Source organism: Saccopteryx bilineata, chromosome 9 (assembly GCF_036850765.1).
Source record: "Saccopteryx bilineata isolate mSacBil1 chromosome 9, mSacBil1_pri_phased_curated, whole genome shotgun sequence".
In the NCBI taxonomy this organism is placed as follows: domain Eukaryota; kingdom Metazoa; phylum Chordata; class Mammalia; order Chiroptera; family Emballonuridae; genus Saccopteryx; species Saccopteryx bilineata.
Window position 1 is genome coordinate 17,009,778 of NC_089498.1, and position 71,520 is coordinate 17,081,297.

General features: G+C 44.6%; 2 protein-coding genes and 1 pseudogene across 7 annotated transcripts; 1 reads left to right on the forward strand and 2 right to left on the reverse strand.

Moving 5' to 3' along the window:
* Positions 1 to 1,176: 1,176 nt before the first annotated feature.
* Positions 1,177 to 31,530, reverse strand: TK2 (thymidine kinase 2). 6 transcript variants are annotated; one of them, XM_066243471.1, is made up of 11 exons: positions 31,268 to 31,526; positions 30,295 to 30,320; positions 24,544 to 24,618; positions 20,868 to 20,921; positions 18,113 to 18,202; positions 15,253 to 15,326; positions 8,340 to 8,428; positions 7,642 to 7,721; positions 4,767 to 4,847; positions 2,818 to 2,958; positions 1,177 to 2,381 (listed from the first exon to the last, which is right to left on the reverse strand). In XM_066243471.1, the coding sequence occupies exons 1-10, from the start codon at positions 31,380 to 31,382 to the stop codon at positions 2,860 to 2,862; spliced, it is 783 nt and encodes a 260-aa protein (XP_066099568.1). In that variant the 5' UTR covers positions 31,383 to 31,526; the 3' UTR covers positions 1,177 to 2,381; positions 2,818 to 2,859. The 6 variants fall into 6 exon arrangements, with proteins under 6 accessions (XP_066099568.1, XP_066099567.1, XP_066099571.1 ...); XM_066243470.1 differs by having other exon boundaries at positions 1,177 to 2,958; positions 31,268 to 31,527; XM_066243474.1 differs by having other exon boundaries at positions 1,177 to 2,958; positions 30,885 to 31,523.
* A 2,921-nt stretch (positions 31,531 to 34,451) lies between these two features.
* On the forward strand, positions 34,452 to 47,988 carry LOC136312939 (chemokine-like factor). The gene is made up of 4 exons (XM_066242942.1): positions 34,452 to 34,523; positions 35,478 to 35,636; positions 40,855 to 40,950; positions 47,872 to 47,988. The coding sequence occupies exons 1-4, from the start codon at positions 34,452 to 34,454 to the stop codon at positions 47,986 to 47,988; spliced, it is 444 nt and encodes a 147-aa protein (XP_066099039.1).
* On the reverse strand, positions 39,811 to 40,383 carry LOC136313299 (HAUS augmin-like complex subunit 2 pseudogene; annotated as a pseudogene).
* Positions 47,989 to 71,520: the final 23,532 nt, after the last annotated feature.

Sequence of the window (71,520 nt, forward strand, 5' to 3'; positions counted from 1 at the left end):
GAGGAAGAAAGGCACAAAGCAGGAAGTCACACTGGGAACAGAAAGGTAGAAAGAGCCTAGGACTCTGACAGCATCTGAGACACCACACCAGCCCTGGACCACCACCTCTTTTTATGAGAGAAAAATATACTTCTATCTCATTTTTTTTTTTTTCTGAAGTTGGAAAGGGGGAGGCAGTCAGACAGACTCCCGCATGCGCCCGACGGGGATCCACCTGGCCCGCCCACCTGGGGCATCGCTCTGTTGCATCCAGAGCCATTCTAGCGCCTGAGGCAGAGGCCATGGAGCCATCCTCAGCGCCCGGGCCAACTTTGCTCCAATGAAGCCTCGGCTGCGGGAGGGGAAGAGAGAGACAGAGAGGAAGGAGAGGGGGAGGGGTGGAGAAGCAGATGGGCGCCTCTCCTGTGTGCCCTGGCCGGGGATCGAACCCGGGACTCCCGCACGCCAGGCCGATGCTCTACCACTGAGCCAACCGGCCAGGGCCCTATCCCATTTCTTTTAATCACCAGGTACATGAAATATTTCTAAGTGGTTCTAACCAGGTATTTTACATGTAAAATTAAAAAGCTTAAATGTAAATTGGAATTATTTCACTAAAGAGGATGACTAAAAGAAAGTGTACATGCTATGCAAGGTATTTGTTAAATTAGCAAGAGACAAAGCAGCTGAGGAAGCTCTGGGGTACACTGAGCAACACCCACAGATGTGGGACGTTCCTGGCCTGGCTTGCCTTGTCCAGCAATTCAGGGAGGCCAGCGCCTGCTGTGCTCCTCTGAGCCACCCCTCTGAGTCCCTGGGGCATGCCTCCCTCTGCTCCAAGAACTAGGCCCGTGTCTGCTTTCTTCCTGCCCTGGCTTGCAGCAGTGTTAATGACTGCTCTGTGACCCCTGCCACCACCGCCCCACTGGCCACAGGGGAAAGCAACCCTCGTACAAGCCGGGCTCCAACAGTCTCATGTGATATATCTGGGCTGGGAGATTTCTGTGACCAGTCCTGGCCACTGTGGATACACATGGTGTCCTCTCAACAGTGGCACGGCCAGCTCGTCTGGACCTACACATCCCAGGTTAGCGAACATGGTGCTTAAAAAATAAAAACCCTTATCTTACTGGCAATATGATGCTACAGGGAGCTAAAATCACTGGCAGAGGAAGTGCTCCAAAATTAACATTGGCTTTTTGGTAAAAGATTTATTGGATACAACAGAGCAAGACTTTTTTTTTTTTTAAATCACATTTCCCCCAAAACAGTGCTCAAATGAGCTGTGGAGAAAACACTGGACCAATCACTTCCACAAACTCCCAAAGTTGGCCCCAGCAGGTCAGGTCCTGGTAGCCGGGTGTTTGCCTCCTCCAGGTTTCTGGTCAGTCATTTGGTCTGAGAGACACATGTGCACGGGGCACAGCCCAACAACCAGGCCAGACAAGACAGGCCAGTGCTTGCCCTCCTAGCACTCCCTCTGGGACTGGACCACCAGGAGCACCCGCCACCTACGTGGTGCCAGAGAACTGTGGATACAAGTGCCACACAGAGGTTGGGGCAAGGCCTTCCAACCTCCATTTATGCCAACTAGTTCTCAGGAGGGGCCAGGGCCTGTTTCCCCGAAGCTCTCCGCTGCCCCCCTTCCCCACGTTGTACCCGCTGTTCCGGAGCTGTCCGTGCTCACCCCCACCAGCCCTCCACGAGCCCTTGCTGGCAAGCCCGCCTTTCCCGTCACACTGTTCCCAAAGAGAATGTTCTTCCTTTCTCTTGCTTCCTACTTGACTCAAGAGACAGCTGTGCCTTTAATGCATTGTCACAGCTGAGTGAAGCTAAGATAATTTCCGAACCAGTAAAGATGGTTCATGCTTTATGGCCAAAAATGTCCCCGTGAATTGAAAAACACTTCATAAAGACTTAAGGCCACTTGCATTACTCCCTGGGCACAAACTCTCAGTAATTCCAAGGGCGAAACTCCACACATAAGGCCACCAAAGAGGAAGGGAGCCTCAGAAGCCAGGGCTGCTGGCTCCTTGCCCCCGCTCAGCACTGGGCCAACCAGCTAGGTGCCAAAAGCCATTTCCCTTATACAGAACTGGCAGCTGCTCAAGCAGAACCTTCATCACCAGACCAAGCACCACTCAGGAGCAAATGCATGATTCTCCTGAGGACGGACGCCAGATGCCAAAGTGGTAAATGCAATAGTGGCCCGTGCCAAGAAACCACCAAACGCTGGCCTCAGGCCAAAAACAGCATAACTCTGTGTCTGGAAATGCCAATTGTCCTGAAAACTGCTAAAATCACTAGAAAATGATGACATTTTCTCCGTGCGCCGCTGGCTCTCCGCACGCAGAGGTGAGGGTCACCAGCCGGGGAAGACGGGGCTCTCGGGACGAGACAACCTGGGGCAAGAGAACGTTTCTGGACTTGCTGAAAGTCTGGATGATGCCAACTCCCTGGCTCTGTGACCTTGGGGAGTCCCTTTGCCTCTCTGAACTTCAACTTCCAACCCTGGAATTTAAGACCACTACTTCACCCTCCCATGTAGTCTGAAGGGTTAGAGACCATGAGTCCAGCATGATGTCAGCTGGCCCTTCCTAAGGGCTTAATTAGAGAGACCCAGCAATGGACAACCACCACAAGAGGCACACGGGGAATGCAAAACTGCAAACATTAAAGGGCAGGACAAACCCACTGGTCCTATTTGTCATTTACCCTCTAGGGCCAGAAACCCAGAATAAAGACACTGGTGAAGGAGAAAAGACCATTAGGAAAACAATTCTGGCCACACATAAAGCCTCCTACGAGGAGGTTTTCCACATCACTTCCAATAGCTACCTCAGCAGCAATGGGCATTTCTCTGGCATGATCTTCTGCATCCTATGAACCTTGTTTTCTATTCCCTGGAGTCAATATTCGGTCTCGGTTTTGTTCAAAGAGTTCTAGCATTTTCTGCATGTCGTGGTCAGCCTCAATCACCTGGAATTTAAGCACATGGTCACAGGGTTGCACTTGACTTCAACATCATCCTCTCTTCAAAGATGAAGAGAGAGGCCATGCCCAGTTGGCTCAGTTGTAGAGCATCGGCCCAGCATGTGGATGTTCTGGGTTCAATGCCCGGTCAGGGCACACAGGAGAAGCGCCCATCGGTTTCTCTACCCCTCCCCCCTCACCTCTCCCTCTCTCTTTTCCTCTCCTACAGCCATAGCTCAGTTAGAGCGAGTTGGCCCTGGGCACAGAGGATGGCTCCATGGACTCCGCCTCAGACTCTAAGAAGAACTAGATTGCTGAGCAACAGAGTAATGCCCCAGATGGGCAGAGCATCACCCCCTAGTGGGCTTGCCAGGTGGGTCCCAGTCAGGGCACATGCAGGAGTCTTATCTCTGCCTCCCCTCCTCTCATTGAATAAAAAAAATAAATAAATAAATTTAAAAAAAATGAAGAGAGAGAGTTGGAGGCAGAAAGAGGAGGTAGGCAGGAAGAGGCAGGGAGGAGAAGGGTAAAGCCAAAGAGCACCAGGTTCTAGGTCAATCTACATTCTCAGCTATATTTTCACTTAAGAGTCCACTACAGTTGTCCCTGCAGCAAGCTCATAAATGATTTTTTCTCATCATTGTATACCACCAACTTTCTAAAGTAGACTATATAATAAAAGGGGGGAAAGCAGACTATACTACTTTAAAAATCAACTGTAGTAATATCTCACTTTCCAGCAACCTCACTGTCTGGAAAGCCATGAGTACACGAGTTTGAGCAGCCCAAAGAGATGTCCCCAAGGCCACGCCCAAGTCTGTGCACAGCTGCCCTCAGATCCCACTCTGTACACACATTCCTAACAGTCTCAGGTGTCCATCTGCCTGCCTGAGGGGAGGCAGCAGTAGCAAATCAAACACCAAGGAGATGGAGTAACAGGGAATCACGGAAGGGCAGATACGTCAACAGAGTTAGAAATGGCAAGTGTCGGCAAGAGAAAAAAGGGTTAACATAAAAAGAAACACAGGGACTCCCAAGACATGAGTAGTCTGGGGCAAACACTCCTACACACCTCAGAACCTCCTAAAGGCATCATTATGTGACAGCCCAGAAAAGCAAATGATGCCCCTTCAGATGCCCTCAGTCACCCAGAAAAGACGCAATGAGGCTCTGAGCCTGTCATCCACTGAGGAGGGACTGTCACATCACAAAGAAACCCAGGTCTAGAGGCTTCATCCATCTAGAACAGTGGTCCCCAACCCCTGGGCCACGGACCAGTACCGGTCTGTTTGGTACCAGTCCACAGAGAAAGAATAAATAACTTACATTATTTCCGTTTTATTTATATTTAAGTCTGAACGATGTTTTATTTTTTAAAAATGACCAGATTCCCTCTGTTACATCTGTCTAAGACTCACTCTTGACGCTTGTCTCGGTTACGTGATACATTTATCCGTCCCACCCTAAAGGCCAGTCCATGAAAATATTTTCTGACATTAAACCGGTCCGTGGCCCAAAAAAGGTTGGGGACCACTGATCTAAAACATTCCTTCGTTGGTAATGCTAGATAAGTGAGAAGCGCTCATTGGTGTAATGACACTGAAACAAATCACCTTCTCTTGGGTCTGTCCACGTCACTCCAAGACTCAGTCCAGAATGGGACTGTGAGAGTGAGAGACCTTCCATCCTCCCTGCTTCCTTCTTCCACATTCTCGAGCTCTGAAGGACTCGGCCCTTAATCAGACTGCAGTGACCAACATTCCCCAGGTCACTCCTCCTTCTAGAAAAGTCCCCGCCCTGTCAGGAGGACTTACCAGAACAGGGGCCACTATAGGGAACAGGCCACCTTTGATGAGCCATTCCTCGTAGAGGTGGTGGATAGCATCTAGGTATTCCTGCCGGGAAACATACACACAGGCTGCTGAAAACCGGACAGCGGTGAGCACACCTCTCCCACCCAGGGTCTCAGGCAGGGAAGGTGAATGTCAATGACCATGGGCAGTGGTTTGGACAAAGAAGCCCACAACAGGCAACCTGGCTCAGGTGGACAGTGGTAAATGCGGCTGCTCACTCCAGCAGCCAGACGGGCATCACAACAGTCAGAAGTGTCCCCACGGCAGCATGCAGCCCACCCATGCCCCCGGTGCACGCTGCTGGTGCTTCCTACGCACCCTCCTGCCTGCTGTCTCTCATTTACTGCCCCTTTTTGAGCAGCAGGGCCACCAATTCCTTTGGGAGAGGGGGAACCATGGCTGCCCAAAGCCATGTTTCCTCTCTGGCCTAGGAGTCTGACTCCCACTGCTTCTACTCCACTAGACAACTTATAAACTGTGGATCCTAAAGACCAACTTCAGAAAACTCAACCGGGTGAGGCCACAGGTGGAGAGGCCCAGACATGCCCCTAAGCCATCTGTGGCTCTGCACCAGGAAAGACTGGGCAGGACACACACTCCCACATGCAGGCCAAGTGTTCTTGGCCACCCACCAAGGCCAATCTACTCCCAGCCCAAAGGCTCCCAGTGAACAGCACTGCCGCTTTTTCATCTACCACTGGGTTCTCCCTTAGCAGAAAGACTGATTGGGCCTGCAAGCCTCGTAAAGACTGCTAAGACAATGGCCTGGGAAATGGCTTAGGAAGACTCCAGACTTGGCATTTCCTCTATAATATCTGGGTCGTCACACAGAGCAGCTCTGCCCCATCACAACATGGCCCCTCCCTGCTCCACTGTGCCCTTTCTCCAACTCCTCCTGTCTCTGGATTGCAAAGGAGCTGCTCAGACCCAGCCTGGGCCTTCATGGTTGGAATCCACCTTGCTGGTGTCCAGGCAATGATCAAGGGTGGGCAGGTCTCAGAGCCCCAAGTCCACCCCATCCTAAATTCAGACCCCCATGACATCCCAGGAAACGCTTGCCCAGCCTCTGGGTACTTTCAGTGGAACTTCTGACATGGGGCATTCAGCCCAACATTAACTGAGAAACTCCTAGGTGCCAGGCCCTGGGACACAACGCTAGTGATACAGAGGGAATGAGATCTAATCTTTAAAAGTTCAAATTTTAGTGGGCTCTGTTGTGCAATATAGTGAACTGAACTTCTAAAAGTTCATGATTTCCTGAGGCATAAGGAACAAATGTGTAAACTTTTTACACAGGGGGCCAGTTCACTGTCCCTCACACCGTTGGAGGGCTGCCACATACAGTGCTCCTCTCACTAACCACCAATAAAAGAGGTGCCCCTTCCGGAAGTGCAGATGCCTGGTAAATAAACAATCTCAATATGCTGGTCCTAAAGGCTGTAATCATAATCGGCCCAGGCCTGGAGGAGTACAATAGAGGGAAGGTCAGGAAAGCTTCCTGGAGAAGGTGATATTTGAGTTAAATTTGGAAGGCAAAAGAATCTACTATGCAAAAGCTCATTTGTGTAACTCCATGGTGAGTGAGTGTGCGTGAATGAGTATGTACAGCCACTAGTTCTTTATGACCAGAGTGTAACAGAGGGTGGAGGAAGATAAAGCCATCATGCAGAATCTCGTATGGCAATGTTACAAAGTGGGGACTTTATGCTAGACCGTGATGAGGCACTGAAGGGTTTGGGGCTGGGAAACTGTATGAGTGGTATTCTGTATTGAAAACATCACCCAAGCAGCAGTGTGGAGACTAGATTTTGGAGGTAGATATGGGGAGTAAGAGACCAGGACAAGGAGAGCAGTCGAGCTTGTTACAACAATCCAACTAGAGTCAATGTGGCCCTGAGCCAGACCCAGAAGTGTTGGAGACTGCAAGCTGACAGTGTCCTTGCAGTTTAGATTTTTGGAGGACAGAGTGTAGGGGGCTGGCAGTAAGCTGACAGTCTGCCCAACTCCCATCTCACTTGCTTAAGTTGCTAAAGGCTAAGTTGTTCCCCACACCTCCATGTTAGCTGTGATGCTGGATTGTTTTTACTTGTCCTATCCCCCATGTCCCTCTGAGAGACTGGAGGCAGTTTTCTTTTTACCCTTTGTTTTGTTTAGTTAAGATGTCCTATATGGTGGAGGATTTTCTGCACTCGGGAGAATTATTGGGTTGCCTTAGAAATGTGACTTTGTATCAGAGGTCTCTTTGTTTTGCTAATGTCTTCACTCAACCCTTTAAATAAAGTGGTTTGGGGGTAGAGACTCGCTCTTGGCAAGCTAAAGGATGCAAAGAGACCTCCCGATCCCATCCTTTTTTTTCTCTCAGTTTATTTCTTCATTCTGCACTGTTCTCACTCAGGACCTGAACAATTACTAGCCACGCTGGTCCACGGCACAGAAGGGTGAAGCAGTAAGCCAGCACTAGTGAGTATCGCTTGGAGCCACGTACTGTGCTAGCACTGGGGATGCAGTCGTGAGTAAGGGGACATGGTCTAGAGAAAAATACAGAAGGCACGGAGGCAAGCTATCTTCAGGAAGTGGACCAGACAAGCCCTGGTGATGCCTGAGCAGGGACAGGGGGAGGATGCCAACTGCTGAGTCTGAGACACAGGAAGTGAAACAGATCTGGACATGGCACAGGGTCCCCAGCCACAGAGAAAGTCAGAGTTGGATCTCTGATATGCTCAGTTCCTGTTTCTCTGTCTATGACAACAACAGAATGATCTCACAGAGGGAGGAGCCAGGCTGGGATGATGGTGGCTTCTAGTTCATCTCTAACCTGGTTAAATGGGGCTCTTACCAATGGAATGACCTTCTCCTCTTCCCTGCATCTCATCTTTAACCTCTGATAACAGGTCTCAGGAGTGGTCCGGAGATAAACTGAGATTGAAATAAAAAAATACGTGGCCCTAATGATTGTTCATGACTTGGAAGTAAAAGCCAAGAAGGGGGAAGGCAGGCACGTGGGTGAGCCACGAAGAGAAACATCTGCCAGCATCTCTGAGCAGGAAACACAGACCAGGGTCAGCTCACAGCTCAACCACTGACCAGCTGTGTGACCTGACATGCACATTGACTTCATCCTGACTTTCATTCCCTTCCCACATCACAAGCCTACAGGGTCACTGTGAGGCTGAAGAAGGCTCCATGCACAGGCAGAGCTTAGCACAGCACTGGGCCCCAGCATCCAGCAGGTCTCAGTTCATGTCTAGGTTCTGTCCTCTCCTCCCTCCCTTACAAACTAGAAACCCTACCAAATCACAGTGGGCTCAGGCAGAACAGCTTGAGGAACAAAGGTCAGGGTGCTTCTCCGGAAGGGACCAGGAGCCTCCCAATTCTGTATGCCCTCGGGGAAAAGGCTGAATTGATATGGGGAAGGAATGACCAATGCTAAGGGCCCCGAACACCACCCCTGCTGGGTGGATAACTGGATAAGCTCATCCTCACTGGGCCCATAAGAGGGAGGCCTGGGAGGGTGGTCACGAGGGGCCATCTCACCTATCAAATCCACAGACACATCGATGTTCCTCACGATCCAGTCAAACCATTCCGACAGAACCACATAGTCCACTTCAGGCATCTTCCCACTACAATGAAAGGTGTATGGGTCCTATTCACCCACAAGAAAGTTTCTGGGATGCACCACCGTCCACAAGTAACGGGGGAATGGCTTTTGTTGAAAGGGCATTGCCAAGGACACCACAATGTGATCCACATGACAATGGACATGTGGTAAGGACAGGGACCTTAAATACCTCTGACCTTCAGCTGCCTGGTGACAGATTATGGTTTAATGCAGCAAATGTCATGGCACTGCCTAATGGGAGAACTCATTTGAGTTCTCTCCTAGCAGAGAAAGGGCTCGGAAGCCCACCCAAGAACAAGGACAACGCCCAGGTTAGGATGTGGTACGGGAAACCAATTTCACCTCTAGAAATTTATGTTGTGGAACTAAACATTAATGCACATGTAAAATAATGAAAAAACTAGATCTTGGTACATTTACATAACAGAAAACCATGCAGTAACTGAAAGATGATGTTATAAAATAATATTTAATTACATGCAAGTGCTCATAATTGAATGCTCATAATTCAATAAAAACAGCTGGCTACAAAACTGTCCATATAATAACTTTCAAGAGTACTCATCCACACATTCTGAAAAGACTGGAAAGAAAAGCACCAAAATGTTAACAATGGGAGACTTTCATTTTTTATTTCTTCATACCTTTTTGTATTTTCCAAAACTTAATAACAAATTAGTTCTCAAATTAAGAGCAGGGGACAGGGGGAGACTGCTACCCATTTAAAGCATTAACTGAAAAAGCCAGAAAGGAAGGAAAGAAGAAAGAGCCAAAGTGAAAAGGCAGGCCTGGCGTCTACCTGGCTCCTGCAGATTTCCTGTCCCAAGAGGAAACAAACAGGAAGAGACAGAAGGAATGGCAGCAGCTAGAAGAAACAAACCCGTCAACAGCTGGGTGAACCTCAAATGCCCAGGAGAGGAATTCCCCCTTTAACATCCTCCACTCACTCTGGATCCTCTCAGAACTGGGTTTGGTGAGACCAACCACAAGGCAGAGGGGATGCAGTGCAGTGGGGCGCCCAGGCGGAGCTGAGTAAGGAAACGGAAGCCTGGTTTGCATGAGTCTGGGGACGTCGTCATGCATCGCTTCTCCTCCTTTTGGCTGAGATCAAGTGTAGTCGCTGAGCAATGTCAGGCAGTGGGTGCTATTTTAGCCAGTTTCTTGCTTTTCCTCCTAGGAACTCTGCCCAGCTCCTTCTGTGTCTGCCTCGAGAAAGGCATGCCCAGCAGCCCCACAAGCCACTGCTGTTTTTTCTGTAGAACACATAGGGGATGGCACCTCTCTACAGAAAATCCAAAGGCCCAACTCACCAACAATGAACTGAAGAGTTTCAAGGAGCCTCAGCAGGGTGGCAAAACTGAGATCCTGGGCCCACATAAATGCTACTGTTTTTGTTTGGCACAGTTTGCTGCCACCTTTGCTCTGAGGTGCAATGAGCCCGTTTATACAGCACAAGTTAGAACAGAAAGCTCATATTCAAAATGCCAGCCACTCTGTATACATTGTCTTCTTTTGTTTTCATAAGACCTTCCGAGGTCAATTTTAGTCCCAATTCAAAGATGAAAACTGAGGCCCAGACAAGCCCAGCTCTGTTTGAGCAGGGATTCAAGCCCGGCTCTCTGTGGCCCCAAACCCACAGGCTCTTCGTGCATCACTCATCCTCCCTGGTCTGTCAACTGAAGGGGTTGTTCTGGATCACATCCAACTGGAGAAAAGCCACAGCTCACAGGCTTATGACCCAGACTGTGAATCACTCATCTGAACTACCTACAGTAAGGGAAGAGTCCAAGCCCCAATCGGGGAGGTAGGAAGACCTGCCTGTTGTTCCAAACTAAGGGTCTTCTGTATCCCAGTCTGATGCTCTATCCACTGCGCCACCGCCTGGTCAGAAGGGTCTTAATCAATACACCCAACCACCAGCCCCAGGTGAGTCAGCTGGGCCCACTCAACTCCCTCACTTCTGCTCTTAGAGCATGCCAACCAGGCAATCTTGCAAAACCTTTGCATTCAATCATTCAGCCCACAACACTGGGGCCACAAAGCTGCCTACACGGCCGCTTTAACTCTAAGTCTTTCTCGCGACCTTCAGCTTTTCATTTTGGCACAGTGCCTTTACCAGAGTTCCCATCTTTAAGGAAACTGTGTGACCAGATCTTCCTCTTCAAGGAAGTCACACAACACACTCAGACCTCTGGCAGCCTAACTGCACTTATATTCTGCCCACTCCAAACTGGCTGGGGTAGGGGACTGGAAGAGATGGTCTCTCCTTAGGAGACCCAAAAGGCAAACCGCCCTTTCACAAATTCTGCTGTGGAGGAGGCAGAATTCCAGTATGTCGGTTTTTCTGGGCACCCAAGCCTACAACTGCAGACAAGGCCAGGCCTGCCATACTCCCCTCCATCCAGGACCCCCAGATTCCAAGCCAAGGCTGCAGAGCTTCTGAGAGAGGGAAAAGGATCAACCCCAATGCCAAAGGGGCAGAGCCACTCGGCTCCTGTTTTGTGAAAGGGCTGTCCCCACAGTCTCAGGCAGGAGCTGACACCCACACATGCCATCTGTGGTTCCCAGGACCCAGTCTAACTCCCCAAAGGAGAAACCAAACCATGTTCTTCTAGGTACAGGCAATGGGTCAGCCAACCCCAGTTCTAAGCTACATTTGGATTAGGCTTAAAATGACAGCAATCTGTATTTAGGGGAATAGAAACCTCTCAAAACATCTACTTTCTCAATAACACTTCACTGTGCACGACTCAATGCATTCAGAGAAGTTAGAGCTGGAAGGGGGGTGACCATGAAGAAAGCCCCGTCTAGTCCTCCTCCTACTTGTCACTTCTTCAGTCTAGCCAAAAACACTTTTCGCTTTGCCTCCAAAAAGAAAACCTTTGCAGTGACATCAGAGAAATGGTGGAGTGAGAGATCACTTTGATCTCTACCCTTGAAATTTCAACAGTCTGAACAGCTGTAACTCAGCAAAGGGACCCCAATTGTGCTCACAGGCTTCCCTGAAAGATCCATGCATTGAAACAACTAGAGGTGGACAGAGAGTGACCTGGGTGAAAGGTAAGGATGCAGCCCCACAGCCAAGCACTCGTGGTAGGGGCAAGAGAGGGAGAGAGAGGGAGAGAGAGGGAGAGAGAGGGAGAGAGAGAGAGAGAGAGAGAGAGAGAGACAAAGCCTGGTGTGTCTAAGTCTCCTCCTGACAGGAGGAGCAGAGAGATTGGGGGGGGGGGTACCCTTAGATGTGTAAAACTAGAGCAGCAGCTGAGTGCAGGACCAAGGCAGAGCACAAAACTCTGGGACACTGCTGGTGCTCCCACGGTCTGCCCACAGCCTGCACTTGGGACAGAGAGAGAGAAATACAAAGTACTGTGAGCCCCTAAGTCCCAGATCCTACCTCCTTTCACAGAGTCACAGAGTGACTCTGATAGAGAATATCAGTGGCATAACCCTAGAACTGACACAGCAGAACCAATTTTTCCCTCAAGAATAGGGGTACTCTCTGTCTGGTCCCTGGTCTGTTGAGACACAGGGAAGAACACAGAGAGGCCCAATATCGCCATTCCCAGGAGGAAGAACACTGGAAGAGATAAACTCCTCTCAGCCCTCACCACCTCAGATCACGCAGCTGTAGCACAGCATTGGGGTGGGGGGGGGTTAGCCAGGAAGGTAAAAGTTGTACTCTAGCACCACCTACTGGAACATAATAGTAGAATAACCTCTGAGAAGTAAACTATTATGAAACACCTACTAGACAGAAAGAGTCCCATCAAATACCATGAATAACCGAGAAAGAGACTCAGTTCAGAAAGAAAATGCAAAATCAAGAAAGCAATCTCAATCACATGGAAACTTGGAATTTTTTTTTCATGACAGAGACAGAAAGGGAGATGAGAAGCATCAATTCTTTGTTGTGGCACCTTAGTTGTTCATTGATTGCTTTCTCATATGTGCCTTTATGGGAGAGGGCTATAGCAGACCGAGTGACCCCTTGCTCAAGCCAGCGACCTTGGGCTCAAGCCAGCGACCATGGGGTCATGTCTATGATCCCACTATGTCTTGGCTCAAGCCAGTGACCCTGCACTCAAGCTAGTGAGCCTGTGCTTAAGCCAGTGACCTCAGGGTTTCAATCTCAGGTCCTCTGCATCCCAGTCCGATGCTTTATCTACTGCGCCACCACCTGGTCAGGTGATACTTGGGGTTTAAACGGCAGAGAATTCAAAAGTTCAGAAAACATTCAATGAAATGTGAGAAAACACTGACAAGTGATTTAATACACTCAGAGAACAAATTAATGAACAAAACAAGTGTTTTACCAAAGAGACTGAAACTTTTAAAAAGAACCAAACAAATTCTGGAGATGAATAAATCACTATGCAAACTGAAGAATGAACTAAGAAGTTTAGCTGATAGAACTGGCCAAATAAAAGAATAAGTAACATTGAAGACATAGAGATGATACAGAAGGAAAAAGAGACTCACGAATTTATAAAATGATAGAGCTGTACAAAAATTATCTGACTCTGTCAGAAAGAGCAATATAAGGATAACAGGTATACCAAAAGAAGAAGAGAGGGAGAAGAGAATGGAGAGACTATTCAAACAAATAACTGATGAGAACTTCCCAAGCCTATAAAAGGAGTTAGATCCTTGAATCCAAGAAGCAGAAAGAACAAATTACCTCAACTCAAAGAAGCCTACTCCAAGGCACAATGTATTAAAACTGTCAAAAATTAATGACAAAAAAAGAATCCTTAAGGCAGCCAGAAAAAAAAGAAAAAGAAAAGAACATATAAAGGAAAGCCCATCAAGTTATCATTGGACTTCTCATAAGAAACTTGACAAGACAAAGACCAAAAAAAGGGGACCAAAACATTCAAAGTACTGAAAGAAAAAAATTACAAGCCAGGAATATATACATACATCAAAGGTATCCTTTAAATAATAAAAAGAGATAAAAACTTTTCCAGATATACAGAAGCTAAGCTAATTTATCACCAGAAAATCCCCACTGCAGTAAATACTCAAGGGGGTTATTTTACCTGATACAATGAACAAAACATCACAAAACTACAAATAAAGGCTCTGACAAGCTTATAATATAAACAGATAATTTGTGACAAAAACATAAAGGGGAAAGGATAAAGGTCTGAATTAGCAAAGGAAGATGGAGAGCAGAAGTATTCATAAAATAAAGCACTATTGTATAATATGAAACTTTTTTTCAATAACCTGATGGTAACCACCGCAAAAAAACCAAAACTGAAATACATAGCTTAAAAAAAGAGTAAAGAAGTATGGAATACTACCAAAAAAACCCAAAAAAAAACCCAACAGAAAACAGCTGACAGAAACACAAAGGAAATAAACCAAAAAAGACATAAAACTACCAGAAAACATAAACTGGCTATAGGAAATCCTGCATCAATAATTACCCAAAATGTAAATGGACTGAATTCAACCAGAAAACATAAACTGGCTATAGGAAATCCTGCATCAATAATTACCCAAAATGTAAATGGACTGAATTCAACAATAAAGAGGCACAGAGGCTCAGAAACAAAACCCAACCATATGCTGCCTTCAGGAGACACATCTAAGCTGCAAGGACAAAAGTAGACTCAAAGTAAAAGGCTGGAAAACAATTCTCCAAGCAAATAATATCCAAAGAGAAGCAGATGTAGCCATACGTGTATCTGCCAATATTGATTTCAAGACAACAAAGGTAAGAGACAAAGATGGATATTTCATGAAGAGGGCACTGCATCAAAAACACATAAAACTTCTTTTTTTTTTTTTAGAAAGAGTGAGACAAGAACATCAAGCTGTTCTTGTATGTGCCCTGCCAAGGATCAAACCATTAACTTCTGTGCTACAGGACGATGCTCTGACCAGCCAAGCTATCCAGCCAGGGCTAACGCTTCTTAATATATATACAATGAATCAGGGAGCACCAAAATATATAAAATAACAACAGAACTAAAAGTAGAAACTAACAAAAACAATCATAGTTGGGGATGTTAATATTCTATTGACATCTCTAAATAAATTATTCAAACGGAATCAATAAAGACATATTGGCCTTAAACCACATACTAGACCAAACAGACATAAATGATATTTATAGAACCTTTCATCCCAGAATATCAGATTATACAACCTTTTCTAGGGCACTCATAACATCCTCAAAGACAGACCATATGTTGGGCCACAAAACTAGACTCAACAAAGTCAAAAGGATTGAAATTATACCAAGCATATTATCTGACAAAAAGGCTCTGAAATCAGAATTCAACGGCAAAATGGAAGTAAAGAACCCTACAAAAACGTGGAATTAAATAGCATACTTCTAAAAAATGACTGGCTCAAAATGAAATAGAAGCAGAGATCAAAATATATATACAGACAAACGAGAACGACAAAATGATACATCAAAACTTCTAGGATGCAGTGAAAGCAGTAATATGAGGAAAGTATATATCATTACAGGCCCATCTCAAGAAATAAGAGAAATTCCCAAGTAAACTACCTAACATTACATCTTAAAGAACTAGAAAAAAAAGAACAAAAGTACCCAAAATCATGGACATATCATGGCGCCCAGCCAAGGTCAGCCGAACGGCCTGGCTAACCACCCTATGTGACTGAGCAATCAATGCAGAAATCTGTCTGCCATTGAGGTTTTGTGGTAGTTTGTTACACAGCATTACTGTGGCAAGAGAAAACTGATACAAAACAGTAGGTACTCAATATCTGCTATTTGGATAAACAAGTTCCAATTGCATTTGGAACAAATTAATAAAGTATCAATTGTGCAAACTCTGGTACCTTCTATACAGGTTTTCTACAAAAATGTATCTTGCGCTGTGAATCGACCGCTCCATCAACCGTACAGGTGACGTCTAAAAGAAAACAAAAAGTGATTCACTAACTCAGGCAAAGAGAAGGTCAGGAAGGCTTGAGGAATGCCTGTGCTCCCTCTGGCTACAGTCTATGCTGAATAGAAGAATTGAGAAGCTGACATGAGACTCAGCTGTGTTCTTCCCTCAGCCTGGACACTCCCCACACCCTAGTGCAGCAACACTGAGACTGGGGCTGGTTAGTAGCAACCTCTTTCACAGGAGTGATAAGCCTCACCTAGATTTTGGGTTTGAGGAGGTGCTAGAAATACTGCCAAGTACTGTCGAGCAAAGCAGTGTCAAATGCAAAGTATGATAATTAGTATGGATTATTACTAGGGTGCCTTTACTTAAGTGAAGGGATCTGAATACTGAAGTAAAGCACAGAGAAGGCTGGGGTTCAGGTGACATTATGGGAAGACTATGCCATCAGTGCCTCAGGGTTTGGTTTTCTAGAACCCTGTAAGGATGTGAGACCTGCCAACTTCACGACTTTCTCAGTGATGAGAAAGCAATCAGTGAACAACTAAGGTGCCGCAACGAAGAATTGATGCTTCTCATCTCTCTCCCTTCCAGCCTGTCTGTCCCTGACTGTCCCTTTCTCTGCCTTTGTCTCTCACTAAAAAAGAAAAAAGAGTCACTGCAGGCACTGGCCAGTCTGCTCAGTGGACAAAGCACTGGCCTGGTGTGGGGATGTCCCAGTTTCAATCCTGGTCAGGGAACACATGAGAAGTGACCATCTGCTTCTCTTCCCTTCCCTCTCCCCCATCTCTTTCTTCCCCTCTCACAGCCTGTGGCTTGACTGGTTTGAGAGTTGGCCTCAGGCGCTGAAAGCAGCTCAGTTGATTTGAGTATCAGCCCCAAACAGGGTTTGCCAGTGGATTCTTGTTCCGGGTGCACGTGGGAGTCTTCTATTTCCCCTCCTCTCACTTAAAAAAAAAATCACTGCAGCCCTTTGGAAACTGGGAAGGACTATGGCCAGCAGAAACACTGACATCACACCTCTGTGGCAGGGAGCACACACCCTCCACAGATGATCTTTCCTTTTGCCCACAGTGTCCCACTGGAAGCAGGAGGGGCCCCTACTCTTGACACCAAGTAGGCAAACGATGTTCTCACTCAGCATGTTACCCATGCACCCACAGAGCCCATGGGACCTGAACCAGCAAATCAGGGCGATTCAAAACCACAACCCAGGAATTTCCTGACTCTCTCCCTATGTGTCTATCTGTCCCACTTCTCCATCCTCTCCTTACTTCTTACTTTCCATTGCCCATCTTTTGCTAGCTTCCCAGTCATCGCCTCTCTTTCTGTTCATCTTTCCAAGTCTGTCCATCTCTCTTTCTCTCTCTGCCTTCTTCACGTTTCATTATATTTAGATAAAATAGATGCAATTCTGGTTTGTAAGTACAATAACTGCCTACTCAGGAAAAGCAGGGTGAGCAACCTCAGATCCTCTAACCTGTATCATTTAGACAGGCATTTGGAAAAATAGAAATTCATACGGTTCTACTCATAGCTTTCCATTTCTAAGAAACAGATTTATAAAAGAATGATAGCTATATTGCAAGTGCCCAACCAAGGCTTGATCAAGTCACCCAGCTGAATGGCTCTGTCCAAGAAACTGGCTTACAGAGATCTTCTTCTTTGGCCTCCAAAGCCAGTCTCTTAGGTTGTACTTGCGATTTAAACCCACAGGTGCTAATCAGGATCTCTGCCAGCCTTTCTAAGAGCCTCTGCCCCTATTCAATCCCTACTGATGGAGGGGGCCCAAGCAGCCTGTTTGTGGTCCATGAACTTCCCAACACCTGATTGGCCCAGGGCTGGACATCTGACCCAAGCAGAGCCAATCAGATTCTTTCTCTCAAGAATTTGAACCGCCCTGGCCGGTTGGCTCAGCGGTAGAGCGTCAGCCTGGCGTGCGGGGGACCCGGGTTCGATTCCCGGCCAGGGCACATAGGAGAGGCGCCCATTTGCTTCTCCACCCCCCCTCCTTCCTCTCTGTCTCTCTCTTCCTCTCCCGCAGCCAAGGCTCCATTGGAGCAAAGATGGCCCGGGCGCTGGGGATGGCTCCTTGGCCTCTGCCCCAGGCGCTAGAGTGGCTCTGGTCTCGGCAGAGCAACGCCCTGGAGGGGCAGAGCATTGCCCCCTGGTGGGTAGAGCATCGCCCCTGGTGGGCAGAGCATCGCTCCTGGTGGGCGTGCCGGGTGGATCCCGGTCAGGCGCATGCGGGAGTCTGTCTGTCTCTCCCCGTTTCCAGCTTCAGAAAAGTACAAAAAAAAAAAAAAAAAAAAAAAAAAAAAAGATTTTGAACCAAAAGTCAGATCTTGTGGAGGTTAGAGAGTGGTTCTCAAACATGTGAACAAACAAAGCATGCATTAAAATCACCTGAAAAGCTTGATAAAACAGACTGCTGAGCCTCATCTCCAGAATTTCTGATTCAGCAGAGAATGTACATTTCTAACAAGTTCCCAGCTGCTGCTGCTGCTGCTGCTCCTGGTCCACCAACACTTTGAGAATAACTGAATTAAACAGTGTTGAGCCCAGTCATGGTTAAGTCATGAAGACTCAGGCTCAAAGGGTATCACAGCAACTTGACTAGCTGAGGCTGGTGGGTGGAAATCTTCAGAGTGCTGCAGGAAAAGAGACCCCGGCCCAAAACAAAGGAGACTGAGCAGCATGTGAAGGTCCTGCTCAAGGCTCCTTATGAGGGTTCCATTCCTGGCAGCCATATACCCCTCATTTGAAGAAAAAGTTAAGAAGGTGGAACCCAAGCATCTGAAAGGTACCTGAGGACGAGTGTGCTGATCCAGCATGGTGAGCTGCACGTATGTCTGCAGCGTTAGGCCCCATCGACAGGCATCACGGTACATCAGACCCTGCAGAAGGGAGAACGCAGCAATTTACCTCCGAGTGCTCTATCTGTAGGACGCTGGTCATTCTGGTCACTGATAGCCATCTCACAGAACCTATATAGGGCTGAACAGAGGCCAGACATAAACCCAACACGGTCACAGAGCCCTCAGAATGGAGCAGATAGAGACGGACATTGGAGCACTTCTATTGTAGGACAGCCCAGTAACAGCTGTAACAGGAGCCCATACAAAGTTCCCAGGGAACATTCATTCAGTCACTCAATAAATGTTCACTGAGCACCTGAAGTCTATTCTCTATCCAGCAGCCAAAGTGAGCCTATTGAACCTAATTCAGTTCTTGTCACTCCCTGCTCAGAACCTTCCAGTGGCTTCCCACTGTATTCAGAATGAAAGCCAAAGCCCTCACCAAAGCCCAAAGAGCCCCAAACAATCACTTCATCTTCTCTCGTCTCCTACCACTCCTCCTCTGGCTCAGTGAACTTCCAAGCACACGAGCCTCCTTAGTGCCCCGAACACATCCGAACACGATCCACCTCAGGCGTTTGTATTCGCTGTGCCCTGTCTAAATGCCCTTCCTCCAGATATGTGTATTCTCAGCCCCGCACTGTGTTTAGGTCTCTGCGCAATGTCACCTAATCAGACACCTTTCCCAGCTATCTTGTCTAAAACAGAAGCCTCACCCCTCACATTCTACTGCCTGTTCCTACAAAACACTTCATGCTCCATAATTCCACTTGCTGATAGTCTTATTCTGCTCTCTTTCACATTTTTGATTTTTTCCTCAGTGCTCACTAATGAAACTCTGTCTCTGCATTGCAAATGCAAGGTTCTAACTGCAGGTAAAAGGAAAAATCTCAGAAAAGTTAGGAAAAACACTCCCTCTTGACTGTCGGCTGCAGAAACAAACACCTTTCTTCATCAGAAAGCCAATTCAGATAGTGATGAACTGAGACCTTTCACAAAATGACCAACCTTGATCTGTCCAGAGTGGAAACTTAAGTAGAAATATCTGATTCTATTACATTTTTTTATTCTAAAACTGTCACTGGAAATGCTCTTTGTACCAAAGATACTCAAACTTCTGAGACTGGGACTGTGTCCTGTGAAATGTCACCTCTAACCCCTAACGTCTGCAACTCCACTTGTCTTAATAATCCAGCGCTGGCTCCTCCCTGATTCCTAAAGGGTGAGAATGTTTCCGGGGCTTTTCTGTTATGCCCAAAGAGAAAGACTAGCATCCCATCTTCTCCCACATGTCCTGATGTGGAAGCTCTTTTCATGTCTCCGGGATTCGTTTGTTTGTTTGTTTGTTTGTTTTTTAGAACTTAAATTCTAAAATTTTGAACTTCTGATTGTGTTCTGGGATTCTTTATTCAACTCTGAGAGTTTCTGCCTTATTTAAATAATCCCTTTACCTTGCCTGACCTGTGGTGGCGCAGTGGATAAAGCGTCGACCTGGAAATGCTGAGGTCACTGGTTCAAAACCCTGGGCTTGCCTGGTCAAGGCACATATGGGAGTTGATGCTTCCAGCTCCTCCCCCCCTTCTCTCTCTCTCTCTCTCTCTCTGTCTGTCTCTCCCTCTCCTCTCTAAAATGAATAAATAAAAATAAAATAAAATAAAATAAAAAAAATAATAATCCCTTTACCTGCTTTAGATTTTTTCATAGCTCCAATCCCTACCCACCATATCATATGTTTTACTGATTTCTGCCTTCCCACACTGGAATATTAGAGCCAGGAAAGCAGGAACAGGAAACAAGCATAGGTTGAATGAATGACTCAACAAGCCCCTAGTAAGTGCTCGGCAGTGAACTATGTTCTAGCAAATCACAGTCAGCCAAATTAAACACAGTCCTGCCCCTACTGGAACTCAGAGTCTAAGGAACCATACAAACAGATCACAGAAATGAAGACACGGCAGAGGGTCTCCCTTATCCAAGGTTCAAACCCAGAGCTATTCTTTACAAGCTTGAAATCTCGGGCAACTTTATTTCAGCTGCAGTTTCCCCACCTGAAAAAATGAAACTAATGATCCCTACATCATGGGTCAGACGCCCAGACCTGCATCCTTTCTCAAGCTTGCTCTTGCAGAACCAAGCCTCCACACTCTTTCAGCAGCCAGAGCAGAGCCTCTGAACCAAGAAGGAGTGCATGGGGCACAAGCACACTATAGCCCCTGCCTGCTAGGTCCACCCTCGGGAAAGCAGACAGGTAACTGCAGAGTGAGACAGAGGCAGCCCCTGGACACTGCCAAGTGCAAACCTAAATCAGAGGTTCACCAAAGAAACTGGTTACTTAGAGGTGATAGGCCCCGGGGGGCTAGGCCGGTGGAGACCTGGGTTCTAATGAGTTTCTTCTAGGAGAAGGTGGGGTAGAATGAGCAGCAGGAGACTGACACCCTCAGTGGCCAAGGCTGACCACTTGATATAATGTGGGGTCACTGTCAGGAGGTCCCTGGGCTGTGTACATGCCTAGCCAAGCTTCCAAGATCCTTGACCTCAGAACACCAAAATGCTGCCATTTTCCATTTGTGTCCTCCCTTTCCTCCTCCAGCCCAGCTAAGGGTGAGGAAAATGCCTGGGCAAGGGGCAGGCTGAGGCACCAGCACCCCAATGCCCAGGCATTTAAGAGGAAGCTGGCGGTTCACGCAGGAAACAAAGCACTCACCAGAGGATTATGGCCACGGACATTTCTCCACTTGGGCACAGGCTCCGGTAACACCTACAAGGAAAGGAAACATCAAAGGGCCGCTGTACCCCAGCTACGAGCTCTATGAAAGCATGTAAGGGTTGGGAAGAAAGGGAAAGAGAGAACAGAGATTTGGGTGCCCAGGGTGAGCCAAAATAGCTGAGAAACCCTCTGTGCAAGGCCATAATGCCATCTAAACACCGCTTCCTCACGTGACTTCCAGAAATGCCCCAAGAACAACTCTGTCCATCCCTGTATACAAGTACATGCACATGCCACCTCTCTGGCTGCCCTGGAGCTCCCCAAGGGCAAGGTAGGTTCTTTCGGTCCTTCCTCTGTGTGCTCCATCCCAGCCCTGCTGCTATCACGGCCGGCTGGGCAGGGAGGTGAGAGAAACCCAGGGAGAAGCTGCTTCAGGCACTTCAGGCTGCGATCTGAAGCCCAGCATCCCCCCGTGGGAGCTCTCCCAGGAACTTGGCAGCTTTCTCTGCCTCTGTTTTCTCCCTCTCATCTCTGCACTGGGCACACTGACAGCTAAAAGTCCTGTTTCTTCAGTACACTCCCTAAACTGCTGCGTAGGTGTATACTAGAAAGGATTTAAATGATGTTCTGGGGCCAAGATTTTGAGAGTACCCAAATCCATCTGCAGACCTTCAAGTGCATGTCAGCAGGTAGCACAGGTCCCAAGAGACCAATGGAAAGCAATGAACAAGACCCTTAAACAGCAACCTCCCGGAACCTTTTACACTTCTGGGCCTTCGCTCATGCTATTTTTCTGCCTAGTATGCCTATCTCACCTCATTTCACATCAACTTTCATTACATGGAAAACTCCTATACCTCTTTCAAAATCCAGTTCAACCCCTTCCTCTGTGAAACACTCACTGCTCCTCCCAGACCTCTTCTCCTTCTTCTGGGTCTTCAGCATGCCATTCCTGTCCCCTGAGTAGCAGATGCTGCACCATTCAGGACCAGCCTTGACCTGTGCACCATCTGTGGCACTGTCGCTCAAAAAACATTTATTGAGCACTTACTGTACCAGGTGCCATGGTAGGCACCAAGGACACAGCAAGAGCAAAACCACCCAGCCCTGCCTTCATGGAACTTTAAACTAACTGGAAGAAGCAGACAGCAATCGGATACTTGCAGAAATCAACATACAATTTCAAGCCCTAAGAAGTAGTATAGAATAGGGGCTCAGAGGGGACAGACGAACCTACAGCTGGAAGGGTAACCTTGTTGGGGAGGTCAGAAAGCACTGAACTGAGAACAGAAGGCTGAGTGGTTTCCTTAAAGACAACAAAGCTCTTCAAACCACAGAAGAACCAAACAAGGACACGGCCCCTGGAGCCAGACAGCTGGACTGGGACCTGGCTCCACCATTAGCCATGGGGCCCCCTGGTCAAGCCATTTAACCTCACTGAGACTCAGTGCCCTCATCTGCAGCCAAGGTAATAATAGTACCTACCTCATAAGGAGCACTTTTGTAAGGATGAAATCATTAGATAAAGATAATATAATGAAGCCTCAACACACTGACCGGCATAAGAGCATCCTCGTTAGATGTTAACTATCATTGCTGTTATTATTGTTGTTGAACATTGGTTCCAAGGTCCTCAGTAAGAATACAAGTACAGTTGACCCTTGAACAACACAATGTGAACTGCGTAGGTCCATTTATACATGGATTTGTTTTCAATAAATACCAGTATTATTTTCAATCTGTGGTTAGAAGTCTGAAGATGTGGAGGGTTGACTGTATGCATGATCAATGCCATTTTACATAGAATTGAGCATCTACAGATTCTGGTATCCATGAAGAGGTCTTGGAATCAATCTCCCGTGAATAACAAAGGTAGTTAATTTGGGGTGTCAAAAGTTATACACAATTTTCAACTGTGTGAGGTCAGCGCCCCTAACCCCCATGTTACTCAAGGGCCAACTATACTTCTAAAGTGCCATTGAGAGTTACACCACTCAGGCAGGTGAGTCAGGGTCCCCAAGACCTTCACCACCCAGGTTTGGTAATTCACTAGGAGGACTAACAGGACATAGCATATAATCATATTTAGAGCTATCTTATTACAGTCAGAAGATACAAAGGAAAATCAGCAAAAGAAAAGGGTACATGGAGCAAACTCTGAAGAAAACCAGGCACAGGCTTCCAAGGGGCCTTTCCCAAGGGAGTCACACAGGACACACTCAGTCCCACTAGAAGCAAGTTGTGACATGTGTGAAATGAGGTCTACCCGGGAAGCTGGCCTGAGCCCAGGAGTTTTTATCAGGGTTCAGTCATGTAGGCAGCCTCTGTCTAACACACACAGAAATTCCGGACTGCTTGAAATAAGTCACGCGCCCAGAAGAATCCATATTGTTTTCACAGTCCAGGCACAGAACGCCATACCTATCATTTCGGAAATGGTGAGAACTCTCCTGAAATCTAAGTTCCCACATGCCAACCAAAAGCTGGCCTTGCCAACTAGCCTAAGGGTAGCAGTCTCAGGCCTGATGTGTTAACTCTCTTCTGCATAGCAGGACATGAACATAAGCAAGACAAAGGCTAAATAATGCTATTATTTTTATCAAATCATTAATGTTTTTCATAGAAAAACAAGAAAAGAAAGATGGAAAGCAAAAGATTCTAAAGGCAAAGAAATTGTAGGATCTGTAGTAACAGAAAAGCCAGAAACAGAAAAGATTATACCACTAAAATCTACAAAGAAAAAGGGTCAGGTCAGGGTCTTGGTGTAGAGATTATTCTTTTTTTTTTTTTTTTTAAGTGAGAGGAGAGGAGATAGAGAGACAGACTCTCACATATGCCCTGACTGGGATCAACCCAGCAACTCCCATCTGGGGTCAATGCTTGAATCAACTGAACTATCATAAGCACCTGAGGCCAATGCTCAGACCAACAGAGCTATCCTCAGCATCTGGGGCCGACACTCAAGCCAATCGAGTCACTGGCTGCAAAAGGGGAAGAGGGTGAGAAGGAGCAGAGGGAGGCCAAGAGAAGCAGATGGTTGCTTCTCATGTGTGCCCTGACTGGGAATTGAACCTAGGACATCTGCATACTGAGCCGCTCTATCCACTGAACAAACCGTGAGGTTATCTTTAGTGACTGGGCTATAAATAAACTAGAAATTACGTTAACTGGCTATGCAGTCATACCCCCTGATATCTCAGATGTACCACCATAACATTCCAGCCATTCTCAATAATCTGACTTCTTGCACATGTAAACTCTTCCTAACCAGACTGTGGGGAGCTCTGTACCTGCACTGACCAATACAGTGGCCATGAGCTACATGTAACTATTACAAACTAAAAATGGGACTAGTCCAAACTGAGATACACTGTAAATATAAAATATATTCCAAACTTCAAAGACTTACTATGAAAAACAGAACACAAAATAGCTCACTGAGGATTTTTATATTGATTACCTACCTGTTGACATAATAATATCAGGAATATATTACATTAAATAAAAGGGTTTTTTGGTTTTTTTAGCAAGACTATTGGAAATTTTACAATCTACACATGGCTTGCATTTGGGGGCATGTATTATATTTCTATTTGACAGGGTGGTCCACACCACTATAAATTACTCTGTCAAGCTTTTGCAGGCTCCTTTGAACCCGTGGTAGAGGCCGTACCTCGAGGTCTCCTGTGTTGGAGAAGAACTCCAGACATGTCGTCTTCCCGCTGGCAATATTGCCCTCAACACAGATCTGGCAAAAGACAAATGTGTTTTAGAACCAAAAACCAAGCACCTAGGGGAATAGCAGGGAAGAATTTCTAGAGAGGAGCTCAGGTAAACAGCATAACCGGTTCAGGCCAAAAGTTCAACGTGTACACAAAAAGATTCCTCCACAAGAAACCCGAGTTCCCGCTGTGAGTAAAAAACAAATTAACCCTCCCCTTGGGTGGCAGGCTCCAGGCCCACAGCTAGGGGACGCCGCACCACGGCCCTCCAGGACGGACCTGCCCCTACACCAACCCCTACCATACACAGCTTGCCCTTGGCTGCCCTAGTCTGGCCTTCCCTAGCTCAACCCCTCAGTCCATCAGAATTTAGGCCGAAGTGTTCTGCCTTCTTAACTTCTAATGGTTTTGAGATTAGAAAGCACATATCTGTTACCTAGAACCTAACTCACGACTTTGTGCAGAAAAATGTGCTCAGTCATGGACTGTGAGGTATGAGCACAGGAGAGGACTTGGTTGAAAGACTTGTTGTCAGGCCCTAACATGGGTAACAAACAACCATCAATGCGTTTCACCTCACTAGAACCTGAGAAATCAATCCTAACATGTTCAAAGGGGAGAAAAATGAGACTTGAAGAAGCTAACAAAGCAGAGTGCAGCCTGAACCTACACTCTACTCACACAAACTGCACTCAGGGCGAGATGTCCTGGCACTGCATGGAGAGAAGGGCCACCAAGAGCCATCTGGGACTCCCCTATAAGTACCTCACTGTAGGGAAAGAAAGCATTTGAGGCAATAGTTTTCAGTCTTGAATACATGCTAGAACCTCCTGGGAAATATTAAGATCTATATAAGGACGCCACAACCCAGACCAAGGACAGCACACCTCTCGGGTAGTACTCAGGCTTCGGGACCTTGTAAAGCTCTCCAGCTAATGTCAACGTGCAGAAAGGCTGACCAGCACTGGACCATAGATACCCGGCTTCAGAAGCACCAGACAGGTACCCAGACCCTCTCAATCAGTCTCTGGGTTGGGGCCCTCAAACCTGCTGCCCAAAATTCTGGCAAGGCTCCGCTCAGCCAGGCACCGCTGATGTTGTTGGTTCCAGCAGATTACAAGAGGAAATGGGCGACTCCGCATAAGTAAGCGGACAAACTGGTCCTTAAGAAACACATTAGACATCTTGGGGCACCTACAGTCAGAGAAGGACACATTTTGCTGTACAGTGACCTTTACATTCTGGCTGGAGGTACCCAGAGAAACATGGGCCACTTAGGTGACTTGCCCAAGGCACGAAACCTAGCAGGAGGAAGAGTTGAGAACTCACACCCAGGCCTGGCAGACCCCTCCCATGACCCCGTGGGGCTTCAGTCACACCCTACGTAAAACAGAGTCACAACTTGCCCTACCGTCTCCTATAAACTGTCAGTCAGCTGTGAAAGGTGCCTCCTGCCTTGATCCTAACAGGTATCCAGGAGAGCTGGATAATCACACTTCCAACAGATGCCAGGCCACCGTCCTATCCCAGCTCCCTGCCAGCTCATTCCTTTGCGACTCCAAACTAAACAATAAACCCAAGGGATTGCACAAAATGGAGAATCCATTAGGGCACTACGGATTTCATTCTTCATCGCTCCTCTTTAAAGGAAACAACTTTTCCTCTTCCTATTTAAAAAGAGCTCAAGCAAACATCATTCCGCAGATTTTGTTTCTTTCCTGTTGACTACAAGGAACATGTCATTCAGGTGAGAACATCTTCCAAAAATACTTGTTCCAACTACCACCATGAAATCCTAAAAGCTGGTTGAATCTAAAGCCTGAGATTAATAACTGGTGTTGCCAGTAGAGCAGTCAAAGTATGAAGACTCGCACGAAGTTCCCCCATCGTGGAGGGAAGAAAAACGAGCCAAGCAAATAAATTCTGTAACTTTTCTTAAAAGGAATACCTGCTGACATCAGAACAACGGTGGAATGAGATATCCCCATGATCTCTCCCGCTGAAACTTCAACAATATGAACAGCTACAACTCAGCAAAGGAACCCCAGCAAAAGATCAGCCATTGAATCAACTAAAGGTGCACAGGGTAGTGATGGGGGACAAAAGATAAGGATGCAGATCCGCTGCTGAGCACTCGTGGTGGGGCTCCGGACAGAGAGAAACGCAGGGTGTCTGGGTTCACTTCAGCCAGGAGGAGGAGAGAGATTGGGGGTGCACTCTGAAGAGTGCTAAACCAAAGCAACAGCGGCGTGCGGGGACAGGTCGGAAGAGGAAACTCTGGGAACCTGCCCGTGCTGCTGCAGTCTGCCCTGTCCGATTGGCTGTTATCAACAAGACAGGTAATAACAGGTGTTGCAGTTGCGGAGGAAACGTAATTCTCATTCACTGCTGGTGGGAATGTAAACTGGTATACCCATTATGAAGGTTTCTCAAAAAATTAAGAATAGGTCTACCATATAACCCTGCAATCCCTCCACTGGGTATCTAGCCCCAAAACTCAAAAACATTGGTACACAAAAACACATGCACCCTCACGTTCATCGCAGCGTTATTCACAGTGCCGAGACATGGAAACAACCAAAGTGTGCCTCGATAGAGGACTATTTAAGAAGATGTGGTACATATATTCAATGGAATACTACTCAGCCATAAGAAATGATGACATATTGCCACTTACAACAACATGAATGGACCCTGAGAATATTATGCTAAGTATAATAAATCTATCAGAAAAAGCTAAGAACTATATGATTTCACACTTAGGCTTAGGTGGGATATAAAACTGAGACTCGTGGACATAGACAAAGTGAAGGGGTTACCAGCGGGGGGGCAGTTGGAGGAGAGGGAAATAAAGAGGGACTGATATACAGTGACAAAAAGTGATTTGAATTTGGGTGATGAGCACACAATGCAATGAACAGTTCAAATGCCAAAGAGATGTTTACCTGAAACCTATGTGTTCTTACAGATCACTGACACCCTGTTAAACAGAGTGTGAGGATAAGAGGAAAGTAACAGGAGATTACAAGAAAAGGTGTTCACCATGCTGTAGGAACACACGGCCACATGGCCATCCGGGCCCACCGCTCTGTGATGAGCCAAAGTTCCCTCCATTTTCCTCCTCCATTCAACTTTTGCTATCAACTTCATGTGATCATGATTAACACTGAGATGTACCACCTAGCCTTATTTTAAATGACAATTTTTTTATCTTTCCTGAAAATAGAAGTTTAGCATTCTCACAGTAGGAAATCCTGAGAACTAAAAGAAGAAAATAAAAATCACTCATAATTCCAAAGACAACTGCCATTAATCAGAATCAAGCTTTCCAGGCAAACAGGCTCAAGCTCCAAAGCCCCCACCAGAACCAAAATACAGTGTGTCCGTAAAGTCATGGTGCACTTTTGACCGGTCACAGGAAAGCAACAAAAGACGACAGAAATGTGAAATCTGCACCAAATAAAAGGAAAACCCTCCCAGTTTCTGTAGGATGATGTGGCAGCATGTGCGCATGTGCAGATGATGACGTAATACCGTGTATACAGCAGAGCAGCCCACAGCCATGCCAGTCGAGATGTGGACGGTACAGAGGAAAGTTCAGAGTGTTCTGTGGCTCGCTAAATTCGAATCCGTGACCAAAGTGCAATGTGAATATCGGCGCATTTATAACGAAGTGCCACCGCATAGGAATAACATTACTCGGTGGGATAAGCAGTTGAAGGAAACTGGCAGTTTGGTGGAGAAACCCCGTTCTGGTAGGCCATCAGCCAGTGACGAGTCTGTAGAGGTTATATGGGATAGCTACCTAAGGAACCCTAAAAAATCTGTGCGTGAGCCCACATCGAACTGCACTGAATAGGTATGAAACTGGGAGAGTTTTCCTTTTATTTGGTGAGATTTCACATTCCTATTGTCTTTTACTGCTTTCCTGTGACCAGTCAAATGTGCACCATGACTTTATGGACACACTGTATATATCGTCCTGTTAAAGACCCTGAGAGATATGCAGTAAAAGGAAACTTGCCCAGATGTCCAACAACTGGTAAACAGATAAAATGTAGTACATCCACACAATGGAATACTATTTGGTAATAAAAAGGAATGCAGTACTGATACACACTATAACATGGATGTGCCTCAAAAACATGCTAAGTGAAAGCTATTTTACAGGAAATGTTCAAAAAAGCAAATCCATAAAGAAGAAGTATATTAGTGGTTGCCTGAGGCTGGGGAATGACTGCAAATGGGCATGAGGTTACGTTTTCAAAGGATAGAAATGTTCTAAAATTAAGACTGTGATGAGTTTGGACCCAAGGTCGCTGGCTCGAGCAAGGGGTTACTCGGTCTGCTGAAGGCCCGCGGTCAAGGCACATATGAGAAAGCAATCAATGAACAATTAAAGTGTCGCAATGCGCAACGAAAAACTAATGATTGATGCTTCTCATCTCTCTCCCTTCCTGTCTGTCTGTCCCTATCTATCCCTCTCTCTCTCTGTCTCTGTAAAAAAAAAAAAAAAAAGACTATGCTGGTGTTGCACAACTCTGTATATTTACTAAAATTCACTAAATTGTACACTTCAAATGAACTTGGAGATATGTAAATTAAACTTAATAAGGCTGTTTTTTTAAAAAAGGAACCCTGTGTAATTTTATTTAACATTCAAACAACTAAAGGAAGACACCTTACCTTCCCCAAATTCTCTCTCCCTCTCATTCATACCCACTGTTAACACTCTCCAATTTTCCCTTAACCAGGCAGACAATTTCTGCAATAGTTTGTAGTATTTCTTTCCTGTTTTTTTCCTATAAAAAGTTTACATATTATTTCATTTCAGTCATACTTCATATACTTTTATTACTTTATACTATCTCTTACATAATGAGTACCTTTCCAAGTCATTAAATATTTTTCAAAAACATGATTCTAAATGGGTTCATAATATTATTCCATCACATAAGATAACCCCTGACCTCTGGGGAGGAGTCAGGCTCAGGGATGGAAACAAACTCCCTACCCTATCCCTAGAGATCCTGTGGTACTTGATTGTTTTACTATGTGTATACAGCTAGTGCTCGAATTACGACCACGATTGGTTCCGACAGACCAGTCCTAACACGATTCGGTCATAAGTTGAGTAAGCTATATGTACAGTACTGTGAAATGTATAAATTATAAATTATAAAAATCTTTAAGTCATATTTTATCATAATTTTCTTTCATTATTGTTATATATCATAATTTTCTTTGTTCATTTTATGCCATTTGTATCATCTCTACACCATTTTGTTTCTTATTTTTACATTCGTCAGATTTAAGTAAAACACTGCATTACCAGTACAACTGGTTTAATATTTGCAAAGACAATTTCCTCTTGGTTGACATTTTGGGAGGGGTTTGATGAAAAATATCCAAAACACAAAACATAAATTGCTGTACCGAGTCTGGGATAACAGTTGAAATGGTGTACGTGGAGATGGTAGTGCTGCCGGAAGCTGGTCCGCACTGCTGTAAGGCCCAGCTGGGCAACGCTTGCGCTGCCAGACATGGAGCAGTCGTGGCTAGCGATTGTGGTCGTAAAGTCGAATGGTTGCATAGGTCGTAAGTCGATCAATATTTATATTCCTTCACTCCCTCCTCAAAAAATAAGATTGTTTGTGTGTGTGCGTGTGCGCGGAGAGAGAAAACGTAAAAGAGGGACTTACCACAGACTTTTTCTCATTTTCTTTATCTACAAAAGAAGGAAAATCAATATTTAAAATCACTTTTAAATGATTCACTCTTCTTTGCCCTAACTTGCTAAACTACCACAAAAACAGTAATTTTTATGCTTGCTCCCTGACCTAAAAATGTTTTCCAACCTGGGGCCTTTCATGGGTGAACCGAGGCAGAGCCACTCCGGCTGTGTGCCTGTGTGTGACACTGTACAACTGCTGCCTGGGTGCTGCTGGCACACGTGGGCCCCACCTGTGTTCAGCTTTTTTCACTTAGATTATGTTTTCCCTTTTCCTCACATTTTACATCTATGATCCTCACAAACTGGTGTCCAGCACGTGAAAATGCCGAACAGCCTCCCCTCGCAGCGCACGGCTGAGTCAGCAGTGGTCCTGGGTTTCGGACCAAGGCCCAGGTTTCTCCCCCCGGCCCAGGGCTCACATCACGGCCCACCCCCTCACAGGTGGGTCTCAGGTGCCACCCAACAGCCAGAGGCCAAAAGCCGCCAGAACTTGGCTGTGACAGCGGTTCCGGTTTCTGAAGGGCCGGGTCTCCCCGACCAGCGGGAGAGGTAGGGCACCTGAGCCTAAAGCAGCCGCCATTGGCTCGGGGGCTGCTGATCCGCAGCTCCCAGCCTCGGTCTCCCCGGAGGGACAGAGAATCGGACCAGCAGGGGACGGGGAACTGGGGCAGCCCGCCCACGTGGCGTGGGTTCCCCGCTGCTCTTCAGACCGCTCCCTACTCGGAGCACGAAACCGGCCGACGCGGCAAGGCCCCGCCCCCTCGCCGCGGGCCGCCCCGCCCCTTCTCCCGGCTACTTCGGGTAAACTTCCGCGCCTCGGAGGACGAGCTTGGGGTTCAGGCGGGTCCCGCGAGCCGAGGGCGGGGAGCGGGTGCCGACGCCGGTGGACGCTAAGGCGAGCGCCGCATCCCGCCGCCAGGCAGTACGGAGAGACGCGTTACCCCGAGGCCAGGCCGGGCGCTGCGCCCGCCGCATCCCGGGGCCGCTGGCGGGGCTTCCGGGCCCCTCCCGGCGCAGCGCCCGGGCGGCCCAGCTCCGCAGCGGCCGCAGGAGCATGGTCCAACGGATCCCGCGGGTCCCGGCTTCCTTCTGTGTGAGGGGCTGCCAATCGGCGCGATCGCGGGCCCGCGGCTCGCCAGCTTCTATGCGCCGCCTCTATTCCAACGCCGGCCTCCACGGGCGCCTGCTGGGGCCGGACTCTTAAAGGGACCCCGTCGCATTTCACCCATCTCAGAGAGGGAGGGAAAAGAATTCAAGGTGGAGTTAGCTGTTGCAGCCAGGAAATTCCCCAGATGACTGGACGTTGGCAGAATGAACCCCTGACTTGGCAAGACTGTAGAATGAATGCAGTGGTAGGATTCAGTCGGTTCACACCGGTTCCCATACATAATTTTTTGTTGAGTTCAGCGAACCAGTTGTTAAAATGGCACTTGTAATCAGAGTTCTCTCTAAGGTGGGTGCCCAGGCAGCTGCCCATTGTGGAAATCACAAATTTACATTTCTTACTTTTTTAACGTTCATCTGAGCAACAGCATATTCTAAGTGCCTGTAGTAATGTTCCTTCTGTCCATAGGTGAAAAATAAATTGCAAGTGAGGATGCCAATCAAGGAGCAATATGGAAGTATCTTAAATAACAGTTTTACTGTTTTTGTCAGGTATTATTTAATATTTTTTCATTAATATTTTAAAACTAGTTTTGTGTACCTCTTTTATTGTTCTTATCTAAGTATGAAGTGCATGAAATAAACAATTTAGGTATATCATTTTTTTATACTTAAAATGATCATTAGGGCAGAGAACCGGTTGTTAAATTATTTGAATACAATCACTGGATGAATGGCCAATAATAACACAGACTGATTGGTTAATAATTATTAGAGAGCCCTGGCCAGTTGGCTCAGCGGTAGAGCGTCTGCCTGGCGTGCGGGGGACCCGGGTTTGATTCCCGGCCAGGGCACATAGGAGAAGCGCCCATTTGCTTCTCTACACACCCCCCCTTCCTCTCTGTCTCTCTCTTCCCCTCCCGCAGCCAAGGCTCATTGGAGCGGAGATGGCCCAGGCGCTGGGGATGGCTCCTTGGCCTCTGCCCCAGGCGCTGGAGTGGCTCTGGTAGTGGCAGAGCGACGCCCCGAGGGGCAGAGCATCGCCCCCTGGTGGGCAGAGCATCGCCCCTGGTGGGCGTGCCGGGTGGATCCTGGTCGGGCGCATGCGGGAGTCTGTCTGTCTCTCCCCGTTTCCAGCTTCAGAAAAATACAAAAAATAATAATAATAATAATAATTAGAGATTATTTAATTAAGCACCTGTTATAACTACCCACATGCACACACTCACAAGTGCCTTTCATTCTTTCCAGGAACCCTGCAAGTGGATAGTATCACTCCCACTCTCCGAGCTGAGCTGACCCTCAGAAACTTAGGCCATTTGTTTAAATGATCACAAGCATTCATTATGGAGTGGAGGTGGAATACAAGCCCACCTATCCTGCTTCACAGCCTCACTCTCTCCTCTGAATTTTCACATATCCAGAGTCTGCACTGTAAATGTAGTAAATGCCTCAGGAAGTTGCCGGATAGGAGGGAGGGAGGGAGGGAGGGAGGGAGGAAGGAAGGAAGGAAGATGCAAAGAATCCTAAAATTTCTATGGAACAACAAAAAATGCTGAATAATCAAAGCAAACTTGAGTAAGAACAAAGCTCTCTGAGTTCCAACTATAGTATAAAGCTATAGTAATCAAAACACTATGGTACAGTCATGAAAACAGACACCCAGAACAATAGAATAGAAAAGAGCCTGGTTTGTGGTGGCACAGTGGATAGACTATCGACCTGAAATGCTGAGGTCGCTGGTTCGAGACCCTGGGCTTGCCCAGATCAAGGTACACACAACAAGCATGAACAACTAAAGTGATACTTCTCACTCCCTCTGCCCTCTGTAAAATCAATAAATAAAATATTTAAAAAAAAAAAAAAAAAGGAAGAGAAAAGAGAACCCAGAAATAAACCCATGCATACTTTGCACAGTGCAGGAAACCACCAACAAAACAAAAAAGCAACCTACAGAAAGGGAGAAGATATTTACAAATCACACAATTTTTTGGCTGATAATAAGAGGTTAAGAGCCAAAAACCATAAAGAACTTATACAATTTACCATTTTTAAAAAATAGCCTGATTCAAAAATGGGCAGAGTACTTGAATAGACATTTTTCCAAATGTCTATTTCCAAATGGCCAACGCACATGAATAATGCTCAACATCACTGATAATCAGGGAAATGCAAATCAAAACCTCAATAAGATATCACCTCACACCTGTTAGAATAGCCTATTTACAAAAACATCCCTTTAACATGAAAGACTTCAAGATGGTGGCGCTATGGCTTCACAGGAGCACTGGAAAAACACGAATTGAACTGAGTATCTGAAGGGCCACAGGCTGTTCTATGGGAGACAAGCACCAGTGAGGGGGAGGCCAAAATAAAAGTATGCGGAACAAACAGGCTCACAAACCCAGGCCAGGATCCCCTGAGGGCAGAAACAGGGTTTGAGGCCCAGGCCATCAGTACAGACTACACATGTCCCTGCAGGGACAGAAGCAGACTGGCAGGTCCCTGCTTTAGTGCAGTTTCTATGCTTCAGCTCTGTACAAAGCGGCTAGTGATAAATGCTATGAGGAGAGGGGTGGTGGCTAGTTCAGAGGGAGTGACTAGAGAAATAGCATTTGAGTTGTCCAGAGCCTGGGGGGTGGCAGGACAGCCACCACTCCTGGGCCCCTGCCTTACCTCCCCACCGCTCCCTAAAGGAGTGCTTTCTGACGCGAAAGTTACTGGGAAGAAATGGACAGCAGCTCTTCGGTGCCTGGCATGGTGGGGCGGGGCGGGGCTCACATAAAAGTGGCACTGGAAAACAGCTGCAGCCCGCTCAGCTGGACCAGCCTGGTACGCATGCGTACTGGAGCGGGCAGAGGTGGAGCATGCGCGCCTGAGGGCGGGAAGGGGAAGCCGAGGCGGGAGTTGCTGTGGGGTGCGAGGCAGTTGCTGCGGTTGCAGCCTCCGCGGGAGGACAGGTGGAGCAGCGTGCTGAGGGGCGGGGCTGAGGACAAGTGCTGCTGCTGGGTTTGAGGCGCGATGCCGGCCCTGCAGCAAGAGCATCACCCTTTCTGCTGTAGCGTGAAAGGCTGTGTGAAGATGCTGCGGCTGGTGAGGGCCGCGGCGCGGTGGGGCGGTGCAGGCGTGCTCACGGGCTTTCAAGTAGGACCCAGAACATCCTGGCTTCTCTCCCCACCTGGTTTTTATCAGGCTGCCCTACAGGCAACACATATCACAGTGAACCCAGGGGGAGGGACAGAAGTAAGGCACCATGCTCCCCTTCAGGGCCCTTACACCATCATAAAGCAAAATCAGCATAATGACCTGAACAGCCCACACTTGGACCCAAAACCAGGCACCCGGCTTCCCAGGTGAGGCAGTTGCAGTAGCGCTGCTCAGAAGCCAAGAGATGAGAAGAGCGGGTTTCGGTGGGTGCTGTGCTCACTCACTGGAAGTCAGAGGTTTGATGTGACCTGTGACCGAGCTCAGGGTGGACACAGCCCAGAGCCAGGACGACGGAACCGCCCATTTCTGGAGCGTGGGACCCACGGGGAGCATTGCAGTCAGTTCTCAACGGACACTTGGAGATAATGACTCGTCATGAGGAGGAAGGTGACCTGGCTAGTTAGAGAAGTGGAAACAACAAGATAATATGTTGAAGGAATTCAAGAAAGAGGGAAGGAACAAAACAAATGTTTAAATTTTAAGGAAGTGACAAATAGACGAGGGGGATGGAAATAGCTAAAAGTTACAGGGAAACACTTCCGCTTAATATGAGGAAGAATTTTATATTGGGAAATTCCCAAAAGTAAATGGCCACTTGGGAAGGTAGTACATTCCCAGAAAGCAAAGGTAACAGGCATAGATGTGCACTGTTGTAATGTAGTGAAGCTGCTGTAAATAACTACTTTCCACCTTATACACACATGTCCATACATTTTAGTCATGCCTCTTAAGTATTTACCTGGCAGAAACTGGTTTATTTAGCTATTTTTTAAATGATCGTTTTTACAGCTTAAACTTGTACTCAATAATCATTGGTCAATCTGGTTTTTTCCTTTATAGGCACTAACAATGACGTCTATGACCTTTTTTATCATCTCACAAGCCCCTGAACCATACATTGTTATCACTGGATTTGAAGCCACCATTACTTTGTTTTTCATAATTTTATACATGCTCAGAATTGATCGATTAAGTCGTTGTATATTTTGGCCTTTGCTTGTAAGTGTTCAGTTTCATCATTAAAATTAACTACTTTTATCTGCCATAGTGAGACATTTTAATAAACTCTATTCTTTAGTTTTTTTAAGCCTGTAAAGAATCACTGTTAGGCTTAGCTAATATGCTAATGTGTTCTGTATTGTCCCTGGGGGGGAATTCTCAGGAAACCAGGGCCATCACAGAACATAAATTCTCTTTTGAGCTCCATCTAAAAGTATATGTGGCTGACCCTTCTCTTAGGAGAATTCAACTAAGTGTAAATCTTCCAAAGAAATTTAAATTTAAGATCATGATTAATTATAGAAAATTCTGAATCTTTTCCTCCTTTTAAAATGCATATTGATTGGGTCTCAAAATTGGGAGGTAGGGATGGAGACAGATACACAGTATCTGTATCTTGTACAATGCTGTCCACTAAATGAAAAATCAAAATAATTTCGGAGGCTCAATAAAGTACAAAACTATCTTACTTAAAAATGTCTGCAATCACTAATGCTGAATAATTTTTAATTTATCTTAGTAGCATATCGATTTCATCTGTCATGTTCATTGCATTGGGAATACCTGCTTAGTGGGATGCCCAAATTCTGTAAACTGTCAAAATAGGCAAGTTAAAGATATTAGTTAAGATCTATATACCCTTCAGCCTGGACTATAAGCTGGTTCTAGGAGAAACTGAAATACTTCAACTCTCTCTTCTTTCAGTCTTATCCCCAGAATCCTATATCGATAGATCTCCCTCCTCAGACTCTCTGCTGTACCTGTCTCATTCTCTTAATGTGCTCATATCTAAGCTGATAATCCCTATTAAAGAAGGAGGACTTTAGACCTACTCTCAAACCATAAGCATGACTTTAAAGGTCTACCTTCTGGAACCACCTTCATTGGCCTCTGATGAGCATTTCAGGCTAATCACAAGCTGAGAAATCCTAAAAAGGTAATGCAAGGAATTAGACAGGATCTTCAGAGCACCTCTCCAAAATCCTACTTGATCTACACGTTAGTGCTGGACCTGACTAGAGGGAGTCTAGAAGAGATTACAAAGCCTTCGTCAGTTGGCCCTCAGACTACATAACATCATTTAGTGGCAGAAAGGCCTAAGCTAAATAATTCCAAGATTTATTCAAGGAGATGATGAATATGGTCCACAATGTACTCAAAAAAGTACATTGTTGCTCTCATACTCTGCTTTCTCTTGGTTTACAAAACAACACATTTTAGCATTTATTTTTCTCAGAACTAATAATTCTCTGGAGCTTCTTATATGTAATAAACCTGGATCCCTAAGTTTAACAGAAGACACAGAGGGAGAGTGGACTATTTGTAGCACACTGAAAGTAGCCTCTAATCCTCTGAGGATCAAACTTTGCGGATATTGTAACCTTTTAGAAATGGTGCTATTTGGTCAACTAAGTTATTACTCTTATTAATTAATAGAAATGGTGCTATTTGGTCAACTAAGTTATTACTCTGTTATGAATCCCATCTTCCACTCTGCTCTTGATCTAACAAAATCATTTATTCAACAAATGTTAAGTATATGCTAATCCCAGGTTCTGTAATAAGTTCTTTAATGAGACAAAACACAAATCTTGTACTTGAGAAACTTTCAGTATAGCCAGCAAGAAAGAGAAATGAGTAACTCAGTGTAATAGGTGATGTGACAGAGGACACCCAGGGTGGTGTAGAGGCACCGAGCCAGGGAAAGGGATCCAATCATAACAGGCTTTCCTGAAGAAAACCATGCCTGAGCTGAGGACTGGCGGATGAAAAGGAGTTAGCAGACCAGGAGGGGGATGAAAGGGTTTCAGGGTAGAGGGAGCCATGTATGTGAGAGGACGGGGGCGCGGGGAGCATGACCCTCCTAGACCTGCACATGGTTGTGAATGGCAGGAATGTGGAGTTGTGAAGAAGAGAGGGGGCAAGAGTGGAGGCTTGAGAGGCAGAAGCAGGTCAGAGCCCTGAAGGTGTTTTATGCCCTGGGTTTAACCCAAAGGCCAGTGGAAGTTTTTGGAAGATTACGTAGGAGAGTGACATAATCAGCTTACACTTTAAGAGATGGCACTGCTGGCAGGGTCAATAATGGCTTGAAGTGGAACAAAACCAGAGGTAGATCTGAGAGATCACTTAAAAGTCTGTCACCATAATCCAGGCATGAAACAGATAAAGGTCTGAACTAAGGTTATAACAATAGCTGGAGAAAAAGTTCATGAGGTAGAAAGGATAGGACTGAGTAATCAAAGAGATTCAAGGATACCTGCCATTTAAATAACTACCTAGAGAGAAAAATAGGATAGCAAGTATAGTAAGAAGAATAGGTTTAAGGAAGGCCCAGGGAGAGTGGTACATAATGAATTCAGTTTGAGAAATTCTAGGTGTCAGTTGCACGTGGGCTATTCAGATGGAAAGGTTCAGAACAGACCTGAAACTTAGGAGAGAGGAGAGAGAGTTGCAGCTTTGGGAGTCATCACATCACTCTCTGATGGAAATAAGCTCTGGGACTGGCCTAAATGTCTCAGGGAGAGTGTGGAGCAAGCTGAAGGCACAACTGGAAAATACCAACATATGGGGTGAAAGGAGAGAGACCAGAAAAGGGCAGGACAGGAACCTAGGGGAGACCCAAGTTCTGGAGCAGGTGTATCCTTTTTCCTGTGGTTCTCCACACAATCAAGAACAGCGCTTTTCCCCAAGCCATTCGTATGCACATATGCAAGTGACTCTCAGGGGGCAGGGGTGCCTGTCTGAAGTAGAGGTGTGGTCTATTGCCTTGAACAGAGCAAAATATCCAGCATTGAGGGTCATTAGCCTTAGCACATCCTGCAAATGAGAGGTTTTTTCCTTCCTAACTGTATCTAATCTTGACCTGTCTTCATTGAACCTCTTTCCTATTTTCTTTTTAATGACTACATTTTTAAGGTACCAGGGTTTTGAAGTTTGTTATTTCTGTGTTGACAGTTCCTTCCCACCTACAGTTATCTGCAAGCATACATAAACCATTCCAGAACAAAGATGATCTACCTTTCCCACACTAGACATCCATTCAGATGTAAGCTGTACCTCTTAAAGCCACCATTCAGAATGAAAATTCTTCATTTCAAGAAATCATTAAATGAATGGGCTACATCATCAGAAATCTAACCATAATTGGCCAACTATTGTATATAAATATATGGGAGTTTATTCCTAAAAATTACCACTTTCTCCTAAGTATGCGCTGCTTCTAGTTTTGGGGGTTTTTAATAAATTTTTATTAATTTTAATGGGGTGGCATCAATATCAGGGTACATATGTTCAAACAAAACATCTCCAGGTTATCTTGTCATTCAATTATGTTGCATACCCATCACCCAAAGTCAGATTGCCTCTGTCATCTTCTATCTGGTTTTCTTTGTGTCCCTCCCTCTCCCTCTTCCCCTCTCCCTCCCTTCCCCCCTCCCTGGTAACCACCACACTCTTGTCCATGTCTCTTAGTCTCGCTTTTATGTCCCACCTATGTATGGAATCATGCAGTTCTTAGTTTTTTCTGATTTACTTATTTCACTCCGTATAATGTTATCAAGATCCATCCATTTTGTTGGAAATGATCCGATGTCATCATTTCTTATGGCTGAGTAGTATTCTATAGTGTATATGTGCCACATCTTATTTATCCAGTCATCTATTGAAGGGCTTTTTGGTTGTTTCCATGTCTTGGCCACTGTGAACAATGCTGCAATGAACATGGGGCTACATGTATCTTTACGTATCAATGTCTCTGAGTTTTGGGGGTATATACCCAGTAGAGGGATTGCTGGGTCATATGGTAGTTCCATTTTCAGTCTTAAATTTTATTGAAAAGTGGAATGAAAATATATGAAAAACAAAGGAAAATTTAGTTTGGTCTTAACAAACTTGGAATTGTAGTACTTCGATATAGAGAGCTCTTTCAGTACTGCTAGCAATAAAGCCTATATAATATATATATACCCATGTAATCATCGAGTAGCAATGGATTTCACACGAGCACACACAATTAAGTAAAAATAACTGAATCGGTTGAATTGTTTGGAATTAATAGTTCGGACATGAACTTTAGAGGTAAAAGGTAAAGGAGATGTTATAACATCATGTTTCTGAAGATATTTTCTTCAGCTAATATTTCGGGGATACAAGAGGAAACTTCCTTTTGGTGTTCTCACCACTTGAGTATATTCTCTGTCAGTTCTTCTGTCTCTGTCACCAAAATATCCATCTTGGCTAAAGCCTTGCTCATTTTCTTTAGATTTGCATCTAAATGAGGAATATTTCCAATTGTTTCAAGATGGTTTTCTAATCTCTCAATGAAAGTCATTGCTAACTCCAGCAAATGTACCAGGTATCTGTGATAATCAGCTTCAACAGGCAGGTTTTTCTGGCACAGAGGTTTCAACAATCTTTGCCTAAGGGACCTCTTCTCTTTTAGCACTGCTTCCAAATGATTATTCATGCTTTGCAGAGTATCACACTTTTGAGTCAAAAAAGGATGAACAACATATGTTGTATCTTTTTCTAGTGTTAGAAGTTCAATTTCCAGGTTGTTCTGATTAATTTCAGCTTGAATATTTGTGATCTGCTGTAGCCTGGAGAAGTTCACAAAGCAAGGAGCTGATTTCTTAGATATACTATTTAACATCTTCTGAGTGACTATCCCCAAAGTTACAAAATGGCCCCGCAGTAGCCCGGCAGCCTTTGGTGCAGACGCCTGGTCCCAAGGGTTGGCCGCAGCCATGGCAAACATCCACCTTCGCTTCTAGTTTTATTAATTGCGTTTTAGCAACATAATAAAGTTGTTTGATTTACAGTGTGGATTCCTTATAGTTTTTGTTCTATTATTACAAGGGAGCATCCTGACTTCCCAGTGTACTATTCTATCTTATACTTTCCACATATTATATCATCCACTCCTAACCAGATGAGTTCCCCCTCCAACTACACTTAAATAAAAAAGAAATAAGCCTGTTAAGTAGTTAAATGACTGGTGTATTATAGGTTAAGAGGACTACTAGGCACTCTTGTAGGCCACACATAATATATGTCTCATTTTACTGTGGCAGTTTTATTTCCTAACAGATTAACGCTAAATAAATTTGTTTCATAAGATGGAAGTTTGAAAATCTTTAAGGAGCTCATTCTTTTTGTTGTTGTTTTTGTTATCTTCAGATCTTCATGTGAAACTGACCTTTCTGTTGTGTGTTAACAGGATATTATCAACTCAATGGTAACAACAGTTTTCATGATTATTGTGTCTGTGTTGGCACTGCTACCAGAAACAACCACAGATATAGTCCTCGGAGGGGTAAGTGGAGGTGTTTTTGGTTTCTTCCTTTAGGTTTGATCAAATTCAAATTTGTTTGAAAAATAGATACAATAACAGAAACGTATACTGTACTCATCCTTGAGTTTCATAGGCCAGAATACCATAACTAGGGGCTTAATATTTTTTGTATGAATAATTGCCGTGATTAATGTGCAAAAATATATGGTTTCAGACTGACCTATGGTGTTGCAGTAGATAAAGTGTTGACCTGAAACGCTGAGGTTGCCAGTTCAAAACCCTGGGCTTGCCTGGTCAAGGCACATACAAGAAACAACTATTATGAGTTGATGCTTCCCTCTCCTCTCTCTTTCTCTCCCTCTCTTTCTCTCCCTCTCTCTCGAAAATCAATAAATAAAATCTAAAAAAAAAACAACTATGATTTAAAACTAAAGTTAAACAAATAAAGAGGATCATACCTGCTTGTCACAGGTATGCAGGGCTAGACTAGACTGAGAAAAGCTACTGGAATCAGATACAACAAACACTTAGCTCCTAGAGACTTGATGTCAAGCAAAAATGCCATGAGGGAGTTTTGCAAACTCTCCCTTTGAAAAAAAAAAATAACACTTGTTAAGGTGAGACAGACTATTCTGAGCTGTTGTTTCTTGTCCAGATCCTTCTTCAGAGGGAATACGACAGACATCACATGAGATGGAAATGGTGGTAGGAAGCTCTGTAACTAAAGGATTAAACACTGCTTGATGAGACCCAAATCAGATCAGTTTAATCAGACTTTATCCTAGAAGTCAAGTGTGTAATTGAAATAGACCCATCAGATAGTCTTCTGAGATTTCTTATAGAAGGTTCAAACTCATTTGAATTTTCTAGGTTCTGATCTAGAGAAGCGAATTAGCAAGTTCTTAAGTAAACTCCTTCCTACTTCTTGCCTTTTTATAATATAGGCGACATAGGAGAATTGACTGCAGTAAGATAGTCATGTATTTCAGAATCCATGGATTTTCATCTCCCTAATTAGGTCCTAAGCAACTTAATGAAGAATGGGAATTATTTTAGAAATAAGAAAGTGAGTGCTATAACAGCAATTTCCCCTCGTTATCTACCCCCATCCCTTGTTGTCTTCAAAAATAACCTTATCCACCTGACCAGGTGGTGGCACAGTGGGTAGAGCGTCAGACTGGGATGCCAAGGACCCAGGTTCAAGACCCCAAGGTCGCCAGTTTGAGCGCGGGCTCATCTGGTTTGAGCAAAAGTGAGCTTGGACCCAACGTCGCTGGCTCAAGCAAGGGGTTACTTGGTCTGCTAAAGGCCCATGGTCATGGCACATATGAGAAAGCAATCAATGAACAACTAAGGTGTCACAACGAAAAACTGATGACTGATGCTTCTCATCTCTCTCCGTTCCTGTCTGTCTGTCCCTATCTGTACCTCTCTCTGTCTCTGTAAAAAACGAAACAAAAAAAATAAATAAATAACCTTATCCTATGCCTGACCAGGCGGTGGTGCAGTGGATAGAGCGTCGGACTGGGATGCCGAGGACCCAGGTTCGATACCCCGAGGTCACCAGCTTGAGTGAGGGCTCATCTAGTTTGAACAAAAGCTCACCAGCTTGGACCCAAGGTCGCTGGCTCGAGCAAGGGATTACTCGGTCTGCTGAAGGCCTGCGGTCAAGGCACATATGAGAAAGCAATCAGTGAACAACTAAGGTGTTGCAATGTGCAATAAAAAACTAATGATTAATGCTTCTCATCTCTCCATTTCTGTCTGTCCCTGTCTATCCCTCTTTCTGTCTCTGAAAAAAAAAAACTTATCCTCTAAATGGAGAGAGAGGGACTAGGCCTAGGATTTACTTTTATTCACTTATTTACTCATTCATTCATTTGCTTCTTAAGTGCCCGTTAGTAGGTGCTGACAAAGTATAGAGCTGTGCTGCCCAGCATGGTAGCCACTGGTCACATGTGGCTACTGAGTACTGGAAATATATGTGATTGGTCTCTATTGGGAAGAGCCTTACATGTAAGATACACACTGGGTTTCAAGACTTACTACCCCAGAAATAGAATGTTTAATATTTCATTAATAACTTCTTTATATTAATGATATATTAAAATGATATTTTGTATCTATCGGGCTAAATAAAATATATTATTAAACTCAATTTCACTTGTTTTTCTTCACTTTTTAATGTGCTTTTAGGGACCTCTAATTATGTGACTTACTTTCATTGGTGATTAACATTATATTTCTTTTGGATGGCACTGGACTAGAACGAGAGCCCTTTACTCAAGCTACTCAGAGTCTAATGCAAGACAGAAGTGCAAACACCTCTCTGTAAACTGTTGACAGGGCACAGGGAAGAGGAGCAGCTACATTTTGTCAGTAGAATCAGAGTTGGCCAGGAGTAGAGGAGGAAAGGGGAGGGGTTTCCAGGTGGGAGAACCAGCAACATGCACGGTACCAGTCATGAAAGGATAGGTAGGAGGAATGTAGTGTGGTCAGGACCCAGGAAGCTGAGCTTGAGATTGAGAGTGGAAAGACACGGTGTCTGGAGCCAGAAAGACAGACCATCAGGCCTTTAGATGGAGCTGAGCAGATGGCATGCAGGGAATGACATCCCCCTCTCCAGCCCAGGCACCAGCTCTCAGAGAGCAACCAGGCTACCTAGAGACCACGTTCCAGTTGATTCCTTTCACCTCAATTTTATGTTCCTAAGGTGTACGAATATGCAGTGAAGTCTTGCAGAGTTAGGGTAAACAATAAGAGGCAGAGAAGCACCTTAGGGCAAAGGCCCTGAGCAGACGAGAGTCCAGGGGCCTCTCTGACCCATACTAGAAACAGTGTGTGCTGGATACAGCAAAACAGCGGGATAAAATTCAGCAACAAGAAATGTTTAGGCTCTCAGAACAGAGATTAGGAGTCAACATATACCTTGTCCTTTACTTCACCCCATGAAAACTTTTTTTGTCTGCTTCCTTTGAGCTATTTGTACTTGCTAATAAATATCTGAGTAAGGCTGGGGATGGGGCTTCAGTCCTTTGGTCTGCTGATGAGGCTGTTGTCTCCCCTCAGCCCCTCAGAGCATGTCATCTGAGCTCCAAGTAGTTCACTGTCACTGCGACAAGTGGTGCCCCATTTGAGGAATGGGGACCAAACATAAGGTTTACTACTCCCAGTGGTTCATTGTTGCTTCGACAAGTGGTGCCCGTGTGAGGAACGGGGACCAAACATAAGGTTTACTACTCCCAGTAGTTCATTGTCGCTGCGACAAGTGGTGCCCCATTTGAGGAACGAGGACCAAACGTAAGGTTTACTACTCCCAGTAGATCATTGTCGCTGCGACAAGTGGTGCCCCATTTGAGGAATGGGGACCAAACGTAAGGTTTACTACTCCCAGTAGTTCATTGTTGCTGCGACAAGTGGTGCCCCGTGTGAGGAACGGGGACCAAACATAAGGTTTACTACTCCCAGTAGTTCATTGTCGCTGCGACAAGTGGTGCCCCATGTGAGGAACGGGGACCAAACATAAGGTTTACTACTCCCAGTAGTTCATTGTCGCTGAGACAAGTGGTGCCCATTTGAGGAACAGGGACCAAACGTAAGGTTTACTACTCCCAGTAGTTCATTGTTGCTGCGACAAGTGGTGCCCCGTGTGAGGAACGGGGACCAAACATAAGGTTTACTACTCCCAGTAGTTCATTGTCGCTGAGACAAGTGGTGCCCATTTGAGGAACAGGGACCAAACGTAAGGTTTACTACTCCCAGTAGTTCATTGTTGCTGCGACAAGTGGTGCCCCATGTGAGGAACGGGGACCAAACATAAGGTTTACTACTCCCAGTAGTTCATTGTCGCTGAGACAAGTGGTGCCCATTTGAGGAACAGGGACCAAACGTAAGGTTTACTACTCCCAGTAGTTCATTGTTGCTGCGACAAGTGGTGCCCCGTGTGAGGAACGGGGACCAAACATAAGGTTTACTACTCCCAGTAGTTCATTGTCGCTGAGACAAGTGGTGCTCCACACAAGGTACCAGAAAAAATGACCACCCGAAGCCTGGCAAAGGAAAAGGACGTTTGCCCATCCCATGTGGTAAGGGACACAAGCAACAGAGAAATAGCCCTTGAATGCTTGCAGTGAGGTCACTTTTGGGGATCAGGCCAGGGGATTTCCCTTTCCCTTCCTCTCTCCTTCATCATGGGGAATTCCCTTTCCCCTGAGCAGTGGAGTAACAAATTACAGTTACAGAGACTCCTCTGAGCCGCAGGGTGTCAGGTAAGGAATAGAAATTTAACTGTTCCCTTGCTCAATGTTTGACAAATATGCCCTTGGTATCTGAAGGAGGGAAGTTTAGACTTAGAAGATTGGGAAAAAGTTGGACGGTGGCTCCATAGTCCCATCGGCCCCATCACAGTTCAACATCTCACGGACTGGAGTTTCTGTTGCCTACTCAGGCACAGGAAAAGAATACCCTCAATCCTGAGGAGCAGGCTTCTGCTACACCCTATAAGACCCCCCTCTCCAGTGAGCCACTCCCAGCTCCTTCTCCATATGAAGATAAGATTGAGAGATGTCTCCAGGAAGGATTAGAGAAAGATGGGAAATTTGTACAAGCTTATCCAGCGATCAGGACCCCTGGTCAGCCTGTGCGGTATAAGCCCTTGCCATTTCAGGTTTTTAAGGAATTTAGAAAAAGTATCAAGAAAAATGGGTTACAGAGCACTTTTACCAAGGGGATGGTTGAAGCATTTGGAACGGGATATAAAATGACTCCTTGGGATTAGAAAGGGCTAGTAAAAACTGTTCTTAGGCCCTGGCCGGTTGGCTCAGCGGTGGAGCGTCGGCCTGGTGTGCGGGGTACTGGGTTCAATTCCCGGCCAGGGCACACAGGAGAGGCGCCCATCTGCTTCTCCACTCCTCCTCCTCTCCTTCCTCTCTGTCTCTCTCTTCCCCTCCCGCAGCCGAGGCTCCATTGGAGCGGGGAAGGCCGGGGCGCTGGGGATGGCTCTGTGGCCTCTGCCTCAGGCGCTGGAGTGGGCAGAGCGATGCCCCGGGGTGGGACGTCGCCCCCTAGTGGGCGTGCCGGGTGGGTCCCGGTGGGGCGCATGCGGGAATCTGTCTGACTGCCTCCCTGTTTCCAACTTCGGAAAAATGAAAAAAAGAAACTGTTCTCACCACCTAGCCCAAAGCTCAGACCAGTTCCTCCCCCTAGATATTGCACTGACGCTAGCCAGAGGGAAGTAGCTACAGAAGAGGATACCTTTGCCCCTTTTCCTTGAAAAACAAAGGGCTGGAATGTTAGGTTTGGATCCAGGGCACCTTTAAACTCAAGGCAGGCTATAAAAATGGGAGGGATCATGCCAGGACCTTGATGAAAAAGAGAAAAAAAAGGGGAGACACTTTTAAAATCCAAGCGGCTCAGTAGCCCATGACCTCCCTTCTTTTCAGTCATCCTGGAAGCCTGCCAAGGATAAATAGTCTTGCATTCTCTACAATTATTAGTATACTGTAAAAATAAAGTTATATCAATTTTTTTAACCAGGTGGTCTAGAAAAGCATTTGATATTACTAGTTTAAATTTAATTAATGTTTTTTAAAGTTCTTAACAAAAACATATGTTTGTTTTACCTAGGTTTACAAAAGGTTTCTGTTATCTCTGTTGTCTTCTAAAATATGTTTGCCAATAAAAGAACCTGTTTCTAAAGGTCATAAAATATGTTCATAAAAGTATCAATCTAAAATTACTAATTACTAACTTAGTCCTTACATGGGGCACCACTTGTTACGGTGCCAATGAACTACTCAGAGACCAGATGACATGCTCCGAGGGGCCAGTGAGAGACAACAGCCTTGGTCAGCAGACCGAAGGACTGAAGCCCTGTCCATAGACTTACTCAGGTATTAGCAAGTAAAATAACTCAAGAAAACAAAAAGTTTTTAGGGGTAAAGGACAAGGAACATGCTGACTCCTAATCTCTGTTCTGAGAGCCTATAAACATTTCTTTTTGCTGAATCTTATCCTGCTGTTTTGCTGTTTCCAGCATGCACTGTTTCCAGTATGGGTCAGAGAAGCCCCTGGACTCGCATCTGCTCAGGGCCTTCTCCTGCCTCTAATTAATTACGCTAACTCCATAGGTTTCATAGCATATTCCTACACTAAATCCTATTTAGAGTCCCATCCCTAACAGGGATGTAGCCCAGCCTCTGAAAGATCACTCTAGATCCGTGATGGCAAACCTTTTTATAAAAAAAGCCCGCTTTTGCAGTGCTGGTCAACCTGGTCCCTCCCGCCCACTATAGGGCGGACCAGCTTTTCATGGTGAGCCAATCACAGCGCCGGTTGGTTGCTCCACTACCGCCCACCATGAAACATGGAACGCCCACTAGTGGGTGGGAGGGACCAGGTTGACCAGCACTGAAAAAGTGGGCGGTTTTTATAAACGGTTCAACATCACGGCTCTAAATTATTTTGTCACTCCAGTTCTCCAAAGCTTTCATCACAGCTACTATTGCCACAGCTAAATCTTGAGCTGGTGTTAACTTTGACCCTTCCTCCAGTAGAGTCTTCAACAGGAAAGTCAAACTTTTCAACAGTGGAGATATAAATGCTGACTGATCACTAACTACCATCAGCTGGCCTTTAAACAAGACACCCCAGGAGCAAGTCAAGCGATGCACACAAGTATTTATTTCAGAGCCCACACCACTTCAAGATTATTTCTGCTCACTTAAATCACCCTTTCCCTTTCTTGAGGCAGGTATTGGGAAAACTTGGGAGTGAGGATGAAATGAGGTCTCTTCCCATTTTCTCATGAGGGGGCACAGTAGGCAGCAGTCCCAGTACCCTCTCAGGAGAGGAAGCCAGTGGAAAGACCACTTAAAACACCTGTGTGGAAGGACGGAAGTCCAGATCACAGCCACAGCAGTGACACGGTTTCTTTGTTTCCAGGTCTTTGGGCTGCTGCTAGTGGCGTGCTCCATTGCGGACGGGGCTCTTATCTACCGGAAACTTCTACTTAATCCAAGTGGTCCTTATCAGAAAAAAACTGTTCATGACAAAATATAAGTTGTATAATTTTATATTCCTTCATAGTATATATTAAACATATCCCTTTATTCTCCCACATGATTTGTCCAGTTGTTCTCATTTGAATCTCCATACGGAACTGGGGGAAGAGATTTAGGAACTCAGCGCCCCACGTTCACCAGTACTGTAACTTCTGAAAGCCTGGATGGGGTCAATCGGGTCTTCCGTGTCTGTGTGGGGGTGGCAGAGAAGAAGGCGCTGGGGCCACCCCAAATGGTCTCCCCAGCCCTTCTCCCGGCTGCTTGGCAGCACTGGACTTCTGGGGCTGCAACACTGAGTTCCCAGGCTATGTAAGAACACTTCCCCGGGTGGCAAAAGGATGGCTGGAGGGTTGTCCTCAGGCAGGGAGAGCTGGTGCTTGCACAGCATGGGCAGCCAGCAGCTGTTGGGGTGGGAGACTGGTGCTCAGCAGAGAGCCAATCACCGCCGCAGTGCGGGGTCAGAGCCGCAGGGCCAGCCTGACATAGCCAGGCCCGGGGCTCACCATGAACTTTGAAAACACCAAGGAATCTGCAGGGGGCTTGAAATCCCGGAAACAATCCAAGAAGCGTCCCGTACCCTCAGGGAAGAAATCCAGACCCTCAGTGAAGCCCACACACCGGCCTCCTCCAGAACCCTCAAAGGGGCCCACAGAGCCCCAACCCCAGAAGCCAGCTGGACAACACGTGTCCCCGACTGCACCGGAGAAGGCCGCCATCAGCGAATCCGAGAAGCCGGCTATCCAGAAGCCTGCGGAGGACCGGACCAGAGTCCCGCCCAAACTCAGGGACAGCATCAAGACTTTTTTTTTCTCGCCCACGGGTGCACTGAAGGTCGTGAGGCTGGTGAGCAGAGAGAGCTGGTGACTTGGCTGGGCAGATGTTGGGCGCAGGCGGGCGCTTGCCAGCCTCCGCCTCGGGGAAGCTTGCCTGGTCCTCTTCGCCATCACCCAGCTGTGCCTCACCACTCCCTCACCTCTCCCCTGTCCTCCCCACACTCGAACCTTACACTAAATTTGGTTTCTTGTTTCCTGTCTAACTTTTATATTTCTCAGGTTTCCCCTCACAAAGAGAATTAGGGAAAACATGGAAATACTGAAAGTGTGTAAATTAGAAAACACAGATAATAGAATGACCAATAACATCGATACACCTCTGGCCAATATAACAGATAAAAGGGGGAGGGCATTACATATATTCAAAGTTAGAAACCATAAGAAATGATGATATATTGCCATTTACAACAACATGGATGGACCTTGAGAATATTATGCTAAGCGAAAAAAGTAAATCAGAAAAACCTAACAGCTGTATAATTTCACATACATGTTGGATATAAACCCGAGACTCATAAACATAGACAAAAGCAAAGTGGTTACCAAGGGTGAGGAAGGAAAGTAAAGAAGGCCAAATATACAATGACGAAAAATTTTACTTCGAGTGATGGGTACATAAGGCAATGAATAGTTCAAATACTATAGAGATGTTTACCTGCAACCTATGTGTTCTTATGAACCAATGTCACCCCACTATATTTAATTTCTAAACAAAATATAATAATAATAATAATAATAGCCTGGCCTGTGGTGGCACAGTGGATACAGTGTCGACCTGGAATACTGAGGTCGCTGGTTTGAAACCCCTGGCTTGCCCCACGAAGGCACATACAACAACCAATCAATGAACAACTAAAGTGAAACAACTATGAATTGATACTTCTCGTCCCACCTCACCACCTCTATAAAATCAATAAATAAAATCTAAAAATAAGTAAATATAGTAGTAATTAAACAATATCTAACAGAAATGGCGCCGTGAGCAGTGCGTCCGACAGATCTCCCCAAAACCTCAACAAATTTATCAACTAGAAGCAGAAAAATCTATCCTCGGAGCATTCCAGAGTTCCACAAACACTGAAGGCAAAAGAGCTGCTATCACTTGGAGCTAAGAGTCGGGAGGGAGCTGAAGGTGTGGAGGAAGCTAACTGCCGCACGGATGTTCGCTCAAGCCGAGGAGGAGGAAGTGCGCCAGTGTGCTATCAACAAGACCACCCTCAGATGCCAATAAGAAAAAGGAAATCGAATATTATGGATACAAAAGATAGAGAGGTAACACAAATAGATGTGGAAAAATCTATAGAGAAAAAATTTAACATATTAGAAACCTTGGAGCTAAATGACAGAGAATTTAAAATAGAAATCCTAAAAATACTCAGAGATATACAAGAAAACACAGAAAGGCAATTTAGGGAGCTCAGAAAACAACTCAACGATCACAAAGAATATATTACCAAGGAAATTAAAACTATAAAAACAAATCAAACAGAAATGAGAAACTCAATTCACGAGCTGAAAAACGAGGTAACAAGCTTAGCTAATAGAACAACCCAGATAGAAGGAAGGATTAGTGAAATAGAAGACAAGCAACTTGAGGCAGAACAGAGAGAAGAAGAAAGAGACTCAAAAATAATAAAAAACGAGAAAGCCCTACAGGAATTGTCTGACTCCATCAAAAAGAATAACATAAGAATAATAGGTATATCAGAGGGAGAAGAGAGAGAAAATGGAATGGAGAATATACTCAAACAAATAATAAACGAGAACTTCCCAAGCCTGTGGAAAGAACTAAAGCCTCAAATTCAAGAAGCAAACAGAACACCGAGTTTTCTTAACCCCAACAAACCTACTCCAAGGCACATCATAATGAAGATGGCACAAACCAATGACAAAGAAAAAATCCTCAAGGCAGCCAGGTAAAAGAAGAGTACAACATATAAAGGAAGGCCTATTAGATTATCATCAGATTTCTCAGCGGAAAATCTACAAGCTAGAAGAGAGTGGACCCCAATATTTAAAGCCCTGAAAGAGAGGAACTTTCAGCTAAGAATACTATACCCATCAAAGCTATCCTTCAAGTACGAAGGAGATATAAAAACATTCACAAATACAGAAAAGATGAGGGAATTTATCATCAGAAAGCCCCCACTCCAGGAAATACTAAAGGGGGTTTTCCAACCAGATTCAAAGAACAAAACAAAACAAAACCACACAAGTAACAGCTCCACCAAGAACACAATAAAACCAAATTTATACTGTGACAACAAAAGAAAAAAAAGGGGAGAGAGGATGGAGATTAACAGTAGCAAAGGACAATGAAGCGCAGAAACACTCATAAGATAGGGTACTACAATGAATATGGTAGGTACCCTTTTCATTACTTAATGGTAACCACCCTTGAAAAAACAACCACAAAAACACATGACTTAAAAAAAGTAGCAACAGAGGAAAGAAGTATGGAATGCAAACAAACAATAACAAGTGATAGAAAAACAAAAGAGAAGAATCAAACAAGATACAAAACTAACAGAAAGCAATTTATAAAATGGCAATAGGGAACCCACAATTGTCAATAATTACACTAAATGTAAATGGATTAAACTTACCAATAAAAAGACACAGAGTAGCAGAATGGATTAAAAAAGAAAATCCAACTGTATGCTGCCTACAAGAAACACATCTAAGCAACAAGGATAAAAACAAATTCAAAGTGAAAGGCTGGAAAACAATACTCCAAGCAAATAACACCCCAAAAAAAGCAGGCGTAGCAATACTCATATCTAATAATGCTGACTACAAGACAGAAAAAGTACTCAGAGACAAAAATGGGCATTTCATAATGATTAAGGGGACACTGAATCAAGAAGATATAACAATCCTTAATATATATGCACCAAACCAAGGAGCACCAAAATATACAAGACAGATACTTATTGACCTAAAAACAAAAACAGACAAAAATACAATCATACTTGGAGACCTCAATACACCGCTAACAGCTCTAGATCGGTCATCCAAACAGAGAATCAATAAAGATATATTGGCCTTAAACGAAACACTAGAACACCTGGATATGATAGACATCTACAGGACACTTCATCCCAAAGCGACAGAGTATACATTTTTCTCTAGTGTACATGGAACATTCTCAAGAATTGACCATATGTTGGGCCACAAAGGCAATATCAGCAAATTTAGAAAAATTGAAATTGTACCAAGCATATTTTCTGATCATAAAGCCTTGAAACTAGAATTCAACTGCAAAAAAGAGGGGGAAAAACCCACAAAAATGTGGAAACTAAACAACATACTTTTAAAAAAATGAATGGGTCAAAGAAGAAATAAGCGCAGAGATCAAAAGATATATACAGACAAATGAAAATAACAATACAACATATCAGAATCTCTGGGATTCAGCAAAAGCAGTAATAAGAGGAAAGTTCATATCACTTCAGGCCTATATGAATAAACAAGAGAGAGCCCAAGTAAACCACTTAACTTCACACCTTAAGGAACTAGAAAAAGAAGAACAAAGACAACCCAAAACCAGCCGAAGAAAGGAGATAATAAAAATCAGAGCAGAAATAAACGAAATAGAGAACAGAAAAACTATAGAAAAAATCAATATAACAAGGAGCTGGCTCTTTGAAAAGATCAACAAAACTGACAAACGCTTGGCAAGACTCACCAAGGAAAAAAGGCACAGAACTCAAATAAATAAAATCCAAAATGAAAGAGGAGAAATCACCACAGACATCATAGATATACAAAGAATCATTGTAGAATACTATGAAAAACTATATGCCACCAAATTCAACAATCTAGAAGAAATGGATAAAGTCCTAGAACAATACAACCTTCCTAGACTGAGTCATGAAGAAGCAGAAAGCCTAAACAGACCAATTAGCAGGGAGGAAATAGAAAAAACTATTAAAAACCTCCCCAAAAATAAAAGTCTAAGCCTAGATGGTTATACTAGTGAATTCTATCAAACATTCAAAGAAGACTTGGTTCCTATTCTACTCAAAGTCTTCCAAAAAATTGAAGAAGAAGCAATACTTCCAAACACATTTTATGAGGCCAACATAACCCTCATACCGAAACCTGGCAAGGACGGCACAAAGAAAGAAAACTACAGACCAATATCTCTAATGAATACAGATGCTAAAATACTAAACAAAATACTGGCAAATCGAATACAACAACATATTAAAAAAATAATACATCATGATCAAGTGGGATTCATCCCAGAATCTCAAGGATGGTTCAACATACGTAAAATGGTTAACGTAATACACCATATCAACAAAACAAAGAACAAAAACCACATGATATTATCAATAGATGCAGAAAAGGCTTTTGATAAAATACAACACAATTTTATGTTTAAGACTCTCAACAAAATGGGTATAGAAGGAAAATATCTCAACATGATAAAGGCCATATATGATAAACCATCAGCCAACATCATATTAAATGGCATAAAACTGAGGACTTTCCACCTTAAATCAGGAACAAGACAGGGCTGTCCACTCTCTCCACTCTTATTTAATGTGGTGCTAGAAGTTCTGGCCAGAGCAATCAGACAAGACAAAGAAATAAAAGGCATCCATATCGGAAAAGAAGTAAAGCTATCACTTTTTGCAGATGATATGATTCTATACATCGAAAACCCGAAGGACTCCACAAAAAGATTACTAGAAATAATAAACCAATACAGTAAGGTCGCAGGATACAAAATTAACATACAAAAGTCCATAGCCTTTCTATATGCCAACAATGAAATATTAGAAAACAAACTCAAAAAAAATAATCCCCTTCACGATTGCAACAAAAAAAATAAAATACCTAGGAATAAACATAACAAAGAATGTAAAGGACCTATATAACGAAAACTACAAAGCATTGTTCAGAGAAATAGAAAAAGACACAATGAGATGGGAAAATATCCCTTGTTCTTGGATAGGAAGAATAAATATAATTAAAATGGCCATATTACCCAAAGCAATTTATAAATTTAATGCAATTCCCATCAAAATTCCTATGACATTTTTTAAAGAAATGGAACAAAAAATCATCAGATTTATATGGAACTATAAAAAACCCCGAATAGCCTGACCAGGCGGTGGCGCAGTGGATAGAGCATCGGACTGGGATGCAGAGGACCCGCGTTCGAGACCCTGAGGTCGCCAGCTTGAGTGCGGGCTCACCTGGTTTGAGGAAAAGCCCACCAGCTTGAACCCAGGGTCGCTGGCTCCAGTAAGGGCTTACTTGGTCTGCTGAAGGCCCGCGGTCAAGGCATATATGAGAAAGCAATCAATGAACAACTAAGGTGTTGCAATGTGCAATGAGAAACTGATGATTGATGCTTCTCATCTCTCTCCATTCCTGTCTGTCTATCCCTCTCTCTGACTCACTCTCTGTCTCTGTAAAAAAATAAATAAATAAATAAATAAAAATAAAAAAATTAGTAAAAAACCCCGAATAGCCAAAGCAATCCTAAGGAAAAAGAATGAAGCTGGGGGCATTACAATACCTGACTTCAAACTATATTATAGGGCCATGACAATCAAAACAGCATGGTATTGGCAGAAAAATAGACACTCAGACCAATGGAACAGAATAGAAAGCCCAGAAATAAAACCACATACATATGGTCAAATAATTTTTTATAAAGGGGCCAACAACACACAATGGAGAAAAGAAAGCTTCTTCAACAAATGGTGTTGGGAAAACTGGAAAGCCACATGCAAAAGAATAAAACTCAACTACAGCTTGTCCTCGTGTACTAAAATTAATTCAAAATGGATCAAAGACCTAAATATAAGACCTGAAACAATAAAGTACATAGAAGAAGACATAGGTACTAAACTCATGGACCTGGGTTTTAAAGAACATTTTATGAACTTGACTCCACAGGCAAGAGAAGTGAAGGCAAAGATAAAGGAATGGGACTACATCAGAATAAAAAGTTTTTGCTCATCAAGAGAAACTGACATCAAAATAAACAGACAGCCTGACCAGGCGGTGGCGCAGTGGATAGAGCATCGGACTGGGATGCAAAAGGACCCAGGTTCGAGACCCCGAGGTTGCCAGCTTGAGTGTGGGCTCATCTGGTTTGAGCAAAAAGCTCACCAGCTTGGACCCAAGGTCACTGGCTCGAGTGGGGGGTTACTCAGTCTGCTGAAGGTCCGCGGTCATGGCACATATGAGAAAGCAATCAATGAACAACTATGGTGTCACAACGAAAAACTGATGATTGATGCTTCTCATCTCTCTCCCTTCCTGTCTGTCTGTCCCTGTCTATCCCTCTATCTGACTCTCTCTCTGTTCCTATACAAAAAAAAAAAAAAAAAATTAAAAAAATAAAAAATAAACAGACAGCCAACTAAATGGGAAATGTTATTTTCAAACAACAGCTCAGATAAGGGCCTAATATCCAAAATTTACAAAGAACTCATAAAACTCAACAACAAACAAACAAACAATCCAATAAAAAAATGGGAAGAGGACATGAACAGACACTTCTCCCAGGAAGAAATACAAATGGCCAACAGATATATGAAAAGATGCTCATCTTCATTAGTTATTAGAGAAATGCAAATCAAAACTACAATGAGATACCACCTCACCCCTGTTAGATTAGCTATTATCAATAAGACGGGTATTAGCAAATGTTGGAGAGGCTGTGGAGAAAAGGGAACTCTCATCCACTGTTGGTGGGACTGTAAAGTAGTACAACCATTATGGAGGAAAGTATGGTGGTTCCTCAAAAAACTGAAAATAGAACTACCTTATGACCCAGCAATCCCTCTACTGGGTATATACCCCAAAACCTCAGAAACATGGATACGTAAAGACATATGTAGCCCCATGTTCATTGCAGCATTGTTCACAGTGGCCAAGATATGGAAACAACCAAAAAGCCCTTCAATAGAAGACTGGATAAAGAAAATGTGGCACAGATACACTATGGAATACTACTCAGCCATAAGAAATGATGACTTCGGATCATTTACAACAAAATGGTGGGATCTTGATAACATTATACGGAGTAAAATAAGTAAATCAGAAAAAACAAGAACTGCCTGACCTGTGGTGGCGCAGTGGATAAAGCGTCGACCTGGAAATGCTGAGGTCGCAGGTTCGAAACCCTGGGCTTGCCTGGTCAAGGCACATATGGGAGTTGATGCTTCCTGCTCCTCCTCCCTTCTCTCTCTCTCTCTCTCCTTTCTAAAATGAATAAATAAAATAAAAATTAAAAAAAAAAAACAAGAACTACATGATTCCATACATTGGTGGAACATAAAAACGAGACTAAGAGACATGGACAAGAGTGTGGTGGTTACCAGGGGTGGGGGGAGGGAGGATGCGAGAGGGAAGGAGGGAGAGGGTTAGGGGGAGGGGGAAGGGCACAAAGAAAACTAGATAGAAGGTGACGGAGGACAATCTGACTTTGGGTGATGGGTATGCAACATAATTGAATGACAAGATAACTTAGACATGTTTTCTTTGAATATATGTACCCTGAATTATTAATGTCACCCCATTAACATTAATAAAAATTTATTTAAATAAATAAATAAATAAACAATATCTAAAAATATTATTAGAAGAGTGCATGCCCACTGAAGAAAAGAAAAAACCCATAAAGTAGAAAATACTGCCTGCACTCCACTACCGAAAGATAAACATCATTACATTCCAGTATATTTCAGCCAAGTATTATTTTCTAAACATGTTTCTCATCTTTGAGAGTCTTTCAACTGTTCATTGAAGGTCTATCATGTGCCAAGCACCATGGACTCAGAAGTCAGTCCCAGCATCCGCAGAATGCACAATGAGTGTGAGGATAAGAGGAAAGTAACAGGAGATTACAAGAAAAGGTGTTCACCATGCTGTAGGAACACACGGCCACATGGCCAGCCAGGCCCACCGCTCTGTGATGGGCCAGTTTCCTCCACTTTCCTCCTCCATTCGACTTTGCTATCAACTTCGTGTGATCATGATTAACACTGAGATGAACCACCTAGCCTTATTTTTAAATGACAATCTTTATTCTTTCCTGAAAATAGAAGTTAAGCATTCTCACAGTAGGAAATACTGAGAACTAAAAGAAGAAAATAAAAATCACTCATAATTCCAAAGACAACTGCCATTAATCAGAATCAAGCTTTCCAGGCAAACAGGCTCAAGCTCCAAAGCCCCCACCAGAACCAAAATATATATCATCCTGTTAAAGACCCTGAAAGATATACAGTAAAAAGGAAACTTGCCCAGATGTCCAATAACTGGTAAACAGATAAAGTGTGGTACATCCACACAATGGAATATTATTTGAGAATAAAAATTAATGAAGTACCAATGCATGCTACAACACGGATGCACCTCAAAAAACATGCTAAGTCAATGAAGCTAGACTCAAAAGACCAAATGCTATATAGTTCCATTAGACAGAAAATGGTCAAAAAAGCAAATCCATAGAAAGAGATTAGACGAGTGGCTGCCTGAGGCTGGAGTGACTGCAAATGGGCACGATGTTTCTTTTCCTAGTGATAGAAATGTTCTAAAATTAGGCAGTGGTGATATTGCACAACTCTGCAAATTTACTAAACTTCACTGAATTGTACACTTAAGATGAGTGAACTTAGGGGGGTACATAAATTAAACTAAATAAAACTTAAAAAAAAAGAAACCCTGTTTAATTTAACATTCAAAGAACTAAAAGAAGATTCCTCACCCCTCAAATTCTCTCTCCCTCTCATTCATACCCACTGTTACACTCCCCAATCTTCCCCTTAACCAGACAGACAATTTCTGCAATAGTTTGTAGTATTTCTTTCCTGGTTTTTTCCTATAAAAAGGTTACATATTATTTCATTTGAATCATACTTCATATATTTTTTTTTTCTGTATTTTTCTGAAGCCAGAAACGGGGAGAGACAGACAGACTCCCGCATGCGCCCGACCGGGATCCACCCGGCATGCCCACCAGGGGGCGATGCTCTGCCCCTCCGGGGCGTCGCTCTGTTGCGACCAGAGCCACTCTAGCGCCTGGGGCAGAGGCCAAGGAGCCATCCCCAGCGCCCAGGCCATCTTTGCTCCAGTGGAGCCTCTGCTGCGGGAGGGGAAGAGAGAGACAGAGAGGAAGGAGAGGGGGAGGGGTGGAGAAGCAGATGGGCGCTTCTCCTGTGTGCCTTGGCCGGGAATCGAACCCAGGACTTCTGCATGCCAGGCCGACGCTCTACCACTGAGCCAACCGGCCAGGGCCTCATACTTCATATATTTTTATTGTTTTTCCCATCTTGCATAATGAGTACTTTTCCAGCTCATTAAATATTTTTCAAAAATCTGATTGTGCATAGGTGAGTAATATTCCATCACTTAAGATATCCCATGGCCTCAGGGAGGAGTCTGAGGTCCAGAGATAGAGACAGACCTTCCTATCTCTGGAGATCCTCTGGCATTTCTGTTTTTACTATTTGTATATTCTTTCACATCCCTCCTCAAAAAATAATAATAAAATTATATATATAATATATCATGTATATATAATACATAGAAAGAAAGAAAACATAAAGAGGGACTTACCACAGACTTTTTCTCATTTTCTTTATCCTCAAAAGAAAGGGAATCAATATTTAAACTCACTTTTAAATGATTCACTCTTCTTTGTCCTAATTTGCTAAACTACCACAAAAACAGTAATTTCTAGGCCCTGGCCGGTTGGCTCAGTGGTAGAGCATCAGCCCGGCATGTGGATGTCCCGAGTTTGATTCCTAGTCAGGGCACACAAAAGAAGCACCCATCTGCTTCTCCACCCCTCCCCCTCTGGCTTCTCTCTCTCTTTTTCTCTCTCTCTCTCTCTCTTCTCCTCCTTCCTGTAGTGAAGGCTGGATTAGAGCAAGTTGGCCCAAGTGCTGAGGATGGCTCCATGGCCTCTGCCTCAGGCACTAAAATGGGTCTGGTTGCAATGATGCAAGGGGCCCAGATGGGCAGAGCATCACCCCCTAGTGGGCTTGCCAGGTGGATCCCGGTCGGGCACATGTGGGAGTCTGTCTCTGCCTCCCGGCCCTCACTAAAAAAATCCAAAAACACACCCCAGTAATTTTTATGCTTGCTCCCTGACCTAAAGATGTTTTCCAGTGACACCTGGGGCCTTCCATGGGTGAACCGAGGCAGAGCCACTCCGGCTGTCTGCCTGTGTGTGACACTGTACAACTGCTGCCTGGGTGCTGCTGGCACATGTGGGCCCCACCTGTGTTCAGCTTTTTTCACTTAGTAGATTATACTTTCCATTTTCCACACATCTTATATCTATGTTCCTACTGAGTTGGTCACAGTCACCGGTAAGAGTTGGCAGTGGTCACGGGTTTTGGACCAGGGTTCAGGTTTTGCCTCTAGACCAAAGGCTGACATTGTGGCCCACCCACTCACAGCTGGTCCTCAGATGCCACCCAACAACCCAAAACCAAAATATGCCAGAACCTGACCGTAACTCTGAGTTCAGTTTCTATTTACAAAAATACGACAAATAACAAGTGTTAGTAAGGATGTGGAGAAAAGGAAACACTTGTACATTGCTGGTGGGGATGCACCACAATAGTGGTGCAGCTACTATGGAAACCAGTATGGAGATTCCTCAAAAAGTTAAAAATAGAACTACCATAAGATCCAGCAATCCAGTTCTGGATAATTATATGAAGGAAAAAAACCCCTCTAATTTGAAAAGCTATATGTACCCTTATGTTCATTGCAGCATTATTTACAACAGCCAAGATGTAAAAGCAGCCTAAATGTCCATTGATAAATGTATGGTTAAAGAAGACTTTACACACACACACCACAGAGTCTTACTCAGCCATAAAAAAAGAATGAAATTTGGCCATTTGTGAGAACATGGATGTACCTAGAGGGTATTATGCTAAATGAAGTATGCTGGACACAGAAAGACAAATACTATATGATTTCACTTATAGGTGGAAAATAAATGAACAAACAAAACAGAAACAAACTCAGAGATACAGGAAACAAAGTGATGGTTACCGAGGGGAAAGGAGTTGGGGAGCAGATGAAATAGGCGAAAGGAATTAAGAAGTACAAACTCTCCGTTGTAAAATAAATAAGTCATGGGGAGGTAATCTACAGCATAGGGAATGTAGTCAATAATATCTAATAACTTTGTATGGTAACAGATGGTAACTAGACTTATCCTGGGGATCATTTCATAATAAATACAAAGCACTTAAAAGGATAATATAGATCAATAAAACAAAACAAGACAACAGGACCAAAATGGAGTCATTTATGCTAAGCCCCATATCACCAAACCAAGACTTATTTTAATTACAGTTCCAGCTCCTCCCAGAAACGGAATCTGCCTGATTCCCTTGTAATCCTCTAAAGGGAAGTAACCTTGGAAATATTTTCCTGGATCGGACTCCTCAGGCAAGGCCAACAAAAGCAAAAATAAACAACTGGGATTGCATCAAACTTAGAAACGACAGTTTTTGGCCTAAACTTCCTTGTTCCTGTCCCCTTCTATCAACAAAAGTCTCCATTTTGTACAGCTCCTTGGGGCTCCTTTTTATCCACTAGACTGGATGCTGCTTGATTCAAATTGATTTTTGCTCCAATAAACTCTTAAAACTTTTTAATATGCCTCAGCTTATCTTTCAACAAAGGCATCACTGATATTGGTGCAGTGGGGAGGAAGCCTGTAAAACCCAACCAAAGTCAGGTAGCAAAACTTCAGCTCACGCGTGAGGTAGATGCCCAGGCCCTACAAACTAAGCTGTTGTGGTAAGAAGCAGTGACTGTGTGTGTTTGTGTGTGTGTGTCCGTTCCAGTGCTTGGGTGGCGGGGTTTCTCACCTCCCCCAGGAGGGCAAGTGTGTGTGTGTGTGTGTGTGTGTGTGTGTGTGTGTGTCTGCCAATTCCAGTGCTTGGGTGGAGGGGTTTCTCACCTCTCCCAGGAGGGCAAGATGCTAGAAGTCAACTGGTAGACAGACAAAAGGAAGTCAGTTGTGAGAGGGTTCACTCAGCCTCCACATCTGTTACCACTATTGTAAAGTACCAAAAAAAAAGCTAAAAATTGATATTGATATTCTGGGAGGAAAGGTCAGGCTTTCCTATCAGGCTTTCCTGTCCCGTCCCTCCTTAAGGGAGGGGAGGGAGAAGAATGTAGAAGTTTCTGGCTTACAAGAACAATGGGTCGTTCAGTTTCAAATCTAAAATAAAGGTTAACCTAAAACTTCTTCTCTTTCAATAGGAGGCAGAATTTACATACCACCTTGCATTGATTGTAGTTCCTCCCCCTCCCTGGAATCTTGAGGATAAAATACCTCTAGGCTAGTGAGGGAAGATGAACCCTGAAAAATTTGTAAACATCTTTAATTGTGTTACCTTAAAAGTCTTAATGTTTCTGTGTATCCCCTAAACAAATCTTGCCAGCTTATACCCTGAGGTCATGCTCTCCCCTGCCCCCACCCATGCGTGATCAAGGGTATATATATAAAGTCCCTGAACTGTTTTGGGGACTGCACGATTTGGGCTTGCAGATGCCCCATGTCAGCCATATGCGGCCAGCATATTAATAAATCTCCTCCTCTAATAAAACTCTTCAAAATTTATCTGGACTGGGTGTCTCTATGTGAACTTGATGAAATGAGGTACAATGCCTTTCAAAATCTGGGTTGTGGTACTTTATAACATATTGGGGCTCGTCTGGGATCCGGTGTTTTGTGTCACCAGATTGAGACACCCCAAATTGGACGGACTCACTGCTGAGCTGCCCGGCCCCGCTTGAATCTCGTGGAGAGGCATGCCACCTGAGACTTTTCAAGGCTCCCGGTCTTCCTGTGGGGTCCGTACCATTCCTTGGTAGACACCTTCCGGTTCCCAAATTCGACAATTTGGATAATTTGACAGAGAAAATCGAGGAAGTAGGTAGAGCAACTCTTTCTGCTTTACCGAACTTTCTGGCTTCCCTTTGAACTCTTGCTTTCGCTTTTATGTTTGTAACTAGTTTGTAGTCTGTGTCAGACTAGAATGTAGGTAAAGTGGATTTGGGGGCTTTGCTGAGTTGTGACTCCAGGGATGTGGAACCCCAATGGAGTACGTAGGGATTTCAAAACTGCTTTGCCGGTTGTAACTAGTCTATGGTTTTTATGTTTTGAACTGGATCTGCCGTGAAACAGACCAGACATGGTCATAAGTTTGCGCAGGCTCTCCAAGACCGAGATGTCGGTGGGGAGTTTTAGTGGTTAGTCCTGCCTTAGGTTCTAGTTGCGCTCTCAGTGAATGCCAGAAGTGGGGACATGCGTGCATCTCTAGGAAGGCTAATGGAGGTTAAGTCCATCCAGGATTAGTCAGTCTCACATTGGACTGAATCAGTGGAGACTGAGCTAACCTGGATTGATTAATCTCGACCCAAGACTTCCAAGAGATGTCTCTGTGTTTGTCGAGATCTCAGTCTTTGTTTTTAAAGGTGTCTGTTTAGAAAACTGTTGGGCAGATAAAATGTATTATGCTCACTTTGTTAAAGATTATGCTGCCCACGAGGAGGCCGTTGCCCAGGTGATATTAATGTGTGTTGAGAATCGTTGTAGCCTGAGGCTTGGTTTTGGGATTAAGCCTTTCCCACCCTTTTTGGTGTAAGGTGGTACAATCCTATCATGCCTCAGAGAAGTGACTTTGTATTAGAGACTTCCCTATTATGTATATTGGATTAAGGGTTTGGATTTCTACACTATAAAATGGGGACGGAACGAGAGTTTGCGCTCTTGGTTCCTGAGGTTAGCATGAGAGAGCAGAGAGAATAGAGCCAGCAGCGGGAGGAGGCCACGTGGAGAAGGCCAGGAAAGGCAGCAAAGATGGCGGAGTGCTGAGTGAGATGCCAGTTTGTACAGAGTTTGTATCTGGGATAAGGAAGGAGATGGGGAACTGAGGAGAATAAGGCTGGTGAGCTAGAAACCTTTGATTCTAGGAAACTCGGATAAATCAGTAGCTTTGTGAGCACTGAATGTGACTGGGTTTTGGAGCCCAGTGTGTATTTTTACTTGCCCGCCGGGTGCAAGCTAGATTAAAGACTATGGCCCACCAGTTTTTGGCTCCATGGTTTCTTTGCCGACTGTCCGAATCCAATGCGAACCTGCATGGGACAGGCTGCTGTGGTAGTGGTCCTGGCCTTGGCTGCTGGCTTTACAAAAACCCTAGTTTAAAGGAATCTCTAGTGCAGCCTGCGTGCACCTGAGAGGCCACGAAGGGGAGCCCTTTTCTAGTCAGTAAGTGTTGGGCAGATAAAATATATTATGCTCACTTTGTTAAAGATGGCTCTGCTGCCCATGTGAGGCCGTCGCCCAGGTGATATTAATGTGTGTTGAGAATCGTTGTAGCCTGAGGCTTGGTTTTGGGATTAAGCCTTTCCCACCCTTTTTGCTGTGGGGTGGTACAATCCTATCATGCCTCAGAGAAGTGACTTTGTATTAGAGACTTCCCTATTATGTATATTGGATTAAGGGTTTGGATTTCTACACTATAAAATGGGGACAGAACGAGAGTTTGCGCTCTTGGTTCCTGAGGTTAGCATGAGAGAGCAGAGAAAGCAGAGCCAGCAGCGGGAGAAAGGCCACGTGGAGGAGGCCAGGCGAAGCAGCCAAGATGGTGGAGTGCCTAGTGAGATGCCAGTTTGTGCAGAGTTTGTATCTGGGATAAGGAAGGAGATGGGGAACTGAGGAGAATAAGGCTGGTGAGCTAGAAACCTTTGATTCTAGGAAACTCGGATAAGTCAGTGGCTTTGTGAGCACTGAATGTGACTGGGTTTTGGAGCCCAGTGTGTATTTTTACTTGCCCGCTGGGTGCAAGCTAGGATTAAAGGTAATGGCCCATCAGTTCTTGGCTCCGTTGTTTCTTTACCGACTGTCCGAATCCAATGCGAACCTGCATGGGCCGGGCTGCTTTGATAGTGGTGGCCCTAGCCATGCCTCCTGGCTTTACAGTAAGTCACAGCACTTTTCAGCATCTGGAGTGCGCTGCTCTCCACTGAGGGGAACTCCTCCCTTGTCTATTGAACTTTGTCTTTGCCAGAAAAATTAGGATAAGTAAAACACGCTCATTTAAACTTCTTGATTTGTGTGTATAAGTCCTTTGCTCAATGTCTAAATGTGTCTGTTTGAGTCTTTTGTGTCAAAATTGGAAGCTTCTGACTAAAAGCTATGTTAAGTGACTTTCTTTATTCTCAAAATCTACCTTCAGGGTGCTTTATCTGACTTCTCCCCTGAAGGAAATCATTCTCTACCGTTGGCTTCTTCACCTTGTCTTATGTAATAATTAATATCTCTATAGTCAAACACCTTCTTATTCCAGGTGCTAGTTAATTATCTATCTTATCTTTCTTAATAGTACACTAATTCTTAGATTCTCCTGAAAAAAGTTTTTGGGTTTTTTTTTCTTTTTTGTTGTTTTTTTTGTGTGTGTTTTTATTTTTTTGTATTTTTCTGAAGCTGGAAACAGGGAGGCAGTCAGACAGACTCCCGCATGCACCCGACCGGGATCCACCCAGCATGCCCACCAGGGGGTGATGCTCTGCCCATCTGGGCTGTTGCTCTGTTGCAACCAGAGACATTCTAGCACGTGAGGCAGAGGCCACGGAGCCATCCTCAGCGCCCGGGCTAACTTTGCTCCAATGGAGCCTTGGCTACGGGAGGGGAAGAGAGAGACAGAAAGAAAGGAGGGGGGAGGGACGAAGAAGCAGATGGGCGCTTCTCCTGTGTGCCCTGGCTGGGAATCAAACCCGGGACTCCTGCACACCAGGCCAACGCTCTACCACTGAGCCAACCAGCCAGGGCAGTTTTTGTTTTGTAATAAGTAATAGCAACCGGGAATTCTAATCCCCAGATAATAAGGACAGTATGGAATATAATAATTGGAAACCCAGGTTGTCCTGATCAGTTTCCATACATTGATCAATAGCTAAATTTAACATTAAATCCACCACAGTGACGTAAAAACTTGCTCAATACAGAAAGGGCCGGCAAGCAAGCAATTTAAATGAAAGAAAAGCAGAGCCCACAAATTAAAAGGGTTTCTCCAAACTCTGGAGCAAAAGGACTAGCAAGCAAGCAGTTTGAGTAAGAGAAAAATCAAGCCTGTCTACGTGGTGCTCAAAGCGAGGGGGTGGGGCCACGGCCGAGGACAGGCAAACATAGGCATGGTCCCTCCCCTCTCCGTCATTGCCCCAGGTGCACCCAAGCAGCAGGCAAACAGTAAACAGCCTGCCACCTCCAGGTGCACGGTTAGGTTAGAATTCAGCTTGCTGTATGCGGGGTGACTGGAAAGAACAATGAAATAATAAAATAACTAAAATGTAGAATAAAAATTAATTTCAAATATCTGCCTACTGACCAAAGGAAGTTTTGCCCATTTAGAAATTACAGAGTAGGAATAGTATTAAAAATTAAAACTTTGCTTTAAAAAAAATCATAAAAAAGAAAAAAAATTTAAAAATTAACAAACCAGCCTGACCAGGCGGTGGCGCAGTGAATAGAGCGTCGGACTGGGATGCAGAGGACCCAGGTTCAAGACCCCAAGGTCGCCAGCTTGAGAGCGGGCTCATCTGGTTAGAGCAAAAGAAAAAAAAGCTCACCAGCTTGAACCCAAGGTCGCTGGCTCCAGTAAGGGGTTACTCTGTCTGCTGAAGGCCCGCAGTCTAGGCACATATGAGAAAGCAATCAATGAACAACTAAGGTGTCGCAATGTGCAACGAAAAACTAATGATTGATGCTTCTCATCTCTCTCCGTTCTTGTCTGTCTGTCCCTGTCTATCCCTCTCTCTGACTCACTATCTGTCTCTGTAAAAAAATAAACAGCAAAAAAAAAAAATAAATAAAAAAAAATAACAAACCATAGGTGTGAACCATACTAGTTAATTGGCAGTTTCTTAAATTAAATTACAACTCCAGAAGGAGTAATACAATATAAATAATAAAATTATAAAAAAATAAAATTAAAAATAAACTCTCCATGGATTAGGGATGATGCCCCCACTGGTATAAAAAATTAGAAAAAAAAATCCAACACTCTCCCGCTGGACCAAGGGAATGTTGCAATCTCTCCAAATCTTTCAGTTACATAAAAAACATGAAATTCATAAGAAAAGCCCACAACATTAACCATAATGGTAAAAACTATAAAAAGGAATTTTCAGGGAATTGCGGGGGAAATTGGAAACCTCATTTAGGCTAAACCAACTCACTATTGAGAAAATAATTTTGTAAAAATTATATTTAACTGCTCAATACAAGACAGTCAGTTTACAGATGGCAAATTGGTTCCAGTCCTGCTTAAGAGAAGCCCCATTGTCTTTCTAAGGCTTGAATACAGAACAAACTTCAAGGGAAAAAAAAGGTAAGAGCGACAAGCTCTCAGTTCTTGGAGTTTGCCTCTCCCTCAGGCATCCACCCCACCCCTCATACAAACAAAAGTTAATAACTTTTTGCCAGCTAGGTGGTTTACCAAGAATCCCTTATTGGCCTGACAAGGCGATGGCACAGTGGCTAGAGCATCAGACTGGGATGAGGAAGGACCCAGGTTCGAGACCCCGAAGTCGCCAGCTTGAGCGCAGGCTCATCTGGTTTGAGCAAAAGCTCACCAGCTTGAGCCCAATGTTGCTGGCTCCAGTAAGGGGTTACTCAGTCTGCTGAAGGTCCACGGTCAAGGCACGTATGAGAAAGCAATCAATGAACAACTAAGGTGTTGCAAAGCGCAACGAAAAACTAATGATTGATGCTTCTCATCTCTCCATTCCTATCTGTCCATCCCTCTCTCTGACTCTCTCTCTCTCTCTCTGTCTCTGTTAAAAAAAAATCCCTTATTGTATAAAAATGTTCCATATTAAAATGTATATATAAATATTATTTTAAAAGCCTTTTGTTAATTCTTTTTTTTAAAGGTTAGTTTTGTTTTTTTTTTAATTTATTTTATTTTATTTATTCATTTTAGAGAGGAGAGAGAGACACAGAGAGAGAGAGAGAGAGAGAGAGAGAAAGAGAGGAGAGAGAGACAGGGAGGAGCAGGAAGCATCAACTCCCATATGTGCCTTGACCAGGCAAGCCCAGGGTTTCGAACCGGTGACCTCAGCATTGTTAATTCTTTTATTTGCTGTTTTATAGTCCTTTAATATTGAAGTCTTCATTTAAATATTAAACATTGTTAATAATGTCTTTTTATGTAATGTTTAGTTTATTATCATTTTGAAACAATATTGTTAAAATTTCTTTAAATGCTAATGTACTGAATTATTTAGCAGCGAAGAGACTCTGGAATTCTAAAAAAGACACCCAGGCCCTGGCCGGTTGGCTCAGTGGTAGAGCGTCGGCCTGGCGTGCAGAAGTCCCGGGTTCGATTTCCGGCCAGGGCACACAGGAGAAGCGCCCATCTGCTTCTCCACCCCTCTCCTTCCTCTCTGTCTCTCTCTTCACCTCCCGCAGCCGAGGCTCCATTGGAGCAAAGATGGCCCGGGCGCTGGGGATGGCTCCTTGGCCTCTGCCCCAGGCGCTAGAGTGGCTCTGGTTGCAACAGAGCGACGCCCCCGGAGGGGCAGAGCATCACCCCCTGATGGGCAGAGCGTCGCCCCCTGGTGGGCGTACCGAGTGGATCCCGGTTGGGCGCATGCAGGAGTCAGTCTGTCTCTCCCTGTTTCTGTTGGAATCCATGGGAGTCCAAAAGACCAGAGTAACAGGCTTTATTGAAAGGAAGAAAGGAACCCTGCCGGGCACTCCTCCTGGGGGAGAAGAGCACCGGTTACAGACTAGGGGAGAGTTATATAGTGTTTGGGAGAGCCTGAGGGGATACTGAGGCAAAAGTCCTGGTATGTCTGGAATGCTCCTCCTTGGGGGGCTTCGAGCATGTGGGTGTTGAATCAAAAGTCCTGGTGTGTCCGGAGCCCCTCCTTGGGGCGGCTTCTCAGCTTTTTGGAATTCCTCTGTCTCAGGGTCATTAATCCAGTAAGGGTGAGGTCTGACAGATAAGCGGAACATCAAGAGGGCAGTTTGGAATTCACGTATCTATCATTTCTCGACTCTGTGGTTACATATAAAAGAAAGGCAGTTATTAATTTTATAATATATGGTGAGGAGTGATGAGGAGAAAGAGGAGAAACAATTGGAAAATTATTTCTTCTTCTGGAGAGAACTCAAGAAGGGAATCTTGCCAAGCCAAGTCCTTCATCCAGTTAAGGAGGTCATCAATTTCCATGCTGTGAGGTCTGAACCAGGCGATGTCTCCGAAAACCTGAGTGAGGAAGTAAAAAATTTTGCGAGGTAATAATTGTTAGTTGCTTGCTGCTAGTGCCAAGTGAACAGAGTGACATGGTGATACATGGTCTCCTGGATGAGCCTCATGAGACGTGCTGGACTGGTTCCCTTCAAGTGGGAGGACATGTGGAGATTTTAAAATACAGGAAACCTGTTGGTGTAAGATTTTTAGAAGGATTGAATATGTGTGGTAAAAAGGAAGAGGGTTTGGAAAACATTCAGGAGGGAACTTCTCGGGCTGAGGGGCGGCTTCTTCCTGCTGTCATCCCTACCTATTTGATATTTCCCTCATGAAGTTCTCCTTGGGGTACTGGGGAATAGGAGTGTATGAGCATTTGATTGTAGGTAATCCTAGAGATTTCTCTCATCCCAGCCTGTATGAACTTAATAAAGAAAGAGGCAGGTATTTGGAGATTAGCAATGCAGAGCTAAGGAGGGTTGTATAGGGGTGTGTGTGTGAAAGTTTTTCCATGGTAAAGTCAGAGATATTTTTCCTGGCAGACCTGGAGAGAGCAGTTAGCTTGAGTTAAAAGAAATGTTTCATGTCCGTTTATAGGCTCCAAGAAGACCCAGTGATCTTGTCCTTTTACTATGTGAAGGGTAAAAAGACTGAAACGCATTAAGAAGTGAATGCTATTCATTCTCCTAGTTCTTCAGGGATACGGGAGAGCTTTAGGGTTTGGGGACCTGTAGAGGTTGAAAGATAGAATTTAGGAGGTTTGCTGATATAGGGTTTCAGATTTTTCTGTTTCGCGAGGGCAGGTTTCAGGGTTGATGTGTAGGGTTAGGTAGATTTTTCCAGTGGTCTGATTGGTGAAGGTCTGCATGCAGTTCTGTAAGAAACTAGTAAACAAATGTAAGAGGCAGGGTTTAAAAGTTAGAAAAGTAAATAGGAGAGTGAGTGAACTAATGAAAGGCAATAGTAAGATGCCCAGGTTGCACAAAACCACTGATTCCATGTATACAAATCTGCTGGGCTTCAGAGAGAGAGAAAGTAGGAATAAGACAGGGAAGTGGCCAGTTCCCCTGCCCCTAGATCTACTTTTGTAGAGATTTCTAAAGCAATAAGAGGAGAGATTACCTGTATAGTTCGTTTGGTCCTTACATTGATGGATAGTGTATTAGGAACTGGAAGAGGCTCATGGGGTGGGATTAGGTTGATATTTAGGGTGAGATAGATTAGGATACAGGTTTTTGTCTAATTAGTATGGAGACACTGATAGGTGTTGGTCCCACATGAGTAGAAAGTTTCTGATTTGGTGAGGTAGGTTGAAAGGTGCAGTGGGAGTGAGTTGTCAGGATTACGGTGTGTGGACCTGTCCATGTCAGTCCTTGGATGATGTAATGCTGGAAGTGCCTCTTGGACAGTGTTTGAACAATTTGCTGAGTAACCTATAAAACCTGCAAGTACTTAGGGAAAGGGTGTTACATTTCTACACTTTGCAGTTAGAGTTTAAGTCCTAGTGACCACTGCTTCTAGCTGGAATTACCAGCAGGTCCCAGCCTATAATAGGCATGGGGCATTGAGATAAGAGGAACAAAGGAGATACTAAATGTTAAATAAAGCAATAAAATCAGACTGTCAATACCCACAGTAGAGATCTTTGAGGGATAAATAAAACTTTAATATTCAGGCAAGGCTTAGTAGATGGCCCTTGTGTTTACAAGAAATGAAATCAGTTTATCTGCTACTTGCAAGAAATACCTTAGGCTCGTGAATGATGTCCTTGGGCCTTCAGTGGCAATTCCCAGCACGCTGGGCAAGGTCAGGTCACAGGTAGCTGGAGCAGGGCTAGGAGAGACTGAACCCTCCCTCCATGGAGCAAGGGGGCAGCTTACCTTCTCGTGTCCCTCTTTCCACAGCACAGGTGTGTCACCGGTGGGGCCGGGAAGCCTGGCAGGCTTCAGTTCAATGACCTTTTTTTCCACTCTGGAGCAGGGCCTTGATAGAATGCTGTGAAACCCCTTAGGGCGCTGGAGCCAAAAGTTGGTATTTCCTGACTTCTTTTGGGCCTTATTTGCCTTTTCTGTTACTTCCTTGGTCATTATAGATATTAAAAGCCATGCTCAGAAGATCTCACTGAGGGGCTTGACTAAGAAAGCAAAATTGGGAATTCAGTGTTTAAAGAAGCCTAATTAGACTGAGGAAAGAAAATATTTGACCTGTTGTGGTAGGTGGTTGGAGACTGTGGAGGGTCTGAGTTTGATCTAGGGTGAGACTTCAGGTGGTGGGGGTTAAGGCGATGCCTACATAGACTATGAGAATGAAGTTGAGCCTTAGCAGAGAAGACAGGATAACACTTCATAGCGAGGAAGTTAAGAAGGGTGGTGGTGAGTCTCCTTGAGGCAGGCAGGGAGGGGCTGCAGGGGAGTAGGTATCTACATATTTTAAGAGAGTATTAGTTTTGAGATTGCATGCTGCTAAATCCTGAGCTAGTGCCTGCCAAAACAGGTGTGGGCTGTTTCTGATCCCCTGGGGTAAGACAATCCAGGTAAATTGCTGGGCTGCATTAGTGTCTGGGTAAAGGCAAACAGAAAGTAAGAGTCAGGGTGTAGAGGAATGGTAAAAGAAGGCATTCTTGAGGGCTAGGATTGTGAAGTGAGTGGTGTTTGAGGGAATGTGTGACAGTAACTTGTAGAGATTAGGGACTACTGGATGGAGGGGAATTACTGCCTCATTGACTAGGTGTAAGACTTGTACGAGGTGAAAAACTCCTGAAGGTTTTCGAACAGGAAAGATGGGGGTATTGCAGAGAGAGTCCGTGGGAATGAGTAAACCTGGTTTATGAGGTGGGTAATTACTGGTTTAAGGCCTTAGAAACAGACACAGTTACACATTAAACAAAGACTTCACATATTATGAATTAAGAAATTTAAATGAGCGCGCTTTAGTTGTTTCAATTCACTGGAAATATTTTCTGACAAACAATGAGACAAGACAGATTACTTACTCACATAGCTTAATATAATTCTGCTTTTTAAGTTTTTCGAGATGGCAGGGAGTTGCCAGCAAAGAGGGGAGGAAGAGAGAAAGCAGACGGATGGACAGTGTGAGCAGCTGGATGGAAAGAAGGAAAGTCAGAATCTGCAGGAGGAGAGAAGGAGGTTAAAGTATTGGTGTGGCGCCACATGGTCAGAGGAGTCAAAAGGATTTAGAGCTCTGAGGAGAGAGGAGAGGGCAAGGAGGAAAGAGGCACAGTCACAGTTTGTAAGGAAGGAGGAGGGGTCGGAGAGGAGACAGACAGAACTGCAGTTTGTAAGGAGGGAAGAGAGGTCAGAGATGAGACAGGCACTGCAGCCAGAGCCACAGCTTGCTTCTTTGGAGAGGGGAGAGGACGAAGAACACAGTGGAGAAGGGAGAGGCCCCTGGCCATCAGGGGAGGAG

Excerpts from the sequence above, each read along its gene's own strand:
- TK2 (XM_066243470.1), bottom strand. The coding sequence starts at position 31,382 with ATGCTCCTGCGGCCGCTGCGGAGCTGGGCCGCCCGGGCGCTGCGCCGG. Across the intron at positions 8,429-15,252 it reads GTAGAAAACCTGTATAGAAG|TGGGAAGATGCCTGAAGTGG; the intron begins GTACCAGAGTTT and ends CTTTCATTGTAG. Across the intron at positions 4,848-7,641 it reads AGGAGAAGGTCATTCCATTG|GAATACCTAGATGCTATCCA; the intron begins GTAAGAGCCCCA and ends GTTTCCCGGCAG.
- LOC136312939 (XM_066242942.1), top strand. The coding sequence starts at position 34,452 with ATGCCGGCCCTGCAGCAAGAGCATCACCCTTTCTGCTGTAGCGTGAAA. Across the intron at positions 35,637-40,854 it reads GTATATTTTGGCCTTTGCTT|GATATTATCAACTCAATGGT; the intron begins GTAAGTGTTCAG and ends GTGTGTTAACAG. Across the intron at positions 40,951-47,871 it reads CAGATATAGTCCTCGGAGGG|GTCTTTGGGCTGCTGCTAGT; the intron begins GTAAGTGGAGGT and ends CTTTGTTTCCAG.